Source organism: Lithobates pipiens, unplaced genomic scaffold (genome assembly GCF_037356315.1).
Source record: "Lithobates pipiens isolate NorthernLeopardFrog02 unplaced genomic scaffold, aLitPip1_a1.2 Scaffold_8, whole genome shotgun sequence".
Classification (NCBI taxonomy): domain Eukaryota; kingdom Metazoa; phylum Chordata; class Amphibia; order Anura; family Ranidae; genus Lithobates; species Lithobates pipiens.
In genome coordinates this window covers 81,436-153,524 of record NW_027507903.1, presented here as the reverse complement: position 1 = coordinate 153,524, position 72,089 = coordinate 81,436, and the positions used below count along the sequence as shown (strand labels likewise).

Here is a 72,089-nt window from a genome sequence, read left to right as displayed (position 1 = left end):
CTGTACAACATCCCTGAACGTGACTTGGCACTGCTGAGAAATTAACAACTTGCTTACTGGGGCACTTAAACCCCTCCTCCCGTCCAGACCAATTTTCAGCTTTTTAGCGCTGTCGCACTTTTAATGACAATTGCGCGGTCATGCTACAGTTTACCCAAATGAAATTTTTATCATTTGTTCCCCACAAATAGAGCTTTCTTTTGGTGGTATTTATTCACCTTTGTGTTTTTTTTTTTTTTTTTAAATACATTTAAAATGACCAAATAAAAAAAATATATATATTTTTTTTATATTTTTTTATTGAATTTTGCAAACAGGTAATTTTTCTCCTTCATTGATGTACGCTGATGAGGCTGCACTGATGGGCACTGATGGGCTGCATTGATGGGCACAGATAGGGTGGCACTTGTGGGCACTGATAGGCAGCACTGAGAGGTGGCACTGAAGGGCATTGATAGGTGGCATTGGTGGGCACTGATATCTGGCAGTGATGGGCACTGATGGGTGGCAGTGATGGGCACTGATAGGTTAAACTGAAAGGCCGCACTGCCAGGTGGTACTGATGAGGCACTGATTGGCACCACTGGTGGGCATTGATAGGTGGCACTTGTGGGCATTGACAGGTGGCACTCATGGGCATTGATAGGTGGCAGTGGTGGGCACTGTGGGCAATGGAAGGTGGCACTTGCAGGCACAGAGGAGAAGGCAGATGTGCCTTCTTCCTCTTCGGAACCAATGTCCCTTGAGCATAAGTCATGTTCGGCTTTTTTTTCTCCTCTAGGTATCAGCTACCGAGCTTTTATTTATACACATGATCAGCTGTCATTGGCTGACAGCTGATCACGTGGTAAGGGGCCGGGATTGGCCCCTTACTCGGATCGGTGATCACCTGAGTCTCTGTGACACGGTGATCACAGCGCGCGGCCTGCAGGGGGCGCGGGGAGCGTGCAAAGGGGAGGATGTCCTATGACAGCCTTCCAGAAATTCAGGTGAATGACGGCCACAGCGCGGACCTCAAGTGGTTAACCACTTGCTTACTGGGCACTTAAACCCCCCTCCTGCCCTGACCAATTTTCAGCTTTCAGCGCTGATGCACTTTGAATGACAATTGCGCGGTCATACAACACTGCACCCAAATGAAATTTTTATCATTTTTTTTTTCCACAAATAGAGCTTTCTTTTGGTGTTATTTAATTACAGCTGGGAGTTTTATTTTTTGCTAAACAAACAAAAAAACAGGAAAAAAAAAAAAAATCATGTTTAATAGTTTGTTATAAAATTTTGCAAACAGGTCATTTTTCTCCTTCATTGAAATGCGCTGATGAGGCGGCAATGGTGGGCACTGATAGGCTGCACTGGTGGGCACTGATATGCACAGTTAAGGCGGCACTAATAGGCACAGATAAGGTGGCACCGATAGGCACAGATAAGGCAGTACTGATGGGCACAGATAAGGCGGCACTGATGGGCAAAGATGGGCATAGATAAGATGGCACGGATGGGTGGCACAGATGGGTGGCACGGATGGGTGGCACTAAGGGGCACTGATAGGCACCACTGATAGATGGGACTGATGGGCACTGATAGGTGGCACTGATGGGCGGCACTGATGGGCACTGGTAGATGACACTGATGGGCACGGATATGTGGCACTGGGGTGCAGCACCGTTGTTGAGGCAGATTGTGGGCACTGATGGGTGGCACTGATGGGTGGCACTGTGGGCACTGATGTGTGGCACTGTGGACACTGATGTGTGGCACTATGGGCACTGCTGGGTGGCACTGACGGGGGGCACTTATTTATTCCTGAGGTGGCACTGGCAGGGGGCAGGTGGGCACTGGTAAGCTGGCCGTGATCGGGACTGATGTCCCTCTCACGGCCGCCGGTGATCGGCTCTTTTTTTTCCTTCTCGCGCTGTCAGCGCAAGGAGGAAAAATAGCCGATTACCGGCTCTGTTGTATCACATGATCAGCTGTCATTGGCTGACAGCTGATCACATGGTAAGGGGTCAGGATGGACCCCTTGCTCGGATCCGTAATCAGGCGAGTCTCATAGACCCCTCAGGGGGCGCGCAGGCCGCTCGTGCACGGGACGATGTCAATAGACGTAGTCCAGGCAAAGGAGGTCGCGCTGTAGCCGTCATTTGGCTATAGCGCGGATCTCTAGTGGTTAAGCAAAGCAGTGGAAACTGCAGTTCGGTATTTCTAAATGTAATAGAAAAGGAACCACTTGATAGAGTACAAAGTAGGGGATACAGTGTTGGCAAGAATGACAGGGGGAAATGATTTTGGGGTGCTTATTTCAAATTAATGCAAAATGAGCAAACAGTGCGACCAAGTAGTGGGAAAAGTCAACACAATTCAAAAGATCAAGAGAGGTAAACCAGCAGGAGGAAGGAGGTCCGGATTCCTCTATATAGATCTTTATATCACTAGAGGGGTCACCAGCAGGAGGAAGGAGGTCCTGATTCCTCTATATAGATCTTTATATCACTAGAGGGGTCACCAGCAGGAGGAAGGAGGTCCTGATTCCTCTATATAGATCTTTATATCACTAGAGGGGTCTCCAGCGGGAGGAAGGAGGTCCTGATTCCTCTATATAGATCTTTATATCACTAGAGGGATCACCAGCGGGAGGAAGGAGGTCCTGATTCCTCTATATAGATCTTTATATCACTAGGGGGGTCTCCAGCGGGAGGAAGGAGGTCCTGATTCCTCTATATAGATCTTTATATCACTAGAGGGGTCACCAGCGGGAGGAAGGAGGTCCTGATTCCTCTATATAGGTCTTTATATCACTAGAGGGGTCACCAGCAGGAGGAAGGAGGTCCTGATTCCTCTATATAGATCTTTATATCACTAGAGGGATCACCAGCAGGAGGAAGGAGGTCCTGATTCCTCTATATAGATCTTTATATCACTAGAGGGGTCTCCAGCGGGAGGAAGGAGGTCCTGATTCCTCTATATAGATCTTTATATCACTAGAGGGGTCACCAGCAGGAGGAAGGAGGTCCTGATTCCTCTATATAGATCTTTATATCACTAGAGGGGTCTCCAGCGGGAGGAAGGAGGTCCTGATTCCTCTATATAGATCTTTATATCACTAGAGGGATCACCAGCAGGAGGAAGGAGGTCCTGATTCCTCTATATAGATCTTTATATCACTAGAGGGGTCTCCAGCGGGAGGAAGGAGGTCCTGATTCCTCTATATAGATCTTTATATCACTAGAGGGATCACCAGCGGGAGGAAGGAGGTCCTGATTCCTCTATATAGATCTTTATATCACTAGAGGGGTCTCCAGCGGGAGGAAGGAGGTCCTGATTCCTCTATATAGATCTTTATATCACTAGAGGGGTCACCAGCGGGAGGAAGGAGGTCCTGATTCCTCTATATAGATCTTTATATCACTAGAGGGGTCACCAGCGGGAGGAAGGAGGTCCTGATTCCTCTATATAGATCTTTATATCACTAGAGGGGTCACCAGCGGGAGGAAGGAGGTCCTGATTCCTCTATATAGATCTTTATATCACTAGAGGGGTCACCAGCGGGAGGAAGGAGGTCCTGATTCCTCTATATAGATCTTTATATCACTAGAGGGATCACCAGCGGGAGGAAGGAGGTCCTGATTCCTCTATATAGATCTTTATATCACTAGAGGGGTCACCAGCGGGAGGAAGGAGGTCCTGATTCCTCTATATAGATCTTTATATCACTAGAGGGATCACCAGCAGAAGGAAGGATGTACCCGTACGACACTGCCTGCTTCCAGGTTTAGGGCACAAGCATGTGCACCCCCTGATGACACCCGCTACGATTGCACACAGCTGGTGTCTGCCTGCAAGTCCCGGTCTGGACCTCTTGACCATCTGTGTCCAATCACAGCTCAGAGCCCTGCACTGACAATCTCTCTGTTTCTTATCTCTATAAAAAGATCTGTAGTAAAAATCAACACACATTATACAAAATACACATTTGTTAGGTACACATTTAATCCCTCGATCTCCCTAGATGTTAACCCCTTCCCAGCCAGTCATTAGTACAGTGACAGTGTAGAGTATTCTAGCTCATCACTGTATTAGTGTCACTGGTGATCCCAGTGGCAGTTACTAAGTCCCCTCCCCCCCAGCATCAGTTCATTTTAGATTGCCCACCGCGCTTTCGCAGTCCCATTGGGTCGCTGATCACCACCATTAGTAGTGTAAAATAAATAAATATAGTATATATACCATCGTTTGTAGGCTCTATAACTTTCATGCAAACCAATTAAAGTGTTACCAAACCCAGGACTCTCCATCCACTATATCTGGTCTCCCCAAGACTCTGCATTCACTATATCTGATCATCCCCAGGACTCTGCATTCACTATATCTGATCTCCCCAGGACCCTGCATTCACTATATCTGATCTCCCCAGGACTCTGCATTCACTATATCTGTTCTCCCCTAGGAGCCTGCATTCACTATATCTGATAATCCCAGGAGCCTGTATTCACTATATCTGGTCTCCCCAGGAGCCTGCATTCACTATATCTGCTCTCCCCAGGACTCTGCATTTAATATATCTGATCTCCCCAGGACTCTGCATTCACTATATCTGGTCTCCCCATGACCCTGCATTCAAAATATCTGCTCTCCCCATGACCCTGCATTCACTATATCTGGTCTCCCCAGGACTCTGAATTCACTATATCTGCTCTCCCCTAGGAGCCTGCATTCACTATATCTGGTCTCCCCAGGACTCTGCATTCACTATATCTGCTCTCCCCTAGGAGCCTGCATTCACTATATCTGCTCTCCCCTAGGAGCCTGCATTCACTATATCTGATCTCCCCAGGACACTGCGTTCACTATATCTGCTCTCCCTAGGACTCTGCATTCACTATATCTGCTCTGCCCAGGACTCTGCATTCACGATATCTGATCTCCCCAGGACCCTGCATTCACTATATCTGATAATCCCAGGAGCCTGTATTCACTATATCTGGTCTCCCCAGGAGCCTGCATTCACTATATCTGCTCTCCCCAGGACTCTGCATTCAATATATCTAATCTCCCCAGAACTCTGCATTCACTATATCTGCTCTCCCCAGGACCCTGCATTCAATATATCTGCTCTCCCCAGGACCCTGCATTCAATATATCTGATCTCCCCAGGACTCTGCATTCACTATATCTGTTCTCCCCTAGGAGCCTGCATTCACCATATCTGCTCTCCCCAGGACCCTGCATTTAATATATCTGATTTCCCCAGGACTCTGCATTCACTATATCTGGTCTCCCCAGGACTCTGCATTCACTATATCTGCTCTCCCCAGGACCCTGCATTCACTATATCTGCTCTCCACAGGACTCTGCATTCACTAGATCTGATCTCCCCTAGGAGCCTGCATTCACTATATCTGATCTCCCCAGGAGCCTGTATTCACTATATCTGGTCTCCCCAGGAGCCTGCATTCACTATATCTGCTCTCCCCAGGACCCTGCATTCACTATATCTGATCTCCCCAGCACACTGCGTTCACTATATCTGCTCTCCCTAGGACTCTGCATTCACTATATCTGCTCTGCCCAGGACTCTGCATTCACTATATCTGCTCTCCCCAGGACTCTGCATTCACTATATCTGCTCTCCCCAGGACTCTGCGTTCACTATATATGCTCTCCCCAGGACTCTGCATTCACTATATCTGCTCTCCCCAGGACCCTGCATTCACTATATCTGGTCTCCCCAGGACACTTCGTTCACTATATCTGCTCTCCCTAGGACTCTGCATTCACTATATCTGCTCTGCCCAGGACTCTGCATTCACTATATCTGCTCTCCCCAGGACTCTGCATTCACTATATCTGATCTCCCCAGGACTCTGCGTTCACTATATATGCTCTCCCCAGGACTCTGCATTCACTATATCTGGTCTCCCCAGGACACTGCGTTCACTATATCTGCTCTCCCTAGGAATCTGCATTCACTATATCTGCTCTCCCCAGGACTCTGCATTCACTATATCTGCTCTCCCTAGGAATCTGCATTCACTATATCTGCTCTCCCCAGGACTCTGCGTTCACTATATATGCTCTCCCCAGGACTCTGCATTCACTATATCTGCTCTCCCCAGGACTCTGCATTCACTATATCTGATCTCCCCTAGGAGCCTGCATTCATTATATCTGATCATCACAGGAGCCTTTATTCACTATAGCTGGTCTCCCAAGGAGCCTGCATTCACTATATCTGATCTCCCCAGGACCCTGCATTTAATATATCTGATCTCCCCAGGACTCTGCATTCACTATATCTGCTTTCCCCAGGACCCTGCATTTAATATATCTGATCTCCCCAGGACTCTGCATTCAATATATCTGATCTCCCCAGGACTCTGCATTCACTATATCTGCTCTCCCCAGGACTCTGCATTCAATATATCTGATCTCCCCAGGACTCTGCATTCACTATATCTGGTCTCCCCAGGACCCTGCATTCAATATATCTGCTCTCCCCAGGACCCTGCATTCACTATATCTGCTCTCCACAGGACTCTCCATTCACTATATCTGATCTCCCCAGGACTCTGCATTCACTATATCTGGTCTCCACAGGACTCTGCATTCACTATATCTGGTCTCCCCAGGAGCCTGCATTTACTATATCTGCTCTCCCCAGGACCCTGCATTCACTATATCTGGTCTCCCCAGGACACTGCGTTCACTATATCTGCTCTCCCCAGGACTCTGCATTCACTATATCTGATCATCCCAGGAGCCTGTATTCACTATATCTGATCTCCCCAGAACTCTGCATTCAATATATCTGGTCTCCCCAGGACCCTGCATTCACTATATCTGATCTCCCCTAGGACTCTGCATTCACTATATCTGATCTCCCCAGGACTCTGCGTTCACTATATCTGGTCTCCCCAGGACCCTGCATTCACTATATCTGCTCTCCACAGGACCCTGCATTCATTATATCTGGTCTCCCCAGGACTCTGCATTCATTATATCGGATCTCCCCAGGACTCTGCATTCACTATATCTGATCACCCCAGGACTCTGCGTTCACTATATATGCTCTCCCCAGGACTCTGCATTCACTATATCTGCTCTCCCCAGGACCCTGCATTCACTATATCTGGTCTCCCCAGGACACTGCGTTCACTATATCTGCTCTCCCCAGGACTCTGTATTCACTATATCTGATCTCCCCAGGACTCTGCATTCAATATATCTGATCTCCCCAGGACTCTGCATTCACTATATCTGATCTCCCCAGGACTCTGCGTTCACTATATCTGGTCTCCCCAGGACCCTGCATTCACTATATCTGCTCTCCACAGGACCCTGCATTCACTATATCTGGTCTCCCCAGGACTCTGCATTCATTATATCGGATCTCCCCAGGACTCTGCATTCACTATATCTGATCTCCCCAGGACTCTGCATTCACTATATCTGATCATCCCAGGAGCCTGTATTCACTATAGCTGGTCTCCCAAGGAGCCTACATTTAATATATCTGATCTCCCCAGGACTCTGCATTCACTATATCTGCTCTCCCCAGGACTCTGCATTTAATATATCTGATCTCCCCAGGACTCTGCATTCACTATATCTGGTCTCCCCAGGACCCTGCATTCACTATATCTGCTCTCCACAGGACTCTCCATTCATTATATCTGTTCTCCCCTAGGAGCCTGCATTCACTATATCTGATCTCCACAGGACTCTGCATTCACTATATCTGGTCTCCCCAGGAGCCTGCATTCACTATATCTGCTCTCCCCAGGACCCTGCATTCACTATATCTGATCTCCCCAGCACACTGCGTTCACTATATCTGCTCTCCCTAGGACTCTGCATTCACTATATCTGCTCTGCCCAGGACTCTGCATTCACTATATCTGCTCTCCCCAGGACTCTGCATTCACTATATCTGATCTCCCCAGGACTCTGCATTCACTATATCTGCTCTCCCCAGGACTCTCGATTCACTATATCTGGTCTCCCCAGGACTCTGCATTCACTATATCTGATCTCCCCTAGGAGCCTGCATTCACTATATCTGGTTTCCCCAGGACCCTGCATTCAATATATCTGATCTCCCCAGGACTCTGCATTCACTATATCTGATCTCCCCAGGAGCCTGCATTCACTATATCTGCTCTCCCCAGGACCCTGCATTTAATATATCTGATCTCCCCAGGACTCTGCATTCACTGTATCTGCTCTCCCCAGGACTCTGCATTCAATATATCTGATCTCCCCAGGACTCTGCATTCACTATATCTGATCTCCCCAGGACTCTGCATTCACTATATCTGATCTCCCCAGGAGCCTGCATTCAATATATCTGCTCTCCCCATGACCCTGCATTCACTATATCTGGTCTCCCCAGGACTCTGCATTCACTATATCTGGTCTCCCCAGGACTCTGCATTCACTATGTCTGCTCTCCCCTAGGAGCCTGCATTCACTATATCTGCTCTCCCCAAGGAGCCTGCATTCACTATATCTGCTCTCCCCAAGGAGCCTGCATTTACTATATCTGATCTCCCCAGGACACTGCGTTCACTATATCTGGTCTCCCCAGGACTCTGCATTCACTATATCTGCTCTCCCCTAGGAGCCTGCATTCACTATATCTGCTCTCCCCTAGGAGACTGCATTCACTATATCTGGTCTCCCCAGGACTCTGCATTCACTATATCTGCTCTCCCCTCGGAGCCTGCATTCACTATATCTGCTCTCCCCTAGGAGCCTGCATTCACTATATCTGATCTCCCCAGGACACTGCGTTCATTATATCTGCTCTCCCTAGGACTCTGCATTCACAATATCTGATCTCCCCAGGACTTTGCATTCACTAAATCTGTTCTCCCCTAGGAGCCTGCATTCACTATATCTGGTCTCCCCAGGACTCTGCATTCACTATATCTGATCACCCCAGGACTCTGCATTCACTACATCTGATCTCCCCTAGGAGCCTGCATTCACTATATCTGATCATCCCAGGAGCCTGTATTCACTATATCTGATCTCCCCAGGACTCTGCATTCAATATATCTGGTCTCCCCAGGACCCTGCATTCACTATATCTGCTCTCCCCAGGACCCTGCATTCAATATATCTGATCTCCCCAGGACTCTGCATTCACTATATCTGATCTCCCCTAGGACTCTGCATTCACTATATCTGATCTCCCCAGGACTCTGCGTTCACTATATCTGGTCTCCCCAGGACCCTGCATTCACTATATCTGCTCTCCACAGGACCCTGCATTCACTATATCTGGTCTCCCCAGGACTCTGCATTCATTATATCGGATCTCCCCAGGACTCTGCATTCACTATATCTGATCTCCCCAGGACTCTGCATTCACTATATCTGATCTCCCCTAGGAGCCTGCATTCACTATATCTGATCATCCCAGGAGCCTGTATTCACTATAGCTGGTCTCCCAAGGAGCATACATTTAATATATCTGATCTCCCCAGGACTCTGCATTCACTATATCTGCTCTCCCCAGGACCCTGCATTTAATATATCTGCTCTCCCCAGGACTCTGCATTCAATATATCTGATCTCCCCAGGACTCTGCATTCACTATATCTGGTCTCCCCTAGGAGCCTGCATTCACTATATCTGCTCTCCCCTAGGAGACTGCATTCACTATATCTGGTCTCCCCAGGACTCTGCATTCACTATATCTGCTCTCCCCTCGGAGCCTGCATTCACTATATCTGCTCTCCCCTAGGAGCCTGCATTCACTATATCTGATCTCCCCAGGACACTGCGTTCATTATATCTGCTCTCCCTAGGACTCTGCATTCACAATATCTGATCTCCCCAGGACTTTGCATTCACTAAATCTGTTCTCCCCTAGGAGCCTGCATTCACTATATCTGGTCTCCCCAGGACTCTGCATTCACTATATCTGATCACCCCAGGACTCTGCATTCACTACATCTGATCTCCCCTAGGAGCCTGCATTCACTATATCTGATCTCCCCAGGACACTGCGTTCATTATATCTGCTCTCCCTAGGACTCTGCATTCAATATATCTGGTCTCCCCAGGACCCTGCATTCACTATATCTGCTCTCCCCAGGACCCTGCATTCAATATATCTGATCTCCCCAGGACTCTGCATTCACTATATCTGATCTCCCCTAGGACTCTGCATTCACTATATCTGATCTCCCCAGGACTCTGCGTTCACTATATCTGGTCTCCCCAGGACCCTGCATTCACTATATCTGCTCTCCACAGGACCCTGCATTCACTATATCTGGTCTCCCCAGGACTCTGCATTCATTATATCGGATCTCCCCAGGACTCTGCATTCACTATATCTGATCTCCCCAGGACTCTGCATTCACTATATCTGATCTCCCCTAGGAGCCTGCATTCACTATATCTGATCATCCCAGGAGCCTGTATTCACTATAGCTGGTCTCCCAAGGAGCATACATTTAATATATCTGATCTCCCCAGGACTCTGCATTCACTATATCTGCTCTCCCCAGGACCCTGCATTTAATATATCTGCTCTCCCCAGGACTCTGCATTCAATATATCTGATCTCCCCAGGACTCTGCATTCACTATATCTGGTCTCCCCTAGGAGCCTGCATTCACTATATCTGCTCTCCCCTAGGAGACTGCATTCACTATATCTGGTCTCCCCAGGACTCTGCATTCACTATATCTGCTCTCCCCTCGGAGCCTGCATTCACTATATCTGCTCTCCCCTAGGAGCCTGCATTCACTATATCTGATCTCCCCAGGACACTGCGTTCATTATATCTGCTCTCCCTAGGACTCTGCATTCACAATATCTGATCTCCCCAGGACTTTGCATTCACTAAATCTGTTCTCCCCTAGGAGCCTGCATTCACTATATCTGGTCTCCCCAGGACTCTGCATTCACTATATCTGATCACCCCAGGACTCTGCATTCACTACATCTGATCTCCCCTAGGAGCCTGCATTCACTATATCTGATCTCCCCAGGACACTGCGTTCATTATATCTGCTCTCCCTAGGACTCTGCATTCAATATATCTGGTCTCCCCAGGACCCTGCATTCACTATATCTGCTCTCCCCAGGACCCTGCATTCAATATATCTGATCTCCCCAGGACTCTGCATTCACTATATCTGATCTCCCCTAGGACTCTGCATTCACTATATCTGATCTCCCCAGGACTCTGCGTTCACTATATCTGGTCTCCCCAGGACCCTGCATTCACTATATCTGCTCTCCACAGGACCCTGCATTCACTATATCTGGTCTCCCCAGGACTCTGCATTCATTATATCGGATCTCCCCAGGACTCTGCATTCACTATATCTGATCTCCCCAGGACTCTGCATTCACTATATCTGATCTCCCCAGGACTCTGCATTCACTATATCTGATCTCCCCTAGGAGCCTGCATTCACTATATCTGATCATCCCAGGAGCCTGTATTCACTATAGCTGGTCTCCCAAGGAGCCTACATTTAATATATCTGATCTCCCCAGGACTCTGTATTCACTATATCTGCTCTCCCCAGGACCCTGCATTTAATATATCTGCTCTCCCCAGGACTCTGCATTCAATATATCTGATCTCCCCAGGACTCTGCATTCACTATATCTGGTCTCCCCAGGACCCTGCATTCAATATATCTGCTCTCCCCAGGACCCTGCATTCACTATATCTGCTCTCCACAGGACTCTCCATTCACTATATCTGTTCTCCCCTAGGAGCCTGCATTCACTATATCTGCTCTCCCCAGGACCCTGCATTCACTATATCTGCTCTCCACAGGACTCTGCATTCACTATATCTGGTCTCCACAGGACTCTGCATTCACTAGATCTGATCTCCCCAGGAGCCTGTATTCACTATATCTGGTCTCCCCAGGAGCCTGCATTCACTATATCTGCTCTCCCCAGGACCCTGCATTCACTATATCTGATCTCCCCAGCACACTGCGTTCACTATATCTGCTCTCCCTAGGACTCTGCATTCACTATATCTGCTCTGCCCAGGACTCTGCATTCACTATATCTGCTCTCCCCAGGACTCTGCATTCACTATATCTGCTCTCCCCAGGACTCTGCGTTCACTATATATGCTCTCCCCAGGACTCTGCATTCACTATATCTGGTCTCCCCAGGACCCTGCATTCACTATATCTGGTCTCCCCAGGACACTGCGTTAACTATATCTGCTCTCCCCAGGACTCTGCATTCACTATATCTGATCTCCCCAGGACTCTGCATTCACTATATCTGCTCTCCCCAGGACTCTCCATTCACTATATTTGGTCTCTCAAGGACTCTGCATTCACTATATCTGCTCTCCCCAGGACTCTGCATTCACTATATCTGATCTCCCCTAGGAGCCTGCATTCACTATATCTGATCATCCCGGGAGCCTGCATTCACTATATCTGGTCTCCCCAGGACCCTGCATTCAATATATCTGATCTCCCCAGGACTCTGCATTCACTATATCTGATCTCCCCAGGAGCCTGCATTCACTATATCTGTTCTCCCCAGGACCCTGCATTTAATATATCTGATCTCCCCAGGACTCTGCATTCACTGTATCTGCTCTCCCCAGGACTCTGCATTCAATATATCTGATCTCCCCAGGACTCTGCATTCACTATATCTGGTCTCCCCAGGACCCTGCATTCAATATATCTGCTCTCCCCATGACCCTGCATTCACTATATCTGGTCTCCCCAGGACTCTGCATTCACTATATCTGGTCTCCCCAGGACCCTGCATTCAATATATCTGCTCTCCCCATGACCCTGCATTCACTATATCTGGTCTCCCCAGGACTCTGCATTCACTATATCTGGTCTCCCCAGGACTCTGCATTCACTATATCTGCTCTCCCCTAGGAGCCTGCATTCACTATATCTGATCTCCCCAGGACACTGCGTTCATTATATCTGCTCTCCCTAGGACTCTGCATTCACGATATCTGATCTCCCCAGGACTCTGCATTCACTAAATCTGTTCTCCCCTAGGAGCCTGCAGTCACTATATCTGGTCTCCCCAGGACTCTGCATTCACTATATCTGATCTCCCCTAGGAGCCTGCATTCACTATATCTGCTCTCCCCAAGGAGCCTGCATTCACTATATCTGCTCTCCCCAAGGAGCCTGCATTTACTATATCTGATCTCCCCAGGACACTGCGTTCACTATATCTGGTCTCCCCAGGACTCTGCATTCACTATATCTGCTCTCCCCTAGGAGCCTGCATTCACTATATCTGCTCTCCCCTAGGAGACTGCATTCACTATATCTGGTCTCCCCAGGACTCTGCATTCACTATATCTGCTCTCCCCTCGGAGCCTGCATTCACTATATCTGCTCTCCCCTAGGAGCCTGCATTCACTATATCTGATCTCCCCAGGACACTGCGTTCATTATATCTGCTCTCCCTAGGACTCTGCATTCACAATATCTGATCTCCCCAGGACTTTGCATTCACTAAATCTGTTCTCCCCTAGGAGCCTGCATTCACTATATCTGGTCTCCCCAGGACTCTGCATTCACTATATCTGATCACCCCAGGACTCTGCATTCACTACATCTGATCTCCCCTAGGAGCCTGCATTCACTATATCTGATCATCCCAGGAGCCTGTATTCACTATATCTGATCTCCCCAGGACTCTGCATTCAATATATCTGGTCTCCCCAGGACCCTGCATTCACTATATCTGCTCTCCCCAGGACCCTGCATTCAATATATCTGATCTCCCCAGGACTCTGCATTCACTATATCTGATCTCCCCTAGGACTCTGCATTCACTATATCTGATCTCCCCAGGACTCTGCGTTCACTATATCTGGTCTCCCCAGGACCCTGCATTCACTATATCTGATCTCCCCAGGACTCTGCATTCACTATATCTGATCTCCCCAGGACTCTGCATTCACTATATCTGATCTCCCCTAGGAGCCTGCATTCACTATATCTGATCATCCCAGGAGCCTGTATTCACTATAGCTGGTCTCCCAAGGAGCCTACATTTAATATATCTGATCTCCCCAGGACTCTGTATTCACTATATCTGCTCTCCCCAGGACCCTGCATTTAATATATCTGCTCTCCCCAGGACTCTGCATTCAATATATCTGATCTCCCCAGGACTCTGCATTCACTATATCTGGTCTCCCCAGGACCCTGCATTCAATATATCTGCTCTCCCCAGGACCCTGCATTCACTATATCTGCTCTCCACAGGACTCTCCATTCACTATATCTGTTCTCCCCTAGGAGCCTGCATTCACTATATCTGCTCTCCCCAGGACCCTGCATTCACTATATCTGCTCTCCACAGGACTCTGCATTCACTATATCTGGTCTCCACAGGACTCTGCATTCACTAGATCTGATCTCCCCAGGAGCCTGTATTCACTATATCTGGTCTCCCCAGGAGCCTGCATTCACTATATCTGCTCTCCCCAGGACCCTGCATTCACTATATCTGATCTCCCCAGCACACTGCGTTCACTATATCTGCTCTCCCTAGGACTCTGCATTCACTATATCTGCTCTGCCCAGGACTCTGCATTCACTATATCTGCTCTCCCCAGGACTCTGCATTCACTATATCTGCTCTCCCCAGGACTCTGCGTTCACTATATATGCTCTCCCCAGGACTCTGCATTCACTATATCTGGTCTCCCCAGGACCCTGCATTCACTATATCTGGTCTCCCCAGGACACTGCGTTAACTATATCTGCTCTCCCCAGGACTCTGCATTCACTATATCTGATCTCCCCAGGACTCTGCATTCACTATATCTGCTCTCCCCAGGACTCTCCATTCACTATATTTGGTCTCTCAAGGACTCTGCATTCACTATATCTGCTCTCCCCAGGACTCTGCATTCACTATATCTGATCTCCCCTAGGAGCCTGCATTCACTATATCTGATCATCCCGGGAGCCTGCATTCACTATATCTGGTCTCCCCAGGACCCTGCATTCAATATATCTGATCTCCCCAGGACTCTGCATTCACTATATCTGATCTCCCCAGGAGCCTGCATTCACTATATCTGTTCTCCCCAGGACCCTGCATTTAATATATCTGATCTCCCCAGGACTCTGCATTCACTGTATCTGCTCTCCCCAGGACTCTGCATTCAATATATCTGATCTCCCCAGGACTCTGCATTCACTATATCTGGTCTCCCCAGGACCCTGCATTCAATATATCTGCTCTCCCCATGACCCTGCATTCACTATATCTGGTCTCCCCAGGACTCTGCATTCACTATATCTGGTCTCCCCAGGACCCTGCATTCAATATATCTGCTCTCCCCATGACCCTGCATTCACTATATCTGGTCTCCCCAGGACTCTGCATTCACTATATCTGGTCTCCCCAGGACTCTGCATTCACTATATCTGCTCTCCCCTAGGAGCCTGCATTCACTATATCTGATCTCCCCAGGACACTGCGTTCATTATATCTGCTCTCCCTAGGACTCTGCATTCACGATATCTGATCTCCCCAGGACTCTGCATTCACTAAATCTGTTCTCCCCTAGGAGCCTGCAGTCACTATATCTGGTCTCCCCAGGACTCTGCATTCACTATATCTGATCTCCCCTAGGAGCCTGCATTCACTATATCTGCTCTCCCCAAGGAGCCTGCATTCACTATATCTGCTCTCCCCAAGGAGCCTGCATTTACTATATCTGATCTCCCCAGGACACTGCGTTCACTATATCTGGTCTCCCCAGGACTCTGCATTCACTATATCTGCTCTCCCCTAGGAGCCTGCATTCACTATATCTGCTCTCCCCTAGGAGACTGCATTCACTATATCTGGTCTCCCCAGGACTCTGCATTCACTATATCTGCTCTCCCCTCGGAGCCTGCATTCACTATATCTGCTCTCCCCTAGGAGCCTGCATTCACTATATCTGATCTCCCCAGGACACTGCGTTCATTATATCTGCTCTCCCTAGGACTCTGCATTCACAATATCTGATCTCCCCAGGACTTTGCATTCACTAAATCTGTTCTCCCCTAGGAGCCTGCATTCACTATATCTGGTCTCCCCAGGACTCTGCATTCACTATATCTGATCACCCCAGGACTCTGCATTCACTACATCTGATCTCCCCTAGGAGCCTGCATTCACTATATCTGATCATCCCAGGAGCCTGTATTCACTATATCTGATCTCCCCAGGACTCTGCATTCAATATATCTGGTCTCCCCAGGACCCTGCATTCACTATATCTGCTCTCCCCAGGACCCTGCATTCAATATATCTGATCTCCCCAGGACTCTGCATTCACTATATCTGATCTCCCCTAGGACTCTGCATTCACTATATCTGATCTCCCCAGGACTCTGCGTTCACTATATCTGGTCTCCCCAGGACCCTGCATTCACTATATCTGCTCTCCACAGGACCCTGCATTCACTATATCTGGTCTCCCCAGGACTCTGCATTCATTATATCGGATCTCCCCAGGACTCTGCATTCACTATATCTGATCTCCCCAGGACTCTGCATTCACTATATCTGATCTCCCCTAGGAGCCTGCATTCACTATATCTGATCATCCCAGGAGCCTGTATTCACTATAGCTGGTCTCCCAAGGAGCATACATTTAATATATCTGATCTCCCCAGGACTCTGCATTCACTATATCTGCTCTCCCCAGGACCCTGCATTTAATATATCTGCTCTCCCCAGGACTCTGCATTCAATATATCTGATCTCCCCAGGACTCTGCATTCACTATATCTGGTCTCCCCTAGGAGCCTGCATTCACTATATCTGCTCTCCCCTAGGAGACTGCATTCACTATATCTGGTCTCCCCAGGACTCTGCATTCACTATATCTGCTCTCCCCTCGGAGCCTGCATTCACTATATCTGCTCTCCCCTAGGAGCCTGCATTCACTATATCTGATCTCCCCAGGACACTGCGTTCATTATATCTGCTCTCCCTAGGACTCTGCATTCACAATATCTGATCTCCCCAGGACTTTGCATTCACTAAATCTGTTCTCCCCTAGGAGCCTGCATTCACTATATCTGGTCTCCCCAGGACTCTGCATTCACTATATCTGATCACCCCAGGACTCTGCATTCACTACATCTGATCTCCCCTAGGAGCCTGCATTCACTATATCTGATCATCCCAGGAGCCTGTATTCACTATATCTGATCTCCCCAGGACTCTGCATTCAATATATCTGGTCTCCCCAGGACCCTGCATTCACTATATCTGCTCTCCCCAGGACCCTGCATTCAATATATCTGATCTCCCCAGGACTCTGCATTCACTATATCTGATCTCCCCTAGGACTCTGCATTCACTATATCTGATCTCCCCAGGACTCTGCGTTCACTATATCTGGTCTCCCCAGGACCCTGCATTCACTATATCTGCTCTCCACAGGACCCTGCATTCACTATATCTGGTCTCCCCAGGACTCTGCATTCATTATATCGGATCTCCCCAGGACTCTGCATTCACTATATCTGATCTCCCCAGGACTCTGCATTCACTATATCTGATCTCCCCAGGACTCTGCATTCACTATATCTGATCTCCCCTAGGAGCCTGCATTCACTATATCTGATCATCCCAGGAGCCTGTATTCACTATAGCTGGTCTCCCAAGGAGCCTACATTTAATATATCTGATCTCCCCAGGACTCTGTATTCACTATATCTGCTCTCCCCAGGACCCTGCATTTAATATATCTGCTCTCCCCAGGACTCTGCATTCAATATATCTGATCTCCCCAGGACTCTGCATTCACTATATCTGGTCTCCCCAGGACCCTGCATTCAATATATCTGCTCTCCCCAGGACCCTGCATTCACTATATCTGCTCTCCACAGGACTCTCCATTCACTATATCTGTTCTCCCCTAGGAGCCTGCATTCACTATATCTGCTCTCCCCAGGACCCTGCATTCACTATATCTGCTCTCCACAGGACTCTGCATTCACTATATCTGGTCTCCACAGGACTCTGCATTCACTAGATCTGATCTCCCCAGGAGCCTGTATTCACTATATCTGGTCTCCCCAGGAGCCTGCATTCACTATATCTGCTCTCCCCAGGACCCTGCATTCACTATATCTGATCTCCCCAGCACACTGCGTTCACTATATCTGCTCTCCCTAGGACTCTGCATTCACTATATCTGCTCTGCCCAGGACTCTGCATTCACTATATCTGCTCTCCCCAGGACTCTGCATTCACTATATCTGCTCTCCCCAGGACTCTGCGTTCACTATATATGCTCTCCCCAGGACTCTGCATTCACTATATCTGCTCTCCCCAGGACCCTGCATTCACTATATCTGGTCTCCCCAGGACACTGCGTTAACTATATCTGCTCTCCCCAGGACTCTGCATTCACTATATCTGATCTCCCCAGGACTCTCCATTCACTATATCTGCTCTCCCCAGGACTCTCCATTCACTATATTTGGTCTCTCAAGGACTCTGCATTCACTATATCTGATCTCCCCAGGACTCTGCATTCACTATATCTGATCTCCCCAGGACTCTGCATTCACTATATCTGCTCTCCCCAGGACTCTCCATTCACTATATTTGGTCTCTCAAGGACTCTGCATTCACTATATCTGCTCTCCCCAGGACTCTGCATTCACTATATCTGATCTCCCCTAGGAGCCTGCATTCACTATATCTGATCATCCCGGGAGCCTGCATTCACTATATCTGGTCTCCCCAGGACCCTGCATTCAATATATCTGATCTCCCCAGGACTCTGCATTCACTATATCTGATCTCCCCAGGAGCCTGCATTCACTATATCTGTTCTCCCCAGGACCCTGCATTTAATATATCTGATCTCCCCAGGACTCTGCATTCACTGTATCTGCTCTCCCCAGGACTCTGCATTCAATATATCTGATCTCCCCAGGACTCTGCATTCACTATATCTGGTCTCCCCAGGACCCTGCATTCAATATATCTGCTCTCCCCATGACCCTGCATTCACTATATCTGGTCTCCCCAGGACTCTGCATTCACTATATCTGGTCTCCCCAGGACCCTGCATTCAATATATCTGCTCTCCCCATGACCCTGCATTCACTATATCTGGTCTCCCCAGGACTCTGCATTCACTATATCTGGTCTCCCCAGGACTCTGCATTCACTATATCTGCTCTCCCCTAGGAGCCTGCATTCACTATATCTGATCTCCCCAGGACACTGCGTTCATTATATCTGCTCTCCCTAGGACTCTGCATTCACGATATCTGATCTCCCCAGGACTCTGCATTCACTAAATCTGTTCTCCCCTAGGAGCCTGCAGTCACTATATCTGGTCTCCCCAGGACTCTGCATTCACTATATCTGATCACCCCAGGACTCTGCATTCACTACATCTGATCTCCCCTAGGAGCCTGCATTCACTATATCTGATCATCCCAGGAGCCTGTATTCACTATATCTGATCTCCCCAGGACTCTGCATTCAATATATCTGATCTCCCCAGGACCCTGCATTCAATATATCTGATCTCCCCAGGACTCTGCATTCACTATATCTGATCTCCCCTAGGACTCTGCATTCACTATATCTGATCTCCCCAGGACTCTGCGTTCACTATATCTGGTCTCCCCAGGACCCTGCATTCACTATATCTGCTCTCCACAGGACCCTCCATTCACTATATCTGGTCTCCCCAGGACTCTGCATTCATTATATCTGGTCTCCCACAGTACACAGAACATGGAAATGTAGTTATTTTAGTCATTATAAACTGCTACATATCTTTTTTATTATTAGTATTATATAGCAGTCTTGTGACTTCTATGAGTGTCTGGTTAAAGCTTGCAGGAGGAGTTTTCAGTCTGCACTGACTGTCCTATGAGGCTGCATGTCTCCTGACTTTCTGTTTGAACAGTGCTGATTGGCCCTCTGCTGATCACATGCACCCTTTTTAAGAAAAAAAAAACTCTCTAGGGATACACACCAAACTCGGCATGTGCAGCCTGTCCCCTGGCTCTCTATTATCAGGAAATATATTGGAGATAGTGGAAGAAGGGGAGGATCAGAGCAGACAGGATCAAACAGCCTTTTTACACAATGCAGAGTAGTAACCCCTTAGATTCCACAGTGAGTATAACAAGCATGATTTACTGCATATACAGACTGATTGTACTGTTGTAGGCTTAGGGACACTTTAATATACACATGATGGAATTTTATTATTATTTTTTTTTTTAATAAAGACATGTAACAGAATACATTTTGGGCCAAAAATTATGAAGAATTTTTTTATTTTTTTTGCTCATAAAAAAAAATCAAAAAGCCAAAGAAAAAAAATCTAAAGGTGATCAAATACCACCAAAATAATTTATATATTTATATATATATATATATATATATATATATCAATTTAGTTTGGTTACTGAGCAATTACCAATTAACCTCTTCGCGCCCGCCCTATAGCCGAATAACGGCCTTAGAGCAGGCGCTTTCGTCCGGGAGGCCGTCCCTGGACGTCCTGTTGTTTACTTCCACAATGCGCGCCGCCGCGGGCGCACATCGGGGAAGTTCAGTGTTTGCCGTGTCCCCCGGGGACAGGCAAACACAGATCGCAGTAAACGGCCAATCACAGTGGCCGTTTACTGCGCGATCGGCGTGTCCAATGTGAGATGATCTCATATGTAAACATATGAGTTCATCTCTCAGCGCCGCTCTCCCTCCTCACACAGACAGCGTGTGAGAGGGGAGAGATGAACGGCTGCAGCGGCCGTAAGTGTAAAAAAAAAAAAAAGTTAAAAATGTGCCATCCTCCCCCAGTGCCATCCTCCCCCAGTCCCATCCGCCCCAGTGCCATCCACCCCAGTGCCATCCACCCCAGTGCTACCTGCCCCCAGTGCCACCTGTTAGTGCTATCTGTCCCCAGTGCCACCTGTTGTCAGTGCCATTTGTCCCCAGTGCCATCTGTCATCAGTGCCACGTATAAGTGCCATCTGTCATCAGTGCCACATATTAGTGCCATCTGTCATCAGTGCCACGTATCAGTGCCATTTGTCATCAGTGCCACCTGTCAGTGTCATGTGCCATCTGTTGTCAGTGTTACCTGTCATCAATGCCACTTATCAGTGCCATCTGTCATCAGTGTCACGCGTCATCGGTGCCACATATTAGTGCCATCTGTCATCAGTGCCACGTATCAGTGCCATTTGTCATCAGTGCCACCTGTCAGTTTCACGTGCCATCTGTTGTCAGTGTCACGTGTCATCAATGCCACTTGTCAGTGCCATCTGTCATCAGTGTCACACGTCATCGGTGCCACGTATTAGTGCCATCTGTCATCGGTGGCACATATTAGTGCCACGTATTAGTGTCATCTGTCATCAGTGCCACGTATTAGTGCCACATGTCACCAGTGCCACGTATTAGTGCCACGTGTCATCAGTGCCACGTGTCATCAGTGCCATGTATAAGTGCCATCTGTCATCAGTGCCACATATTAGTGCCATCTGTCATCAGTGCCACGTGTCATCAGTGCCACATATAAGTGTCATCATTGCCACGTATCAGTGCCATCTGTCATCAGTGCCACCTGTCATCAGTGCCACCTGTCATCGTCCTGGTGCTCCAGGGCCTTCAAAAGTGTAATAAATAGTCAACAAGTTAGATGTGTAATTTATGCTCCTAGAACACATGATGGCGCTCCCTGCATGTTAGGCCTCTCTATGTGGCCAGGCTGTGAAAAAATCCCACACATGTGGTATTGTAATACTCAGGAGGAGTAGCAGAATTTTTTTGGGGGTGTCATTTGTGGTATACACATGCCATGTGAGAGAAATAACCTATTACAATGACAATTTTGTGGAAACAAATAAAAAAAATGAAAAATCTTAATTTTGCTAAGAATTGTGGGAAAAAAAATGACAACATCAAAAAGCTCACCATGCCTCTTACTAAATACCTTGGAATGTCTACTTTCCAAAAAGGGGTCATTTGGGGGGTATTTGTACTTTCCTGACTTGTTCGGGTCACAAGAAGCGAGATAGGCCACCAGTACATCAGATGTGATCAATTTTGTGCGATTCGCACCACAGCTTGTAGACTCTCTAACTTTCACAAAGACCAAATAATATCCACTAATTTGGGTTATTTTTACCAAAGATATGTAGCAGTATAAATTGTGGCAAAAAATGTATGAAGAAAAAAAATTATAATTAGCAAAATTTTATCACAGAAACAAAGAAAAATGCGTGTTTTTTTAAAATTTTTCGGTCTTTTTTCATTTATAGCGCAAAAAATAAAAACCCCCCAGAGGTGATCAAATACCACCAAAAGAAAGCTCTATTTGTGGGAAAAAAAGGACAAAAAATTCATTTGGGTACAGTGTTGCATGACTGAGTAATTGTCATTCAAAGTGTGAGAGCACCGAAAGCTGAAAATTGGTCTGGGCAGGAAGGGTGTTTAAGTGCCCAGTAAGCAAGTGGTTAAAGTAGCGCAGTGCTGAATCATGAAGGGGGTAAAATCTTCCGGAGCCCAAATGGCTAAACCTTGTTCAAACAGGAGTTAGAGAGATACAAAGTAATATTGTTTATAAAAAATGATCAGATGGCAGATAGATACAAAGTAACATTGTTTATAAACATTGATCATATGGGAGATAGAGAGATACAAAGTAACATTGTTTATAAACATTGATCATATGGGAGATAGAGAGATACAAAGTAACATTATTTATAAACATTGATTAGAAAGGAGATGAAGAGATACAGATGAAGACATACAAAGTAACATTAGAACAATATGGTAACCGGGGTAATTGGCGCTACCTACAAATAAAACTCCTTATATGTATGTATATCAATATATGATCCCAAATATATCATGCATTCATCTCAAAGAATATATATATAATAAAAGGAGGTATAACCCCAAAAAACTGCTATTCTGCGATTTTTAATTTACAAGCTACTCAGATGTCCCAAAAAACAACAAAATTCCTACTGTAGATTAATTTCTGAGATTGACAGATAGTTCCAATAAACAAAGGAAAAGGAAAGAACCAAAAACCAAACGACAACAAACAAGAAAACAAAAGATTTGTGTCTATATCGGTAAAAGGCAATATTCTCTAAAATCGCATTATCGCCAAAATAAGGTTAAGTGAGCAAATTCCCAGTAGGAGGCGTGTGTGAATGTGCTAGTGGAATTATAATCCCAAATATGCAAACTGTAAGTGCAAAACGCTAATATAGGTATATATAAAAGAATTTGTTGCCTAAAATCGCATTATCGCCAAGATATGCAAAAAAACCCAGTAGGAGGTGTATATAAATGTGCTTAATGAAATTAAAATTCAAAATAATACAACCTATAAATGCAAAATGCTAATATAAGCATATATATGAAAGACCAAAATGTTAATGGTACATAAAAATTGTATCAAAAAAGTGCAAGTGAAAAAACAAAAAACAAAAAAACAAAAAATATAAAAACAAAAAAGCAAAAAAATATATATATAAAAAAGCAAAGAGTCAATTAACCCCCAAATTGAAAAAACAATCCATAATAACCAAAAGTGCAAAAATAGTGTCCAAATTTCCAAAAAAAATCTTCAATGGTGCAATTACAGAAAGTTCAAATGTGACTATAGTGCTTCTTGTGCAATCTCCAACGTGACTTCTGTGTTCCCCCACAAGGTCCCCCACTCACCAGAAGAATACACCCCTGCAGGGGTAATTCGCCTTGAAATCAAAGTCTGCCGATATCCAGCTCTTCATTCGTATCCAGAGAGAGTTTTCTCAATCCCTGCTGATGTCCAGCTCCTCAATCGCAACCAAGGGGAGATTTCATATATCCTCATAAGAAAAAAATTGTAGTCTCCATAGTGTGATTTGTATAAAAAATCAATTTATTACCACAAAAATATAAACCAATAAAAACATAAAAAATTATAAAACGAAAAAAACAAATCTCATATATTGAGACAAGATGTGGAACCACAGTCCATTAAAAAATATAACCATACGCTAATAGCACTTTATCCCAAAAAAACAAAGGACTAGAAACCAAAAAACAATATCCCAGGGTATAACCTGTTGTCTAAGGTCACTCCAGTGTTTGTAAGTCCCCCAGGGATAGAGCCCTTCTAGCGCGAAAATTAGTCCGAACGTGGAAGCCGCTCGGTGGATACGCAGCTATGGCTTACACTCCAACTGCGCTCCAACGAACGGAACTGACGTAATAGGCGTAACTCCGTCGAACGCGTTTCGTCATTGACGTCTTCAGCGGCGGTGTCACGCTACTACGTCTTACGACTCAAATAGGAAAAAACCCAAGATTGAGCAGCATCTGATTGGCCAACGTTCGTAATTGACACCCAAACAGACAACAATGGGCTGTACCCTGTGTCTGAAGGAGTGACAACCACTGTATCCAATCCGCATGTTGTTACCACCCAGTTCCAAGCCAGAAGGCGAGGGCGAAACGCGTTCGACGGAGTTACGCCTATTACGTCAGTTCCGTTCGTTGGAGCGCAGTTGGAGTGTAAGCCGTAGCTGCGTATCCACCGAGCGGCTTCCACGTTCGGACTAATTTTCGCGCTAGAAGGGCTCTATCCCTGGGGGACTTACAAACACTGGAGTGACCTTAGACAACAGGTTATACCCTGGGATATTGTTTTTTGGTTTCTAGTCCTTTGTTTTTTTGGGATAAAGTGCTATTAGCGTATGGTTATATTTTTTAATGGACTGTGGTTCCACATCTTGTCTCAATATATGAGATTTGTTTTTTTCATTTTATCATTTGTTATGTTTTTATTGGTTTATATTTTTGTGGCAATAAATTGATTTTTTTATACAAATCACACTATGGAGACTCCAATTTTTTTCTTATGAGGATATATGAAATCTCCCCTTGGTTGCGATTGAGGAGCTGGACATCAGCAGGGATTGAGAAAACTCTCTCTGGATGCGAATGAAGAGCTGGATATCGGCAGACTTTGATTTCAAGGCGAATTACCCCTGCAGGGGTGTATTCTTCTGGTGAGTGGGGGACCTTGTGGGGGAACACAGAAGTCACGTTGGAGATTGCACAAGAAGCACTATAGTCACATTTGAACTTTCTGTAATTGCACCATTGAAGATTTTTTTGGAAATTTGGACACTATTTTTGCACTTTTGGTTATTATGGATTGTTTTTCCAATTTGGGGGTTAATTGACTCTTTGCTTTTTTATATATATATTTTTTTGCTTTTTTGTTTTTATATTTTTTGTTTTTTTTTTTTTTGTTTTTTGTTTTTTCACTTGCACTTTTTTGATACAATTTTTATGTACCATTAACATTTTGGTCTTTCATATATATGCTTATATTAGCATTTTGCATTTATAGGTTGTATTATTTTGAATTTTAATTTCATTAAGCACATTTATATACACCTCCTACTGTTTTTTTTTGCATATCTTGGCGATAATGCGATTTTAGGCAACAAATTCTTTTATATATGTCTATATTAGCGTTTTGCACTTATAGTTTGCATATTTGGGATTATAATTCCACTAGCACATTCACACACGCCTCCTACTGGGAATTTGCTCACTTAACCTTATTTTGGCGATAATGCAATTTTAGAGAATATTGCCTTTTAGCGATATAGACACAAATCTTTTGTTTTCTTGTTTGTTGTTGTTTGGTTTTTGGTTCTTTCCTTTTCCTTTGTTTATTGGAACTATCTGTCAATCTCAGAAATTAATCTACAGTAGGAATTTTGTTGTTTTTTGGGACATCTGAGTAGCTTGTAAATTAAAAATCGCAGAATAGCAGTTTTTTGGGGTTATACCTCCTTTTATTATATATATATTCTTTGAGATGAATGCATGATATATTTGGGATCATATATTGATATACATACATATAAGGAGTTTTATTTGTAGGTAGCGCCAATTACCCCGGTTACCATATTGTTCTATTTTTTGGAGGAAACACCTATTGGAGTTTCTTTCCTTGTGGGTGGCAGCAACCTAATGATATAATTAGTATTTGGCCGTAGCCACTGCTATTGCTATCCTTTCCTACTTCCCACCGTTGTTGAGCGCGGTCTTTCCTTAATTTTATACTTATACAAAGTAACATTGTTTATAAAAAATGAAGGGGGTAAAATCTTCCAGAGCCCAAGTGGTTAAACCTTGTTCAGATAGGAGATAGAGAGATACAAAGTAACATTTTATTTTTTATAAACTTTGATCAGACCGGAGATAGAGAGATACAAAGTAACATTGTTTATAAACATTGATTAGAAAGGAGATAGAGAGATACAAAGTAACATTGTTTATAAACATTGATCAGACAGGAGATGAAGAAATACAGATGAAGACATACAAAGTAACATTGTTTATAAAAAATGAAGGGGGTAAAATCTTCCAGAGCCCAAGTGGTTAAACCTTGTTCAGATAGGAGATAGAGAGATACAAAGTAACATTTTATTTTTTTATAAACTTTGATCAGATAGGAGATAGAGAGATACAAAGTAACATTGTTTATAAAACATTGATCATATGGGAGATAGAGAGATACAAAGTAACATTATTTATAAACATTGATTAGAAAGGAGATAGAGAGCTACAAATTAACATTGTTTATAAACATTGATCAGACGGGAGATGAAGAGATATAGATGAAGACATACAAAGTAACATTGTTTATAAAAAATGAAGGGGGTAAAATCTTCCAGAGCCCAAGTGGTTAAACCTTGTTCAGATAGGAGATAGAGAGATACAAAGTAACATTTTATTTTTTTATAAACTTTGATCAGATAGGAGATAGAGAGATACAAAGTAACATTGTTTATAAAACATTGATCATATGGGAGATAGAGAGATACAAAGTAACATTATTTATAAACATTGATTAGAAAGGAGATAGAGAGCTACAAATTAACATTGTTTATAAACATTGATCAGACGGGAGATGAAGAGATATAGATGAAGACATACAAAGTAACATTGTTTATAAAAAATGAAGGGGGTAAAATCTTCCAGAGTCCAAGTGGTTAAACCTTGTTCAGATAGGAGATAGAGAGATACAAAGTAACATTGTTTATAAACATTGATCAGACAGGAGATAGAGATATACAAAGTAACATTGTTTATAAACATTGATCAGACAGGAGATAGAGATATACAAAGTAACATTGTTTATAAACATTGATCATATGGGAGATAGAGAGATACAAAGTAACATTGTTTATAAACATTGATCATATGGGATATAGAGAGATACAAAGTAACATTGTTTATAAACATTGATCATATGGGAGATAGAGAGATACAAAGTAACATTGTTTATAAACATTGATCATATGGGAGATAGAGAGATACAAAGTAACATTGTTTATAAACATTGATCATATGGGAGATAGAGAGATACAAAGTAACATTGTTTATAAACATTGATCATATGGGAGATAGAGAGATACAAAGTAACATTGTTTATAAAAATGATCAGAAGGGAGTAAAATCTTCCGGAGCTCAAGCGGAGCTTTTTAGGCTTGGCTTCTCCTAAGGGTCACAGGAGTGTAATTTGTTTTGCACTCCTGTGACCCGTTTTCACTGCTATCAGTCCAGGCACCGCGTCATCCCGACTTCCCAAGTCTGGATCCGCCAGTTGCCGTAACTGATGGCCATCTTGGAGAGCGGCTGAGACGGCCTTCCCCTACCCACCCCCCCCCCCCCTCCACAGCTCATCGCACAAATGAGCGCAGAGAAGCAGACCAGGAGTGATGCCTACTGACAGTCAGCACCTCTCTGCCCGGGGAGGAGTGATGCCTACTGACAGTCAGCACCTCTCTGCCCGGGGAGGAGTGATGCCTACTGACAGTCAGCACCTCTCTGCCCGGGGAGGAGTGATGCCTACTGACAGTCAGCACCTCTCTGCCCGGGGAGGAGTGAGAACCGAGCCATCGGCGGGGTTTTCAGCGGCTCGGTTCTCAGTGCAGAGATGCCGGGGGAGGGGGGGGCCGGGCTGCAGCACCGGTCTCATGCTCCATCCACCGAGGTAAGTATAATTAGAAGACAAAAACCCTCCGCACTTCTCTTTTAATATTGTAAGCTGGTCTTAGAGACCATAATGTGGGGATTATTAGTCCCTGCAATTTACTGCTTATCCCGAAGAAAAGCTCACTTTGCTTCAGCTGGTAAACAAATAAGAAGAGAAGGAGGAAGCCACGCTGACTTTTGGATGGTTCGCAATGTTGTATCCAATGGGGCCGGGAACATTTCTTTGTTGATCGATTTGTCTTTCTACCGATGAATAGACGTGGAGCCGGCGCTATTCTCTACTCTTGGCCAATTAACAGCCCAATTTAAAGCAGTCAGAATTTCCTTTTTATTTCCAAACACCGGTTTGAATAATGGACCTTGCCCCGTAGATTATATAAACCGCGCTCAATGACGTGCCAGGACGACCCCCGACGCGCTCATTTCTCCTCAATGCATTTTCCGAAAACCTTCATTTATGAAAAGCGTTGATCCAATCCAAGAAATGATTGCGACGTTCCTGGGATTGATGTCTTTCTATAGACCGCGGCGAGCAGTAAATCCGGAAGCTGCGGGTTTCCCGAATGCAGAAACTGATAAATGCAGAGCTTGGACTTCAAAGATTTCCCGCGCTTTGACTCGTATGCGGTGTGGAGGACAAGTATTGGAAACGCGGACGAGTTTGCGGGTTTTCCTACTTACAAAGCGTGTGGAGGTCTGTCATTGTTATCATAGGTATCCTTCAACTGCGAGAGACGGAATCCAAAGCAAAAATCCACAAAATCGCATTGTATCATTTTTTTTTTTTAAATAATTAATTAGCATTCTCTTGCATGACATGAGTATTTGATCGCCCACCAACCAGTAAGAATTCCGACTCTCACAGACCTGTTATTTCTTCTTTAACCACTTGAGACCCGCGCTATAGCCGAATGACGGCTACAGCGCGGATCTCCTTTGCCGGGACGACGTCTATTGACGTCGTCCCGTGCACGAGCGGCCTGCGCGCGCGGCGCGCTTTGTGATCGGCGAGTCTATGAGACTCGCCTGATCACCGATCCGAGCAAGGGGTCGATCCCGACCCCTTATCACGTGATCAGCTGTCAGCCAATGACAGCTGATCATGTGATACAACGGAGCCGGTAATCGGCTATTATTCCTCCTTGCGCTGACAGCGCGAGGAGAGAAAAAAAGAGCCGATCACCGGCAAACATTGATCAGACAGGAGATAGAGAGATACAAAGTAACATTGTTTATACAAAATGATCAGATGGGAGATAGAGCGATACAAAGTAACATTGTTTATAAACATTGATCAGAAAGGAGATAGCGTTTACAAAATAGGGGATCGTTTTATGGCATTTTTTTATTAATATTTTTTTTTTATTAGTAATGGTGGCGATCTGCGATTTTTATCATGAATGCAACATTATGGCAGACAGATCAGACACTTTTGGCGCCATTTTGGGACCATTCACATTTATACATTTATAAACATTGATCAGACAGGAGATAGAGAGATACAAAATAACATTGTTTATACAAAATGTTCAGATGGGAGATAGAGAGATACAAAGTAACATTGTTTATACAAAATGATCAGATGGGAGATAGATACAAAGTAACATTGTTTATAAACATTGATCAGAAAGGAGATAGAGAGATACGAAGTAACATTGTTTATAAACATTGATCAGCAAGGAGATAGAGAGATACAAACTAACATTGTTTATAAACATTGATCAGAAAGGAGATAGAGAGATACAAACTAACATTGTTTATAAAAAATTATCAGATGGGAGATAGAGCGATACAAAGTAACATTGTTTATAAACATTGATCAGAAAGGAGATAGCGTTTACAAAATAGGGGATAGTTTTATGGCATTTTTATTAATATTTTTTTTTTATTAGTAATGGCGGCAATCTGCGATTTATATTGTGACTTTGATATTATGGCGGACACATCGGACACTTTTGGTGTGATTTTGGGACCATTCACATTTATACAGTGATCAGTGCAATTAAAATGCATTGATTACTGTGTAAATGTGACTGGCAGTGAAGGGGTTAACCACTAGGTGGCGCTGTAGGGGTTAAGTGTCTCCTAGGGAGTGATTCTAACTGTGGGGGGAGGGGCTGCGTGTGACACAACACTGATCACCACTCCCGATTACAGGGATTGGTGATAAGTGACAATGTCACTAGGCAGAACGAGGAAATGCTTGTTTACATCAGCATTCCCCCGTTCTTCTTCTCCATGAGATGATCGCTGGTATCCCCACGGACATCGAGTCTGCGGGACCCGCGATCGCGCTCACAAAGCTCCCGGCGCGTGCACCCACAATCCGCCTCTTAAAGGGCAACGTATAGGTACGTGATTCTGCCTGCACGTGCCCTTCTGCCGCAGAATATCTGCATGACCCGGTCGGGAAGCGGTTAAGAAGCCCTCCTGTTCTCCACTCATCACCTGTATTAACTGCACCTGTTTGAACTCGTTACCTTTATAAGAGACACCTGTCCACACACTCAAACAGACCCCAACCTCTCCACAATGGCCAAGACCAGAGAGCTGTGTAAGGACATCAGGGATAATATTGTAGACCTGCACAAGGCTGGGATGGGCTACAGGACAATTGGCAGTCAACTTGGTGAGACGGCAACAAATGTTGGCGCAATTATTAGAAAATGGAAGAAGTTCAAGATGACGGTCAATCTCCCACGCTCTGGGGCTCCATGCAAGATCTCACCTGGTGGGGCATCAATGATCATGAGGAAGGTGAGGGATCAACCCAGAACTACCCGGCAGGACTTGGTCATTGACCTGAAGATAGCTGGGACCACAGTCTCAAAGAAAACCATTAGTAACACACTACGCCGTCACGGATTAAAATCCTACAGCGCACGCAAGGTCCCCCCTGCTCAAGCCAGCATATGTTCAGGCCCACCTGAAGTTTGCCAATGACTATCTGGATGATCCAGAGGAGGAATGGGATAAGGTCATGTGGTCTGATGAGACAAATATAGCGCTTTTTGGTCTAAACTCCACTCGCCCTGTTTGGAGCAGGAAGAAGGATGAGTACAACCCCAAGAACACCATCCCAACCATGAAGCATTGTGGTGGAAACATCATTCTTTGGGGCTGATTTTCTGCAAAGGATACTGGACGACTGCACCGTATTGAGGGGTGGATTGATGGGGCCCGTGTATCACGAGATCTTGGCCAACAACCTCCTTTGCTCTGTAAAATCATTGAAGATGGGTCGTGTCTGGGTCTTCCACCGTGACAATGACCCGAAACACACAGCCAGGGCAACTAAGGAGTGGCCCCGTAAGAAGCATCTCAAGGTCCTGGAGTGTTGATGACCGCTTGTGTTGAAACGCGTTGGGAAGCTTTACTTGCACCCCATATTGCTTTTTTTTCAGTTTCTTTGTTCTTTTGTGATCACTTTTTTGTATAATACGTATTTTTATTAAAACCAATCGGGTTTTTTGACCTACACCCTCCGGAGCCCTTCTCTTTTTTTATTTCCTGTTGTATGCTACGTGTATGAATCCCTGAAACTGGAGCTGGAATACACTCGTTTCCAGATGTATCATCACCCTTGAATACGGGAATCACTGGCTGCTAACCATCCGGCCCACTTATTTCCAGTCGAGATCGTGGATGCCTACAAGAGGATTCCATACCGTGACCCTTCTCCTCAGAGGCTGGAGTACAACCCTTAGGGGTTACAAGCTCTTTAGACCCATTGTCGAAGGGCATGCGGGTCCAACTGTTCCGGTAAGAGTATCCATCTTATAACTCCAGATTGTTGCATCTACAGATATCTCTACAGACAAACAGATTGTCGTGGTTGTCTCTATGTTACCCTGATTTAAGGTCTATATGAGAAGGTTGGTTACCCTCTCTCCATATAAGTGGACCGACGCACAGACTGACGAACTGTTGTTAGCCTATTTTTCAGGACTCACATCATGTGACCGCACTGTCATTACATTATTTATGCACTGTTGTATGTATACAGCACTAGGGATTACACTTTGCACATATTGTTGTTTGCACTTGTTTAGTGCAAGGTTTTTCCTTTTTGAGTTTAGGTACTCGCACTTATTCAAAATTTACCTTCAGGTGTTTGAACCTATTTTGTTAGCGCTATACTTTTGTTTTTTACATTTATTATAACTTTGTATGTTTGAGTGTTAGCTGCTAGTTTTATTGTAGTAGCGCAATGTTTTGCTTTTTTAACCACTTGCCGCCCGCCCTATAGAAAATGGACGGCGGCAAAGTGGTTTCATAATCCTGACCGGACGTCATATGACGTGATCAGGATTATGAGCCGCTGCGCGCCCCCGGGGGCGCGCATCGCGGCGATCGTTGTTGCGGGGTGTCAGTCTGACACCCGGCAACTACGATCTCGGTAAAGAGTCTCCGACGGAGACTCTTTACCACGTGATCAGCCGTGTCCAATCACGGCTGATCACAGTGTAAATGGGAAGAGCCGGTGATCGGCTTTTCCTCACTCGCGTCTGTCAGACGCAAGTAGAGGAGAGCCGATCGGCTGCTCCTCTGACAGGGGGGGTCTGTGCTGATCGATTATCAGCACAGCCCCCCCGAGGATGCCCACACTGGACCACCAGGGATGCCACCAGACCACCAGGGATGCCAAGGACAAGGTATGCCACCCTAGACCGCCAGGGATTCTAGTCAGTGATACAATGGATGCCAATCAGTGCCCATAATGGATGCCAATCAGTGCCCACAATGGGCATCACTGATTGGCATGCATTATTGATTGGCACCGATTGGCATCCATTAGTGCAATATATTATAATACAATGCCGCCTATCAGTTCCCATCTGTGCCGCCTATCAGTGCCTACCCATGCCCACCTGTGCCGCCTACCCATGCCCACCTGTGCCGCCTAACCCATGCCCACCTGTGCCACTTATCCATGCCCATCCATGCCAATCCGTGCCAATTTGTGCCACCTATCAGTGCCCATCCGTGTCGCCCATCAGTGCCACCCATCAGTGCCGCCTATCAGTGCCACATATCGGTGTCCATCAATGCCACCTCATCAGTGCCACTTCATTGGTGCCACCTCATCGGTGCCCATCAGTGCCGCCTTATCATTGCCCATCAGTGTAACCCCATCAGTGCCCATCAGTGAAGGAGAAAACTTACTTATTTGCAAAGTTTTGAAACTGAAACAAAAAAAAAAATTTTTTTTTTTCAAAATTTTTGGTATTTTTTTATTTGTTTAGCAAAAAATAAAAACCGTAGAGGTGATCAAATACCACCAAAAGAAAGCTCTATTTGTGGGAAAAAAATGATACAAATTTCATTTGGGTACAGTGTAGCATGACCGCGCAATTGTCATTCAAAGTGCGACAGCGCTGAAAGCTCAAAATTGGTCTGGGCAGGAAGGTGTTTAAGTGCCCCCCCCGGTATTGAAGTGGTTAAAGGTCCTGGAGTGGCCTAGCCAGTCTCTAGACCTGGACCCAATAGAAAATCTTTGTAGGTGGCTGAAAGTGCGTATTGCCCAGCAACAGCCCCGAAAACCTAAAGGATCTGTAGAAGGTTTTTATGGAGGAGTGGGCCACGGGCGTGCAAACCTGGACAAGAACTACAGGAAACGTATCATTTCTGTAATTGCAAACAAAGGTTTCTGTACCAAATATTAAGTTCTGCTTTTCTGATGTATCAAATACTTATGTCACATGTAATAAAATGCCAATTAATTATTTAAAAATCATACAATGTGATTTTCTGGATTTTTGTTTTAGATTCCATCTCTCGCGGTTGAAGAATACCTATGATAAAAATGACAGACCTCTACATGCTTTGTGAGTAGGAAAACCCGCAAAATCGGCTGTGTGTCCAATACTTGTTCTCCCCTCTGTATGGGTCCATTAAAAAGGAATTACGGCTGGGACCCGTGGTACGGTTGGCTGTCAGTTATCCAGGAGCAACAAGCTACAATTCCAGTTCACCGCTGTCATTTCTCCCTTGTCTTTTCACTTTCTCTCCCAGTGCCCGGGGGCAGCATTGCCATCAAAAAGAAAATTAAAATACAATTGTGTCAAAGTACAACTCAATGTTCCTGTACGACGTGCTAAACAGGAGCCAAATCCAGTTGCCATGTGATGCAAAAGCTTTACAGTGCCTTGCGAAAGTATTCGGCCCCCTTGAACTTTTCAACCTTTTGCCACATTTCAGGCTTCAAACATAAAGATATAACATTTGTATTTTTTGTGAAGAATCACCAACAAGTGGGACACAATTGTGAAGTGGAACGAAATCTATTGGATAATTTAAACTTTTTTAGCAAATAAAAAACTGAAAAGTGAGGCGTGCAAAATGATTCGGCCCCTTTACTTTCAGTGCAGCAAACTCACTCCAGAAGTTCAGCGAGGATCTCTGAATGATCCAATGTTGTCCTAAATGACTGATGGTGATAAATAGAATCCACCTGTGTGTAATCAAGTCTCTGTATAAATGCACCTGCTCTGTGATAGTCTCAGGGTTCTGTTGAAAGCGCAGAGAGCATCATGAAGACCAAGGAACACACCAGGCAGGTCCGTAATACTGTTGTGGAGAAGTTTAAAGCCAGATTTGAATACAAATTGGGATTGGGATTTCCCAAGCTTTAAAAATCCCAAGGAGCACTGTGCAAGCGATCATTTTGAAATGGAAGGAGTGTCAGACCACTGCAAATCTACCAAGACCTGGCCGTCCCTCTAAACTTTCAGCTCAGACAAGGAGAAGACTGATCAGAGATGCAGCCAAGAGGCCCATGATCACTCTGGATGAACTGCAGAGAACTACAGCTGAGGTGAGAGAGTCTGTCCATAGGACAACAATCAGTCGTACACTGCACAAATCTGCCCTTTATGGAAGAGTGGCAAGAAGAAAGCCATTTCTCAAAGATATCCATAAAAAGTCTCGTCTAAAGTTTGCCACAAGCCACCTGGGAGACACACCAAACATGTGGAAGAAGGTGCTCTGGTCACATGAAACCAAAATCCAACTTTTTGCCCACAATGCAAACACAGCTCATCACCCTCAACACACCATCCCCACTGTCACACATGGTGGTGGCAGCATCATGGTTTGGGCCTGCTTTTCTTCAGCAGGGACGGGGAAGATAGTTAAAATTGAGGGGAAGATGGATGCAGCCAAATACAGGACCATTCTGAATGAAAACCTGTTGGAGTCTGCAAAAGACCTGAAACTGGGACGGAGATTTATCTTCCAACAAGACAATGATCCCAAACATACAGCAAAATCTACAAAGGAATGGTTCACAAATAAACGTATCCAGGTGTTAGAATGGCCAAGTCAAAGTCCAGACCTGAATCCAATCGAGAATCTGTGGAAAGAGCTGAAAACTGCTGTTCACAAACGCTCTCCATCCAACCTCACTGAGCTCCAGCTGTTTTGCAAGGAAGAATGGGCAAGAATTTCAGTCTCTCGATGTGCAAAACTGATAGAGACACCCCAAGCGACTTGCAGCTGTAATCGCAGCAAAAGGTGGCTCTACAAAGTATTAACGCAAAGGGGGCCCAATCATTTTGCACGCCCCACTTTTCATTTTTTTATTAGTTAAAAAAGTTTAAAAAATCCAATAGATTTCGTTCCACTTCACAATTGTGTCCCACTTGTTGGTGATTCTTCACAAAAAATTAAAATTTAATATCTTTATGTTTGAAGCCTGAAATGTGGCAAAAGGTTGAAAAGTTCAAAGGGGCCGAATACTTTCGCAAGGCACTGTATATCGTAAATGAAAAACTGTCTTGGCGCAGGGCCAATGTGGTGCCCATATTTAAAAAGGGATCAAAGTCTTTACCAAGTAACTATAGACCTGTTAGTGTAACTTCTATAGTCGGGAAGATATTGGAGAGTTTAACCACTTCCCGACCGGCGCACGCCGATGTACATCAGCAGAATGGCACGGGCAGGCATATTGGCCGGCGGCGCGCTCACGTGCTGGTCGGGACCCCCGTGAGTCCGGTCGCGGGTCCCGCAGGCATACCCACGATCGTCTCACGGGGCAGCTGAACGGAGAGATGCCGTTGTAAACAGCATCTCCCCGTTCTGCCTAGCAACTAGTGATGCTGATCTCTGCTCCATGTGATTGAAGCAGAGATCAGTGTTCACTAAATGAAAGCCCAACCCCCCCAACAGTTAGTAACACGCCCCTAGGACACACTTAACACCGACACTGCCACCCACTGGTTAACCCCTTCACTGCCAGTGTCATTTACACAGGAATCACTGCATTTGTATAGCAGTGATTGCTGTATAAATGACAGTGGTCCCAAAAATGTGTCAAAAATGTGTGTTCGCCGTAATGTCGCAGTCACAATAAAAATCGCTGATCGCCGCCATTACTAGTATAGCAATACCCTCACTTAAGAGGGCCGCAAGTTTGGTTTGGGTCCTGAGCACAGCTCCGCCAACCCCCCGGCAATCTGCACTACCCACTCTGGCACAGTTAGTATCTAGCAATACACATTAAATCACTTATACTCTAAATATGTGTGTGTGCGTGCGTGGGTAACTCAAGCTCATAGACAATCTTTGAAAGTATATAACTGACTTTACTTGTTGTTTTATAAAAGGAATAACATGAATTGAACATTTGGTTTGCAACACATAAGCAGGTCCCTGCAGTAACCAGTAATAAATATAAACAGAGTAATCAGCACAATATTACAAGTATTGCTATGCAACTCTAACGCTGCCCTTTTTCAGCTACTTCCCCGCATGGGTAAACTAACACCCAGCACTATCTACCTATGCAGTCAGGCCTGACTGATCTAGATGGAAGTCCAGTAAAACAATATTCGCTAGCAATCTTTCGGTGGTGCACTTGAACTTTGTAATCCAAACGAATAATAAAGATAAAGCATCTGTCTTTAAACAGCTCTCACCACCCGGACAAGTCCAAGTCCGTTTTCCTCCGCCAATTCGTCTAGGAACAGGAATCCACCGACCTCCGAGTCTTCAATCCTTCTGGTGTACTGCAGCAAGGATGAGAAGATGTCTCTCAGGTGCAGCTAGGCTGGCAGAGAGCTCTTTGGAAAAGAGCACAAGGCCCAGGCTTCAGGCCTTGTGCCTCAGCAGTTCAGCACAGATCTCCTCTTGCTTGAAGAGAGGGGGGTGTCCAAAAAGGAAGAACTAGGCCTCTCCCCTCCTTATATATCCTCCCTCATGAGTCTTTGAGACATAACTCAAAACATCCTGGGAACCAGCGGGGTTCTGGGAACAGTAGTTTTATAGTCCTTAAAGAGACCCCGCTACACACTCCCCCCACTTAAACTCTTTGGTCCCCAAAGATAAACTTTTAACACATATCCTGTACCAATTTTGAAAGTGCTGGGTATGATGTTGGTACAGGGAATTTCCACCAGAACTCAGAGGTGGGATTCCCTGTCCCACAGGTCACACTGACATGAGTGGCCTGCCTAACTGTGCCAGAGAGTGAGCTGGGGTTGCCCTCCACCAAATGGTCAGTGGAAGGATTAGAGCGTTCAGCACTTCTTCTAGCAGTCACAACAGAGTCCTCAGAGCTCTCCCCCATTTGAGAGTAGGTTAGCTTCTTGGGGGGTCTCACAACTCGGCGAGCTCTCTGTTCTCTTGGGACTTCAGGCTCTGGTGCCACAGGCTCTACTTCAGGAACACATTCTGACAGCATCACTGGTTCTGGAACATCGGTTCCTTCCTCTTCTGAGTATATGCTAGGGATATCTTCCCAGCCTTCAGGCACACCACTAGATGGAATGAACTCTGTAGCTTCTGGGTTCAGTGTCCCATCCTTTGTATCCTCAGTAGGTGGGAGATCTATGGCAGAATTTCCTGGAGTTGATGAAGGCCACAGCCACTCAAGCTCTCCTCTTCCACCTTCACCTCGTTGGGGATCTTGTCCATCTCTAACCCGGGAGGTCTGAGACCGAGTGCTGGGTCCCGGGGTATCCAGAATGGAAACAGATTCAGGTGGATTTCTCACTGGAGGTATTCTGACTGCTTCAGTAACGGGAGCAAATGATTCCTGTGCCAAGTCTTCAAGGGCCCCACTTTCCCCTCTGGTTTTAGCTTATACACAGGCAATCCAGGTAGCTTTCTGCAAATGACATAGGGCTCCGATCTCCATCTATCAGCAAGCTTGTGCTTCCCAGGGATTCCCAGATTGCGTAGCAGTACACGGTCCCCAGGCTGAAGGTCTTGCACTCGAACCTTCAGATCGAAGTTCCTCTTGTTGCGGGCTCCCCTTTGGTCCGAGGCCGCCTGAGCTCGTTCATGGGCCACTTATAAATTGTGTCTAAGTCGGTCCACATATCCCTTGTGGGAGGTAGCAGAGGCATGGTCTAGGGAAATGCCAAAGGCCAGATCCACCGGAAATCTTGCTTCTCTCCCAAACATGAGCCGGTAGGGGGAGTAACCCGTCACATCACTTGTGGTGCAGTTGTAAGCGTGCACCAAAGCTGATATGTGTTGGCTCCAGTGTTGCTTCTTCTCTGTCTCTAGAGTTCCAAGCATGTTTAGTAAGGTCCGATTAAACCTCTCAGGTTGGGTATCTCCTTGTGGATGATAAGGTGTAGTCCTGGTCTTCTCTACTCCCAATGAGTCCAGTAGGTTCCGGATCAGATGACTCTCAAAGTCCCTTCCTTGGTCTGAGTGGATTCTCTGTGGTAATCCATAGTGGACAAAGTATTTTTCCATGAGTACCTTGGCCACAGTGGAGGCCTTTTGGTCTTTGGTGGGGAAAGCCTGGGCATAACGGGTGAAATGATCGGTTACCACCAGAACATTTCCCAATCCACTCAAATCGGGTTCGAGGCAGAGAAAGTCAATGCACACCAGATCCATTGGACCCTGACTCTGTAGGTGGCCCATTGGGGCAGCTTGATGGGGTAGAGTCTTCCTCTGGATGCATCGTGCATAAGAACTGCAATATTCCTCCACTTCTGCCCTCATACAGGGCCAATAGAACCGGCTTCTGACAAGCTGGAAAGTTCTCCCTTAGATGGCCATGCTGGTCATGTAAGGCAATTAGTACCGTCTCTCGGTGCTTCTCTGGGAGAAACAACTGCCACTTATCTTCTGAGTTATCAAAGGGGCCCCTTCGGTAGACCACTCCCTGATGTACTTGTAGCTTATCCAACTCTTTCCTCAGCAGGCGAGCCTCCTTGGAAGGGTGATGTCGAAGTCCCTCTGGATTCTCGTTCTCCAAAGCTTCAAGGACCAATCTCCCCATGGGGTCTTCCAATTGGTCATAGCTCAGCTCCTTTCTGGACAGCTTTGGCAGGAGTTCCTCTGCTAGTTGAGTTACCCCACAGTAGGGTTGAGGGACTCCCACTGCGGTGACTCCTATCTCCTCTGCTCTGGGGCCCCCTCTTGCTTGAAACTCAGCACCCTGACAGAGTGCTCGCACTCCTTCCGGTGCTACCTGGGTCCAGTCTTCCCAGTCATTGACCATGACATGAGATCTTCGGGACAGGGCATTTGCATCCCTATTTCCAGCCCCTGGTCTGTACTTTAGACTGAAGTTGAATCCGGATAATGCAGCCAACCATCTGTGTCCGGTTGCATCTAACTTTGCAGTAGTGAAGAGGTAGGTCAGAGGATTGTTATCTGTCTTTACGGTAAACTCTGCCCCATAGAGATAGTCCTTCAGTTTGTCTACTACTGCCCATTTGAGGGCCAAGAACTCCAATTTATGAGTGGGGTAGTTCTTCTCCGAGGGAGTCAGGCTCCGGCTCACATAGGCCACTGGTCGCAGCTTACGTAATAGAGGGAGTTTGGGACTTTAAAATGAAGCACTAGGATAATGGAGGTAGGTTTTAACCACATTGAAAAAAATATATATAATTTTTTATTGATTGTTCAGTAACAGATCATAAAAAATAATAAAGATCAAATTCATAAAGTATATAGGCATAAGTACAGTAGAAGCATGATATATAGTATTCACATATAGCAGCACATAGTAGTAATAAATAAAATAATTGGGTAATATGGCATGGTAGTGCCTATGACAGTAAAACCGACATCAGCAAGTACATCCACATAATACATATGCATCCACTAGATGTAAAACAAAAATAAATTTAGTATATAGTTAAAAAAGTAAATTCATAATAAAATAAATATAGTTCCATATAAAGTATAACTGGGACATCATTTCAAAAGCTCGACGCGTTTCGTGGGTGTCTCCCCACTCATCAGGAGCTGATGCGACCAAAAAATTCCTATGGAATAGAATAAAGAATAATATAATATACTAACCATATAAATAAAAATAAATTAATGGGGATTTAATGCGTGTAAATGGTTAGCCAGGGCAGACTCACCAATCCGGATGGAAAGTGCAGTGTGCGGCAGTGGGCGTAGGGTGGGCCATGGGCAAGATCCCTCCCCGGGAACTGAGGCGGCATAGACATGGATGCGATATCAGGCGAAACCAAAAAGATACAGCAGTGTTGAAGAGTATCAGATATGGAATGTGTGGCAATTGTTGAAAACAACATATCTAAAAACAAAATGTTAATAGTATGTATGATTAATGAAAATAATGTGATGCAAAAGTAATTGAAAATTGATAGTGACCCTCAAAGAGTACAGAGAGAGTGCTGGCCATAAGCCAAGTATATACTATGTAGTAAGTATATGCAGATGAATGTAAACAGTGAATGGTGTACAGAAATTAAAGAAATGTAATAGTGTAAAAGAAAGTGTGAGTGTGCAGTTTAACAAAAAGTGAAGAAAATTGATGAAGGGTGTACATAGACCATGATAGACAAGGAGAGTGACAGAATTACCAGTCAGCAAGAAAAGAAAAGGTGTGAGTAGTAGGAGAAAAAAGATTTTTCACCTAAAAATCGCTCCTAAAACACCAGCAGACAAGATATTAGGATGAGAGATCCGTCCAGCCGGCGTCCTGCCAATAAGGTCTGCAGACACCGGTCAGGGCGGCTCTGAAAATAAAGGCCCCTTTAACTATCCACAGCTGATACTGATTGCACAACCAGCATGGAGAAAAAAAAAAAAAAAGTATAAGGTAAATTTTAATGATAGTAATGGTAATATTTATAAAAGCTAGTATAGTGGCTTAAGACAAAAGATAGTAACCATGAGCATAGGCAGGGTCAAGTACAATCAGAACAGAGATGAAGTGTGAGTAGAAGGAGAAAAAAGATTTTTCACCTAAACATCGCTCCTAAAAACAACACCAGCAGACAAGACGGCCAGTGTGTGCAGACTCCATGCAGAGACCAGCTGCACACACAGCCATCTCCGAGTGGGGTTTAAATATGCCGCCAACGCCACGTGCGTGAAACATAGGGGGAGGAGCCACACCTAACCTGGATAAAAAAAAAAAAAAAAAAACAGCGACAGGCGCACCAGATCCCCCCCAATAGAGACACGGAGACGGAAATCACTAAAACGGCGGCGTGATGACGTCAAAGGTGACGTCACATGCACGAAGTAGGACGCGTGGCACCGATGCGCAAAGTAGAGTCCACCCGAACCTCCCAATCAGATGTGAAGGGGGAGGAGGGGAGGACCAACTGGCGCATCACAGTTCCCGCAAGGAAAGAAAAGACCCCAGCAACACCCAAATACCCAACCGCCCCACACATAACAATAACCGCAATCGGCCAGCGAGTGTGCACTGGACCCCATTAATTTTTTTTTATTCTATTCATGTTTATGTTGTACATTGACAGCATTACCGACACCGTATAAACGTCCCACCTGGATATCTAATTAATGGGGTCCAGTGCACACTCGTTGGCCGATTGCGGTTATTGTTATGTGTGGGGCGGTTCCTCCTCCCCCTTCACATCTGATTGGGAGGTTCGGGTGGACTCTACTTTGCGCATCGGTGCCACGCGTCCTACGTCGTGCATGTGACATCACCTTTGACGTCATCACGCCGACGTTTTAGTGATTTCCGTCTCCGTGTCTCTATTGGGGGGGATCTGGTGCGCCTGTCGCTGTTTTTTTTTTTTTTTAATCCAGGTTAGGTGTGGCTCCTCCCCCTATGTTTCACGCACGTGGCGTTGGCAGCATATTTAAACCCCGCTCGGAGATGGCTGTGTGTGCAGCTGGTCTCTGCATGGAGTCTGCACACACTGGCCGTCTTGTCTGCTGGTGTTGTTTTTAGGAGCGATGTTTAGGTGAAAAATCTTTTTTCTCCTTCTACTCACATTTCATCTCTGTTCTGATTGTACTTGACCCTGCCTATGCTCATGGTTACTATCTTTTGTCTTAAGCCACTATACTAGCTTTTATAAATATTACCATTACTATCATTAAAATTTACCTTATACTTTTTTTTTTTTTCTCCATGCTGGTTGTGCAATCAGTATCAGCTGTGGATAGTTAAAGGGGCCTTTATTTTCAGAGCCGCCCTGACCGGTGTCTGCAGACCTTATTGGCAGGACGCCGGCTGGACGGATCTCTCATCCTAATATCTTGTCTGCTGGTGTTTTAGGAGCGATTTTTAGGTGAAAAATCTTTTTTCTCCTACTACTCACACCTTTTCTTGCTGACTGGTAATTCTGTCACTCTCCTTGTCTATCATGGTCTATGTACACCCTTCATCAATTTTCTTCACTTTTTGTTAAATTGCACACTCACACTTTCTTTTACACTATTACATTTCTTTAATTTCTGTACACCATTCACTGTTTACATTCATCTGCATATACTTACTACATAGTATATACTTGGCTTATGGCCAGCACTCTCTCTGTACTCTTTGAGGGTCACTATCAATTTTCAATTACTTTTGCATCACATTATTTTCATTAATCATACATACTATTAACATTTTGTTTTTAGATATGTTGTTTTCAACAATTGCCACACATTCCATATCTGATACTCTTCAACACTGCTGTATCTTTTTGGTTTCGCCTGATATCGCATCCATGTCTATGCCGCCTCAGTTCCCGGGGAGGGATCTTGCCCATGGCCCACCCTACGCCCACTGCCGCACACTGCACTTTCCATCCGGATTGGTGAGTCTGCCCTGGCTAACCATTTACACGCATTAAATCCCCATTAATTTATTTTTATTTATATGGTTAGTATATTATATTATTCTTTATTCTATTCCATAGGAATTTTTTGGTCGCATCAGCTCCTGATGAGTGGGGAGACACCCACGAAACGCGTCGAGCTTTTGAAATGATGTCCCAGTTATACTTTATATGGAACTATATTTATTTTATTATGAATTTACTTTTTTAACTATATACTAAATTTATTTTTGTTTTACATCTAGTGGATGCATATCTATTATGTGGATGTACTTGCTGATGTCGGTTTTGCTGTCATAGGCACTACCATGCCATATTACCCAATTATTTTATTTATTACTACTATGTGCTGCTATATGTGAATACTATATATCATGCTTCTACTGTACTTACGCCTATATACGTTATGAATTTACTTTTTTAACTATATACTAAATTTATTTTTGTTTTACATCTAGTGGATGCATATGTATTATGTGGATGTACTTGCTGATGTCGGTTTTGCTGTCATAGGCACTACCATGCCATATTACCCAATTATTTTATTTATTACTACTATGTGCTGCTATATGTGAATACTATATATCATGCTTCTACTGTACTTACGCCTATATACTTTATGAATTTGATCTTTATTATTTTTTATGATCTGTTACTGAACAATCAATAAAAAATTATATATATTTTTTTCAATGTGGTTAAAACCTACCTCCATTATCCTAGTGCTTCATTTTAAAGTCCCAAACTCCCTCTATTACGTACCGATTACCGGGATGGAGGCACATACTTGTGCTTCATTTAAAGTCCCAAAATTCCCCTCCTTTTTTGCATATATAACTGGTCGCAGCTGCCCTTCATACTCTTGATAGAGCACTCCGCCTAGGCCCTCATGACTGGCATCGACATGTAGCTCATATGGTCTGGTGGTGTCGGCATAGGCCAGGACTGGGGCCGTGGTAAGGCTCCTCTTCAAGGTTCGGAAAGCCTCTTCACACCTTGGGTTCCACTGATCTTGAACCGACTCGCCGGCCCTCTTAGGTCCCAAGCCATCCTCTTCTCCTTCAGTCTTGAGCAATTCGTTTAGTGGCTTGGCAATCCGGGCAAACCCATCCACAAATCTTCTATAATAGGAGCAGAACCCCAAGAAAGATCTGAGCTCTGTGACTGTTGTCGGTCTTGGCCAAGAGGTAACTGCCTCCAACTTCTCAGGGTCTGTAGCCACTCCCTTTTCAGACACTATGTGTCCCAGATAGTTCACAGAGGATTGGTAAAACCGGCACTTCTCGGGAGAAAGCTTGAGTCCCTCTTCGCTGAGTCTTCTCAACACCTTCTCCAACCTGGCCTCATGTTCTTCCAAAGTTTTCCCGAAGACAATGACATCGTCCAAGTACACAAGGACTTCTATGAGATTCATGTCTCCAACGGTCTTCTCCATGAGGCGTTGAAAGGTAGCAGGGGCTCCAGACAGGCCCTGAGGCATTCTGTTGAATTCGAAGAATCCCACTGGGGTTATGAAGGCTGTCTTCTCTCGGTCTTCCTGGTGCATGGGGATTTGGTAGTATCCACTCTTGAGGTCCATTACACTGAACCACTTGGCACCAGCCAAACTCTGTAGGGCATCCTCTATTCTCGGTGTAGTATACTGGTCAGGGATGGTCCTCCTGTTGAGAGTCCTGTAGTCAATACAAAGCCTCAACGACCCATTCTTTTTCCTGACCACCACTATGGGGGAGGCGTAGGGACTTCTAGACTCCCGAATCACACCAGTCTTCTTCAACTCCGCAAGCTGCTCCCTCAGATCCTCCAGATCAGCTAGAGGGACCCGCCTAACCCTTTCCCTGAAGGGTTTGTCTTCTTGGAGGCGGATTCGGTGGGTGGCACTCCTGGCACATCCCACATCAAACTCATCCTTTGAGAAAATCCTCTCCCATCTAGTCAGCTGGGCCTTGGCTCTCTCCTTCCAGGCTCCAGGTAGGTCCGGGTTCTCCATGGAAAGTTTCTCCCAAACATCTCCTCCTTCACCCGTTCCTTTTACTTCTGACCAGCTGACTGGGGCCGCAGGACTCACCTGCCCCAACAGCATCCTGGCAGGGATCTCTATGGGTCTCTCCGTAGGGTTTCTCACACTCACTGGGACTCTTCCTCGAGCTTTCTTCAGGGCCTTGATTGAAATCACTTCCGGTATCACTTCCAGGCCTGAGTGGTCCTCCCTTGGATCGGATTCCAGCATGACAAAGGGGCCAGGCTGCTCCCAGGTAAGCTTCACCGTGGCCCTGAGGCAGGCTACCCCTCCGGGCTGCAGCACCAATCCCTCTCTCCCAAGTCTCCACACCTTCCCTATCCCCTCTCCTGGGGTCTTCTGCTCTAGGACCAACCGTTGGTAGGCTGTCTTCAGCATGGGATGGATATTGGGATCTTGATGGTTTCTCGTCTCCACTAGAGGGGTCAGAAGTCTTCGCACCAGATCCGTATTGGTCCCTATGATGAGGGACATCTTGCTGGCCCCGGGCGGTCTAGGACACACAACTGCCAGGGTGTCAAACACCTCTGTTTTCCCGCCACAGATGGATCGAAGGTCAGCTTTATGGGCAGGTAACCATCGTAGGGGAAACTCTGAGCTCCCAGGCCCCATATCTCCAGCTCTTCTATCTTCTGTATAGGCAAATGGCTCAAGTGCCTATCATAGAAGTCTCTGTACAACAAAGTCACTTGAGCTCCAGTGTCCAGGAGGGCCTTCGTGTAGACTCCTTCCACCTGGATGGAGACAGTGGGGGATGGGCCGACCAATTCTTCTGGGTAGGGCCGGGTTGAGGCCACCCTCTTCTGGGGACCCGTCTTCATCCAGTTGGTTTTAGACTTTATTCTCTTTCGAGTCTGGTATGCATTGACCCTCCCCACAGTAATGGGAGTACAAACCCGCTGAGGGATGTTATCGTTTCTTATTTGTAGACATTCCTTCTGAGGGGTCTGGTTTTCTCTCTTCCTCTTCCTTCTATTCAGTTTGGAGTTCACTGAAAGGCATGGGCACCCGGTTGACTCCCTCACCGGGGCCCTCTGAAGTTTCCCGCCGGCTGGCGGTTATCTATCTTCTTCTTCTTGGGACTGGAACATCTACTGGCGAAGTGGCCACTGCCCCCGCAGTTGTAGCATAGCATCTCTCCTCGGTCTCGAGTGGGGCTTGGTGTTGGTGTATCTGGAAACAACTCCCTCCTAGGACTTGGTTTCTCGGCTCCCCCTTGACCTTTTGCCATCATAGCAGTCAACATCTCCATCACCTGGGACATCTGTAACTTCAAAGTGTCCACCTCCTTATCTCTAGCGGGAGTCATGGCCGGTGTAACTATTGCTACCGGTTGTTTGACAGGCTCGGTGAGATGTTCTTCCCTTTTCTCTTCCAGTAGGGCCTCTTCCTCTCTGATCATTCGAATGAGGTCAGTGTACTCCAGATTCTTCCCATCCAGTCGGGCACGCAGTGTCCATGCAATAGGATCCATGGGTTGAGCTCCCCTCAGTACCTGTTGAGCACGGGCCTCATCTACTTTTCCTGGGCTGATCCCCTTCTTTAGGATCATCCTATGCAGGATTTTATCTAAACGTCCCATGTAGTCTGATAGTTTTTCACCTTTCTTCTGGTAGCAATGCTCTAACTGATAAGCAAGCTCAGAGATTTTCTCTGTCCCACCAAACACAGTCTGTAGTACATCTAGGTACTCCTGCGCATTACAGTCTGTCCTGCTCATCTTCAGGTTGCGTACGGCCTCTAGAGCAGGCCCCTTTAGACTTTCCACAATCCTCTGCTTCTTTCTGCGCTCTGGAACTTCCCATTCCTCTAGTGCCTGAGTTGCGCTATCTAACCAATCTTCAAATCCCTCTTCTTCCGAAGGTACAGGTTTCCTCCATGAAAACATCCGGAGTTTTCTGTACCCCGACATCGGGTAATCTGTGGGATCCTTCTTGCACTGGGCCACAATCTCCCCCAGGACAGCACACAGTTCTGCGCTAAGGGTGGCCGGTGCTGATCTGAGACTCTCGGGTGAGGTACGGGCCGCAGCCTGCGGTGATCCCGTTGGCGATGGCTCCTCCTTTATTGCGTGCGCCAACCTAAAGGATCTGTTGTCTTGTGTCCGTACACGGTTGCGCTTGCAAGCCTCCGGCATCCCATCCCAGTATTCCACTAGCGCGTACTGATATGAGATGTCTGGGTCTGATTTTATCTCCATTACCCATGGTTCATGGTCTGGGGACACTGACTTCATTAACTCCTCTATGGTCTCAGTCGACCATTTCTCCCCTGGGAGGCTAATGACCACTGACTGACTTGGGTCGGCCTTAGCCGCTTCACACCACGCTCTGACTCCCTGTGGGTCCATGCCGGTACCTCTGGCGTGTTCACCGCTGTCTCAGAAATCCCGGATTTACGAGCCCCCACGTATAGCGATACCCTCACTTAAGAGGGCCGCAAGTTTGGTTTGGGTCCTGAGCACAGCTCCGCCAACCCCCCGGCAATCTGCACTACCCACTTTGGCACAGTTAGTATCTAGCAATACACATTAAATCGCTTATACTCTAAATATGTGTGTGTGCGTGCGTGGGTAACTCAAGCTCATAGACAATCTTTGAAAGTATATAACTGACTTTACTTATTGTTTTTATAAAAGGAATAACATGAATCAAACATTTGGATTGCAACACATAATCAGGTCCCTGCAGTAACCAGTAATAAAGATAAACAGAGTAATCAGCATAATAAAGTATTGCTATGCAACTCTAGCGCTGCCCTTTTTCAGCTACTTCCCCACATGGGTAAACACCCAGCACTGTCTACCTATGCAGTCAGGCCTGACTGATCTAGATGGAAGTCCAGTAAAACATTATTCGCTAGCAATCTTTCGGTGGTGCACTTGAAGAACAACTTTGTAATCCATACGAATAATAAAGATAAAGCATCTGTCTTTAAACAGCTCTCACCACCCGGACAAGTCCAAGTCCGGTTTCTCTGCCTTTTCGTCTAGGAACAGGAATCCACCGACCTCCGAGTCTTCAATCCTTCTGGTGTACTGCAGCAAGGAATGAGAAAATGTCTCTCAGGTGCAACTAGGCTGGCAGAGAGCTCTTTGGAAAAGAGCACAAGGCCCAGGCTTCAGGCCTTGTGCCTCAGCAGTTCAGCACAGATCTCCTCTTGCTTGAAGAGAGGGGGGTGTCCAAAAAGGAAGAACTAGGCCTCTCCCCCTCCTTATATATCCTCCCCCATGAGTCTTTGAGACATAACTCAAAACATCCTGGGAACCAGCGGGGTTCTGGGAACAGTAGTTTTATAGTCCTTAAAGAGACCCCGCTACACTAGTAAAAAAAAATTATTAATAAAAATGCCATAAAACTATCCCCTATTTTGTAAACACTATAACTTTTGCGCAAACCAATCAATAATCGCTTATTGCGATTTTTTTTTTACCAAAAATATGTAGAAGAATACGTATCGGCCTAAACTGAGGGAAACATTTTTTTTATATATGTTTTTGGGGGATATTTATTATAACAAAAAGTAAAAAATAATGTGTTTTTTTTCAAAATTGTCGCTCTATTTTTGTTTATAGCGCAAAAAATAAAACCGCAGAGGTGATCAAATACCACCAAAAGAAAGCTCTATTTGTGGGAAAAAAAGGACGTCAATTTTGTTTGGGAGCCATGTCGCATGACCGCGCAATTGTCAATTAAAACGACGCAGTGCCGAATCGCTAAAAGTGGTCTGGTGTTTGGCCAGCAAAATGGTCCGGGGCTGAAGTTGTTAAGGAGAACCTGTCATGTATTTTTTTTTTCCCCATTACAAGGGATATTTTAATAGGAATAACGGAAAATTTATATCAAATACTTACCGTAATTTTCCTTTCCTGATAGGCTCCATGGCAGCATACGTGTGGGTAGCCCCGCCTCCACGATTACCCAATAGGACCCAACTCCCATAAATCTTTGCTCCTGGCCACTATCAGTGTTCCGTAACTAGCCGACTCCAGACATTTGGGAGGGAACTCCTGCTGCCATGGAGCCTATCAGGAAAGGAAAATTACGGTAAGTATTTGATATAAATTTTCCGTTTTCCTGAAAGGCTCCATGGCAGCATACGTGTGGGAAATAACTCGCCAAACACACCCGGGTGGGCAAAATGTCGAGCAAAGAACAAAAGTTTATTTAGCATTGTCAACCGACAAAACTTGCAAACCAAAATTAACAGAAGACAGAGCCGCTGGCTCTACACAGTAATGAGAAACAAAGGTATTAATAGAAGACCAAGAGGCCGCTCTGCAAATAACTTCAGGCGCCACATGGCGAGAAGCTGCCCACGATGTTGAAATACTCCGTGTTGAATGAGCCGTTAATGCCTCAGGAGGAGCCAAGCCCTTTGCTCTGTACGCCCTCTGAATGATCTGAACGATCCAGGTAGAGATAGATCTAGCCGAAGCTCGCAATCCTTTATTCTTGCCATGAGGGAGAACAAAAAGAAATTTTGTTTGTCTAAAGGGAGCTGTGACTTCCAAATATTGTTTCAGCGCGTGTCCTACGTCCAGAGGATGAACATCCTGACTCTCTGAGTTTTTGAAAGTGGGAAGCACAACTTCCTGATTCTCATGGAAGACCGAGGTTACTTTGGGATGCGATCCCAACATGGGAATCAATACTGCCCTATCTGGAAAGAAAGTCAGAAAGGGTTCTTCCGAACCTAGATTCCTAATCTCAGAAACTCTCTTGGCTGAGGTTATAGCTACCAAGAAGATGGTCTTGAGAGTGAGATCCCTTATGGACAGAGGCTCCGTAGAATCCTTTCCAAGGTTTGAGAGAAAATCCAGCACTAAAGGGAGGTCCCATTTAGGAAACCTTGGTTTTCTTTGGGGTCTGAGCCTGGTAGCTCCCTTGAAGAATTGTTGTACCAGTGCATGGTTTGCCCAGGAAATACCCGTAAAGGCTGAAATAGCCGATACTTGGACTCTCAATGAACTGATAGCTAGAGGTAAATCAAGGCCTGTTTGAAGAAAGCTTAGTATGTCTTGTATTGTTGGAGAACTGCAAGAATTTTCTCTGGTGGACATATGGGCCGAAAACTTGGACCATATACGCTCATATACCCTATTAGTACTCCCGCGTCTGGAATTGAGAAGGGTTGGGATGACCTCTTCCGGACAACCAAGAGCTTCTAGCCTTTCCCTCTCAAAAACCATACCTTGAGGTTCAGACATGATGGGCATGGATGTAACCTTGTGCCTTGAGATAGCAAATCCGACCTGAGAGGCAGGGGAACTGGCTCTTGATAACTGAGGAGCAGCAGTAGAGGGAACCAAGGTCTGTTGGGCCAGAAAGGAATCACTGCGAGAATCTCCGCCTTCTCTGACCTGAGTCTCCGAAGGAATTGCAGGATCACCGGAACTGGAGGGAAGGCGTAAGCTGTCTGAAACTTCCAAAGTTCTGTGAGGGCATCTATCCCATATGCCTGGGGATCCCTGAACCTTGAGTAATATTTCGGAAGCTTCCGATTGCACGGGGAAGCGAACAAGTCGACTTCCAGGGACAATCCTAAGGTCAGGAGCCAATCGAATACTTCCCGGTGTAGAGACCACTCGTTGTTGTCCAACTCGACACGCGATAGGAAGTCCGCCTGAACATTCTGCACCCCTGGGATGTAGACTGCAGAAAGGTTGGACAAATTCTTCTGAGCCCAATTCATTATTGGCTCCGTCTCCTGTAACAGGGACCAGCTGCGAGTTCCCCCTTGCTTCTTTACGTAAGCCACCGCGGTTGTGTTGTCCAACCTTAGCATGACCGAGGCATTCGCTGTCAGACGATGGAATGACCGAAGCGCCTGGAAGGCCGCTCTTAGCTCCAGAACATTGGAGACGACTCTCTGTGATGGAAACGTCCACCTGCCCTGAGCGACCTCCGAAAGGCAGTGAGCGCCCCATCCTCGGTTGCTGGCATCTGAAGTTACCGTGACCCATGAGATGGGAATGATTGAATGGTGGTTGCGCAGGTTCTTCCCCTGTAGCCACCAAAGAAGAGACGTCCTCATGGCTGGAGTGAGGAATATGCGCTGTGTCTGGCTGGATAAGTCCCACTGTTGTAGAAACCCCTTCTGAAAGGGACGAGTGTGCCACTGGGCCCACTTTACCATGGGAATGGTGGCTGACATTGTGCCAATCACCCTCAGACATTGGAGAGCCGAGAGATGGGATGCTGCAAGGGCTGCATGAATCCTGTCTCGTATGACTCCAACCTTCTCTTCTGGAAGGGCGATAGTACCTTCTGCTGTGTTGAACTGCGCCCCTAGGAAAACAAGAGACTGAGTTGGATCTAGGTGACTCTTTTCTAAGTTCAGAAGCCACCCGAACTCCTGTAGAGTGGAGCTGACTAGGTCTTTGTGCTCCAAGAGCTGATCTTTGTTCTGGGATAGCAGAAGAAGGTCGTCGAGATAGTGATGGAGACGAACACCTTTGACTCTGAGAAAGGCCACAACTGCCAAAAGAACTTTGGAGAAGACCCGTGGGGACGTTGTTAACCCAAAGGGAAGACATGTAAATTGAAGATGTTGATTGCCTACTGCAAAGCGGAGGTATTGTTGAAACTCCTTTGCCACGGGAACATGGAAGTAAGCGTCCTTCAAATCGACTGATATCATCCAGTCCCCCAGATACACGGACTGCTGGATGGTAAGCAGAGATTCCATCTTGAACTTCTCTTTGCGAGTGAAGGAATTGAGATGGGTCAAATCTATTACCAGCCTCCATGTGCCGTTTTTCTTTTGAACCAGAAACAAAGGGGAATACATGCCCTCTCCACGTTCTTCTTCTGGAACGGGAACGGCTGCGCCTTGATCCAGTAAAGAGTTCACGTAGGTCAATAGGACTTGTTTCTTCTCTTTTGATTCTGGAAGATTTGTGGGAATAAATCTTAGCTTTGGGGTGCTGATAAAACCCCACTTGTGACCTGAGGAAATTGTTTTTACAGTCCAAAAATCCCGAATTGAGGCCGCCCAAACATGCCTGAAGTGGAGAAGACGAGCCCCCACCTGACAAGTTTGAGCGGGCCCAATTTCAAAAGGATTTCGCGGAATCCTGCTTGCCGGACGAACCCCCTTTTGAGGTATTTTTGAAAGAAGATTGCCTGGATCTCCATGACCTTGAGAATTCTCGACCAGGTCTATAGCTCCGCGCCTCCCTGGCACGATCAGGGCCTTGTCTTCTAGGAAATGGACGCCTTTGATTTTGAAGACGTCTGTCCTGGGGAAGAAACCCAGATTTCCCACCTGTAGCCCGGGATATGGCAGTATCCAGCTTGTTACCAAACAAAGATGACCCCTCAAAGGGAATACGGCACCAGGCCTGTTTGGATGCTGGATCCGCCAGCCATGGACGGAGCCATAACGCACGGCGAGCTGAGACTGCTGCTAACATATCCCGAGATATCAGGCGGATAACATCAATAGATGCCTCCCCCAAAAAGGCAGACGCCATCCTGATTTCTTGAATAGGGGAGTCTTTTGCTGACTCAATAGAAATACCCCTCAGGAATTCCTCTACAGAGTCAGCCCATGATTCTATGGCCTTGGATACCGCTGCCATTGCAAGCACTGGTTTGCAAGCCATTCCAGAAGTCAGATATATCCTCTTAAGGTCTGAATCGATCCGCCTTTCCAAAGGATCTTTAAAGGATACCGTATCCTCTAAGGGTAGGGTTACATATCTCACCAAACGCATGAGTGCTGCATCCACCAGTGGTGCTGACTCCAGGTGCTTCACATCCTCTTCTTTAAAGGGATATAATTTCAGGATTTTTGACTGCATAGAACCCTTTTTATCCATCTTGCTCCATTCCTCGGTAATAATGTCACCCAACTCTGAAAGGAAGGGAAAAAATTGTCGCTCCTTATTGAGCTGTTTAAAGAACTTTCTCTGCTTTGGTGGGGGAGTAATAGGGTCTTCCCACTTCAGAGCCTCTCTCACTGCTTTGACCAATGAAGGCACCAGTCCATAGTCAAAACCTAAACCAGGATCCTCACAGTCAGATTCACTATCTGAGATGGGAGCAGATAGGCGGCTTGGCTGAGAGGATTCCCATGTCTCCTGCAATGGGTTCTCTCCAGGTGGAGGAGCCAATAATTCTGACGGGGATTCACACAGCTGTAGAGCATCCCTCTCCTGCAGAGACTCCTTCACAACCCGTCTTACTATTGACTCCAAACGCTGGTCTGCACCATCCCTTTCATCTGCAGCTTTGGAGAAGCAATGATCGCATAAGGATACGTCCGAAGGAACAGGCATCCTGCACCCCCAGCATGATTTTTCCGTACGCTTGCTGGAGTGAGCAGCAGGGGGGTGAGAATAATTCTTATTATGCTGTTCAGATCTTGACCTATGCTGGCTAGATCTTGAGGAGGATTTATGGCGGTGTGATCTTGATGATCCACTGCGTCTAGAAGTGATAGGTTGTGGATCAGACCCAGAAGGGCTGTAAGGGTAAAACAGACAGAGAGAGAAAAGGATAAACAGTCAATCCTACCTATGCCAAACACTCTCTCCAATATATAAAAAGCATAAATACTAAAGACCTACCTAACATGAGCGGGCTGGCCACTAGGAGGCAGTAAGGCGTCCATATTCACAATAAACCCACAGTTTAAGAAACACTGCAACCAAAGAGAAAAATAAAACACACATTTTTTTTTTTTTTTTTTAAAGCATTTCCCCAGCCTAAGGGACATGCTCTTACCTTAAACCGCCGCGCTGACAGCCCCGGGAAGTCGCTGCGACCACTGCAAACATTCCCAGGGTTCTGACAGCTTCCAAAGCCTTTTAAATTTGGCGCCCGTGACGTCATCGCCGACGTCAGACGCGAGGCGCTCGCGCGCATGCGCGGGAACCAAGCCTCGGTCTCATACCGGGTTCGCACATGCGCAGAACGCCTGCATAACCCGGAAGTAGGAGAGAGGTTTGCTGGAACGCGGAAGCGAACGCAAATGGCATGGAGGAGACCGCAAGACAAACAAAAGAAATACACACAAATACAATGCTGCCATGGATAGATAAAAGGCTCACCACTCCACCAACGATCACCTGGCCGAACGGACTGGAACACACACGCCGTACCTCCAGCAGATAATGGTCACCCATAGCAACGGGACACAGACCGTGCGCACTCAGGTAGGAAATCCTTTCTTCAGCGCTACTCTGCAAATACTCTCCATACCCTGCTTAACAGTCAGGGCCTATCGGAGGAAAATTTCTCAGTCAATCAGCCAATCGATCGTCGTGAAGTTTTATTTCCAGGAAAGAAACCATCTGGTCCTACTGGGGAGGACAAAAAAGGAACACTGATAGTGGCCAGGAGCAAAGATTTATGGGAGTTGGGTCCTATTGGGTAATCGTGGAGGCGGGGCTACCCACACGTATGCTGCCATGGAGCCTTTCAGGAAAAAAAGTGTTTCAAAAAAGTCCGTAAGATTTGGCTGCTTTAATGACCAGTCCATTTTTTGTGATTCGGCACTGCGTCACTTAACTTAACTGACAATTGCGCGGTCATGCGACGTGGCTCCCAAACAAAATTGACTTCCTTTTTTTTCCCTCACAAATAGATCTTTATTTTGGTGGTATTTGATCACCTCTGCGGTTTATATTTTTTGCGCTATAAACGAAAAAAAATGTGGAAAAAATTTTGAAACGTTCGGAATTTCCGACAACATTGTGGGACTGTTTGTATGTAAAACATGTTTGAGCCAACATCCGTCTGAAAAAATCCCATGGATTTTGTTGTCGGAATGTCCGATTGTGTGTACACAGCATAAGTCTTATTATGTTTTTCTCATAAAATTGGTGAACGATGATCTAAGCTATGGAAGCTGTGCCCAAAAAAAAAAAAACAAGCAAAGGGCAAAGGAGTAGTCCCCAGTATTACTTGTGGACTCCCTGCAGCTTATCTTTATTGACCTGACATGTCGTGTTCTGTGTGTCTGTATGGAGGTGCCCACCTTGGTAATACAGAGCTTTGCTTTTACATGTCAGAGCGACCCCCTGACGTGATGGCTGGTGGTCTGAATTATGCTTGGGGAATATTGGAGATGCAACACGAGAGATGCAAAAAACACAGGGGTTGATTTTCTAAAACTGGAGAGTGCAAAATCTGGTGCGGCTCTGCAAAGGAAGCAATCAGCTTCAAGGTGATTTCATCAAAGCTTAATTTAACAAACTGGAGTAGAACAAGTTCCCCCACAAACGGGGTTTTTAGGCAGCAAAAAACAGTAATAGACGCATGTCAAAATAATATGAAAAGTATTTTAATGTTTGGTAAAAAACATGAGCTCCACCTGAACAATTAAAAACAGACTCTTATATACAGAGTACAATGGTATCAATGGACGTACACTAACAGACACAGCTATAAATGACACTGTATAATATAATAACAGTAAAAATATATAGTCCTAACGCGTTTCAACCCCCTGGGGGTCTTCTTCAGAGAGATGGTCTGTTGATAAAACAAAATTACACTGAATAAATATATAAAGTGTTATTTGTACTGGGAATACCTCATATTTGTTAGTATAATTTACCCAATGGTGTACTTCCAAAGAAATAAAATGAGTTGTGATACTTTTGATGGAGTTCCCCCATAAGATGGTGCCTCAATTTCCTTCACACATCTGGAATGTTACCCGGTCCATATCTACCGCCAGGATGCCAAGGGGAAAGAAGGTAGGGTCAGAGAACCAATGGCCCATAATCTATGTATATAGAGAATACAACCCTGAATATCTAAATACCTATGTAAAGTGCTTTAAAAAGGAAAAAACAAGGAGAAAGGAAGAGACCTTACCCAGATACGGTTTCTGAGGTGCCTGAGAAAGGATCAAGTGTGTGTGGGTGAACATAATATTGACTGTGCATGAAAAATTGCAAGAATGATGTGATAAGTGAAATACTAAAAGAAAAAATAAGTGTATAATGAATGAACAATGTTCCTAACTATGCGTGGGAGATAAATTAACAGGTAAGGAAGTGCAAAAGAAAATGAAGAAAATAGATAACTCCAAATGGTGGAACAAATGAAAAAAACAAGAAATGCATGCATAGAAGAATTGCCAGTTGAAAAAGGGGGGAATCAATGGGGGAATCAATTTAACAAACTGAAGTTAGGATCTGATTGGCTATCATGCAGAGCTGCAGCAGATTTTTTGCACCTTCCAGTTTAGTAAATCAACCCCACAGATCCTAAAAATGAACAAAGCAAAAGCAGGGAGATCCTTGCATTGCACGTCCTCAGGTACAACTTCCTCTCCAGCAAGCAGCAGAGCAGGGCATCCACCAAATCTCACTCCAAACCTCCAACTAAACCAGCAGTCAGAGCAGTGCTTTAGATAAGGGGTCTCCAAGCTTTCAGTATGAGGGCTACATTGTATATTTAGCGAATACTTGCAGGTGGAAATAGGACAACCCTTACATCAGGGTCCTGTCAGAAACCTTGAAATCAGGCCGAGACAGAAGTACAGTTAAATCACACTTGTTTAACAATAAAAGTAAAAAGAACAAACATAGTCAAAACATAGACAAAGTTCAGTAACTGGAACAGATAGTCAGCCAAGCCAGAAGTCAGAGATTAATGTAGTGGAACAGCTAGCAGGACCTGGAGCCAGAAGAGATGTCAGCACAGCAAGTCTTGAACAGTAGGGATGAGCCGAACACCCCCCGGTTCGGTTCGCACCAGAACTTGCGAACGACCCCCGCGTTCGAAACGAACGTTAGAACCCCATTGAAGTCTATGGGACTCGAACGTTCGAAATGGAAAGTGCTAATTTTAACGGCTAATATGCAAGATACTGTCCTAAAAAGGGTTTGGGGACCTGCCTCCTGCCTCAGGGGACATGGGTCACTGCAAAAAAAAGTTTTAAAAACGGCCGTTTTGGCGGGAGCACTGATTTTAATGACGATTAAAGTGAAAAAAAAAGTGAAATATTCCTTTAAATATAGTGCCTGGGGGGTGTCTGTAGTATGCCTGTGAAGTGCCACATGTTTCCCGTGTTTAGAACAGTCCCTGCACAAAATGACATTAAACGGAAATAACACCATTTAAAACTGCTTGCGGTTTTAATGTTATATCTGGTTCCTGCAATATGGTTGAAAATCATTGAGAAAAATGGCATGGGTAGCCCTCCCTGCCCATTACCAGCCCCTTTAGGTCTTGTACGCATATTAAGGGGAACCCCGTACCCATATTAAAAAAAGGAAATGCGTGTGGCCCCCAGGCCCTATATACTCAGAACAGCAGTATACAGGCGGTGCAAACAAGACAGGGACTGTGTAGGTTTGTTGTGTTAAGTTGAATCTGTTTGTAATTTTCAACTGGTACATTTTTAAAGTGTAGCTCCAGTCAAAAAAAACTATTTTTAAGCTTTTTGGAAAACATAGGGAAGGGTTATCACCCCTGTATAATTTGTTTTGTCGTCCATCTTTTTTCATCTCACTTGCTGCTGTCTCCTTCCGTTTGCAAGTAGGAGATGTTTGTAAGTTGGATGTTTGAAAGTAGGGGCCTGCCTTATATTATAGCGGTATGTACTGGGTACAGAGCACGCAGACAGCACGCACTATCTCCTAACACTACTGACTGCAAGCTCTATTATTAACCACTTGACCACTGGGCACTTAAACACCCTTAATAACCAGACCCATTTTCAGCTTTCGGTGCCCTCACATTTTAAATGACAATTACTCAGTCATGCAACACTGGACCTATAGGAAATGTTTGTCCTTTTTTTCACACAAATAGAGCTTTCTTTTGGTGGTATTTAATCACCTCTCAGTTTTTTATTTTTTGTGCTATAAAAGAAAAAAGACCGAAAATTCTGCGAAAAAATGAATTTTTCTTCGTTTCTGTTATAAAATTTAGCAGATTAGTAATTTTTTCTTCATAAATTTTGGCCAAAATTCATACTACTACATATCTTTGGTAAAAATAAGTACAAATTGGTGGATATTATTTGTTCTTTGTGAAAGTTATAGAGTCCACAAGCTATGGTGCCTATATCTGAAAATTGATCACACCTGAAGTACTGACGGCCTATTTCCTTTTTTTTTTTTTTCCACAAAATTGTCATATTATCAGGTTATTTCACACACACAGCATATGCATACCAAAAGACCCTGGAGAATACAATGGTGGTCGTTGCAAATTTTTATCTCACACGGTATTTGCACAGCAATTTTTCAAAGACGTTTTTTGGGGGGAAAAACAGTTTTGTGCTTAAAAAACAAACAAAAAAAAACGTAAAGTTAGCACAATGTTTGCATAAAGTGAAAGATGAAGTTATGCTGAGTAAATAGATATCAAACATGTCACTCTTCAAAATTGCACATGCCCGTGGAATGGCGCCAAACGTCGCTACTTAAAAAATCCCCATAGGCGACGCTTAAAATTTTTTTTACTGGTTACATGTTTTGAGTTGCAGAGGAGGTCTAGGACTAGAATTATTGCTCTCGCTCTAACGTTCTCGGCGATACCTCACATGTGTGGTTTGAACACCGTTTTCATATGTGGGCGGGGCTTACGCATGCGTTCGCTTCTGCATGCGAGCACATGGGGACATGGGCGCTTTAAAAAATTTTTTTTTTTTTTATTGTTCATTTTACTTTATTTATTTTAGTTTGACATTTTTTTCCCCAAAAATATATTTTTGATCACTTTTATTCCTATTACAAGGAATGTAAACATCCCTTGTAATAGGAATATGGGGTGACAGGTCCTCTTTACAGTGAAATCTGGGGGTCAATATGACCCGACATCTCACCTCTAGGCTGGGAAGCCTGAAATAAAAAATAAAAAAAAGATTCTGGCTTTGATCGTACTGGTGAGTTGGTAGAAGCACCGGAGGGCGGTGAGGGGTGGGGGGAGTCTATGGCTGGGTATTTCAGGGTATCACCGAGTATGGCTGGGTATGGCAATTTATGGCAGGGTATTGTGTTCCGCGCGCGCGCCACTCGAATTTTGACGCGAACGGCCCAAACGTTCGGAATTCGCCGAACGGCCGAACAGCCAATGTTCGAGTCGAACGTACGTTCGACTCGAACACGAAGCTCATCCCTATTGAACAGGATCGCAGGAGATAGTCTCTGTGATGTTGAGCAAGGCAAAGGCAGAGATCCTCTGGACTGGACGGCTTAAGTAGGCAGGACTGACGAGCAGGATATCATCAACAGCTGGAGATAGGAAAGATAGGAGCTGGCAATTAGCCAACAGCTGAGTGGCCAGCTCAGAGAAGGAAGGGCTGAGCCAAGCCCTGACAGGTCCCTATTAGTGTTCTCCTTACATTAGGGCCCTCAACAGAGTTCCCCTTACATCTGGGTCCCAAGCAGAGTATCCATTACATTAGGGTCTCCATCAGTGCCCCCCTAAATCAGAGCCCCCCTTACACCAGGGTCTTCAACAGAGTCTCTCCTCACATCAGAGTCCCCATTAGAGTCCTCTTTACATTAGGGCCCCCAACAGAGTAACCCTCACATCTTGATGCCCATCGGACCCCCCTTATATCAGAGTCCCCCCTTACATCAGGGTCCCCAACAGAGTTTCCCTTACATCAGGGTCCTTATCCGGGTCCTACCTTACATTAAGGTCCCCATTAGAATCCTCCTTACATTTTATCTCCCAAAAAGACCTCCGCTTACATTAGAGTTTCCAACAAATTCCCTCCCTTACATCTAGATCCCCTTCAGAGTTCCCATTTACATCTGGGTCCCCAGCAGAGTGCCCCTTACATCAGTGTCCACATCAGCGTCCTCTTATATCAGAGTCCCCCCTTATATCAGGGTTCCCAACAGAGCCTACCCTTATATCAGGCTCCTTATCAGAGCCCTCTCTTACATCAAGGTCCCCTTTAGAGCTCTAGAGATTGAGCCACCAAAAGAGCTCTCGTCCCAATACTTTTGGCTATATAGTGTCTCTTTTAAATTGTACCTATTGGATAGGAAATCCTCCCCTTTTTTTTTAATTGATGTCCCCTTTAACAGCTATTTATGAGGTACATTTGTAGCGGGCACAATGGCAGAATTTCCGCGGTGCAGAGGACTCGGCCGATACGTCGTCAATGAAACGCTTACTATCACAAAGATAATGAGCAAGAAAAACTCGCTCGACACAAGTACAGCTGCAAAATATAACTTTATACTGATCGGCCCATCATTCCCAGAGCCCGAAGGCTTTACAGATCTATGGACAGGTCCCATCTGTCACTGGATTGGATGGCCAAATGTTCAAAATTTATACTCCGAGAAGTCGTTTTACAGTTCCTGTATTTTCCTAAAAAGTCTCTAAAATCGGAACGTTTTCTGTTCTCGTGTGCCAGTAATGTTATATATAATGTTATATAAAGCGGCGCGGTACCTGTCTGTAATGAAGCTCCCCGAGTGATGTGTTCCCATTAGCTCATTAGGAAAATGCATTACTTTAGCTTATTATACTAAAACCTTTTAGAGCTTTGAAATAAAGTGAGAGGTTTAATTTAGTGCGTTCTCTCCCTATCTTGTCAACACGCAGTGCGGTTTTATGCAATTACCAATCTTCTTTATTCATTTACATCGGCTCTTTTTTTTTTTTGCCAATTAGGTGGATGTGTAATTACTGTAATGGTCTTGAATATTGCAGAAAACTTCAAAAAAGTTTTTTTTAAACCACAACTTGTTACATTTAACCCCTTCGATACCCGGGGCACTTAAACCCCCTCTTCCTGCCCAGGCCAATTTTCAGCTTTCAGGGCTGTCACACATTGAATGACAATTACGCGGTCACACAACACTGTACTCATATGACATTTTTTATCATTGTCTTCACCCAAATAGAGCTTTCTTTTGGTGGTATTCAATCATTGCTGGGGTTTTTCTTTTTTTTTTTTTTTTGCTAAAAAAAAACGAAAAAAGACCAAAAATGTAAAAAACGAAAAAAAAACAAACAAAAAAAAAAATGGTTTTATATAGGGCTGAAACAACTAATCGATTCATCGACAACTAATCGATTATGAAATTAATCGATTACTATTTTCATAATCGATTAATCGGCCATTAACAAAATGGGGTTAAAGTTAATGAGTCTGATGATATTTACCAGATTGACCCTTTAATAGTATATCACTCCTCTAATAGTATATGCAGTATATCTCCTCTAATAATATATACAGTATATCTTTCCTCTAATATATACAGTATATCTTTCCTCTAATAGTATATACAGTACATCTCTCCTCTAATAGTATATACAGTACATCTCTCCTCTAATAGTATATACAGTACATCTCTCCTCTAATAGTATATACAGTACATCTCTCTTCTAATAGTATATACACTATATCTCTCCTATAATAGTATATACACTATATCTCTCCTCTAATATTATATACAGTATATCTCTCCTCTAATGGTATATACAGTATATCTCTCTTCTAATGGTATATACAGTACATCTCTCCTCTAATGGTATATACAGTATATCTCTCCTCTAATGGTATATACAGTATATCTCTCTTCTAATGGTATATACAGTATATATCTCCTCTAATGGTATATACAGTATATCTCTCTTCTAATGGTATATACAGTATATCTCTCTAATTGTATATACAGTATATCTCTCTAATGGTATATACAGTACATCTCCTCTAATAGTATATGCAGTATATCTCTCCTCTAATAGTATATAGAGTATATAGCCTATAATAGTATATACAGTATATCTCTTCTAATAGTATATACAGTATATCTCTTCTAATGGTATATACAGTATATTTCTCCTCTAATAGTATATGCAGTATATCTCTTCTAATGGTATATACAGTATATTTCTCCTCTAATAGTATATGCAGTATATACCTCCTCTGAAATATATACAGTATATCTCTTCTATCTGTTATTCTCAGAGTGGATTAGATATTTTGCTCCAAAATCATATAGTTGGTTATTTATATTTACGACTGCATATAGAGATATTTAAGAATAAATTGCCTTTTTTTAAAAACTTTCCATATTAACTAAATTATACACCCTGCTTTCTTTAAGGTTATTAACCAATTAATCAAAACAATAATCGGCCAACTAATCGATTCTGAAAATAATTGTTAGTTGCAGCCCTAGTTTCATATAACATTTTGAAAACAGGTAATTTCTCTCCTTCATTGATGCACACTGGTGAGGCTGCACTGATGGGCACTGATAAGTGGCACTTACGGGCACTGATAGACTGCACTGATAGGCTGTACTGATAGGTGGCACTTATGGGCACTGATAGACTGCACTGATAGGCTGCACTGATAGGCTGCACTGATAGGCGGCACTGAGAGGTGGCACTGAGAGGTGGCACTAATGGGCGGCACTGATAGGTGGCGCTGGTAGGATAGGCAGCACTGATCTGTGACACTGATGATGAAGCATTAATTGGCAACACTGGTGGGCATTGATAGGCCTCACTGTGGGCACTGGCAGGTGGCACTGGTGGGCACAGATGAGGCAGTTGTGGCTGTGTGAGGGACCGACGTGCCTCTGACAGAAGCTGGTGATTGCCCCTTTTTTTCCCCTCACACTAACAGCGTGAGGGACGATTGCCGATCTTCTGTTTACATCACGTGATCAGCTGTCAGACAAGAACTTCACCCTGAGAAGAAGGTTCCTGGGAAATTTGCAACCAAGTGAATAAGTTTGGAACATTTCTAATCTAGCTATTTGGTGGCTGAAGAGTAATGTTGTTCCCTTAAAATGTGTCCTGCTTGTTTCATATTAGCACTGAAAGTAGGATATCGATCAAGACCATTTGACATGTCTAGATGTGAGATGGTTTGTGCAATGTGTGTGGTGCACACGGCCCTGATGGGGGGAGGGTCCCACTGTGCCCTAGCATACAATGTATACATGGAAGAGTTCCCTAAAATGCTCTCCCCTCCCCCCACTCATGTGCCCCCCAAGCACCGATAAACCCCTGCAGCACCAATCTGCTGTGGCTCCCTTGAAAGGGGGAAAAGGGATACCTAATCCCCTCCTCTGACCCTTTCCTGTACTGAGCCCAACCCCCAGCGTCACTTCCCTGCAGTGTCGCCGGCTGGCTTTCCTCCTCCCTGTTCCGCTGACTTCAGCTTCCGCAGGGGAGCCTCAGGGGTAATCCAGTTCTCCACATACATCCCAAATTCGCTCATCCATGTCTTTATGGACCTCACTTCGTGCACTGGAGAGCAGTCATGTTGGAACAGGAAGGGGCCGTCCCCAAACTTTTTCCACAAAGTTGGGAGCATGAAATCGTCCAGAATGTCTTGGCATGCTGACGCCTTTAAGGCCGCGTACACACGGGCGGACTGTTCGCCCAACTTTGTTCGTCAAACAGTACGACCAACAGTCCGCTCAAAATTAGCATGAACGGACTTGACCACACACGATGAACGAACAGTCCGCTGAAAGCGTGCGCGATGACGTGAACGGCACGTACGACGGGACTAGAAAAACGACGTCCAATACACTGCAATGCAACCTTCGCCGTGTAAATTCTTTCTGAGTATGCGCGAGACTTAGTTTGACGAACAAGCCTACACACGAGCGGACTGTCCGCTCAAACCAAGTTTCAGCGGACTGTCTAACGGGAATTCCGAAAAACTTTGTTCGTCAGACTGTCCGCTGAAACTGTCCGCTGAAGCCCACACACGAGCGGACTGTCCGCTGAAACACTGTTCAGCGGACAAAGTTGGGCGAACAGTCCCCGCGTGTGTACGCGGCCTAAGAGTTCCCTTCACTGGAACTAAGGGGCCAAGCCCAACCCCTGAAAAACAACCCCCCACCATAATCCCCCCCTCCCCCCCACCAAATCATTTGGACCAGTGCACAAAGCAAGGTCCAAGACATGGATGAGCGAGTATGGGGTGGGGTGGTGGGGACCTCAATTCGATAGAGCACCTTTGGGATGAATTAGAGCGGAGACTACGAGCCAGGCCTTCTCCTCCCACATCAGCGCCTGACCTTACAAATGCTCTTCTGGAAGAATGGTCAAACCTTTCCATAGACACCCTCCTAAACCTTGTGGACGGCCTTCCCAGAAGAGTTGAAGCTGTTATAGCTGCAAAGGGAAGGCCAACTCAATATTGAACCCTACGGACTTAGACTGGGATGCCATTAAAGTTCATGTGTGTGTGTAAAGGCAGGTGTCCCAATACTTTTGGCAATATAGTGTATAGCCTCCCCATGACTCTCTGACCTTCCCCCCCCTCCCCCACTACAACACTGATTTCCCATCCCCCTCTAGCCAGCTTCTCCCCACCACCAGCAGCAGTTGCTGGGGCGATAGATCAGTGCAGTGTTCAGGATGGAGACAGAAGGAGGGGGGAGTGCTGGGAAATATGTCATGTCTATCAGCCCCTTCCTGAATGAACACAGTGAGCGATTGGCAGCAGTTCATTTTACAGTCATTTATACTCAGGCATTCGAGACCTTTGGGATTTAAGTCTTTTCCAGTTTTGTTCATTAACTTCGATCCTCATTACCTAATAGACCTTAAAACTGACACGGCTTAAAGCCCGCAAGCCTGTGTGTATATGTGATAATTGCAATGTTAACATCCCCGAGCCACTGAGAAGACTTCAGAGTAAAATGTGACAGCTTTCCTGAACAATGGCAATCGGCAAAATACGCGGCGACTGCGAGAAATAATGAGGAGAGAAATGAATTGGTGATAACTACAGAAAAGTGCAGAGAATGCTCTATGGCCGGGATAATGATAATGGCGGCTCTGCTGTCCTTGGTGCTGAAATAAGACGATAGGGAGAATAGAACTAAAGGCAAAAACTAGAAATTGTTCTCTTGATCAGTATAGTAGAAGAGTCTTTCTCCAGCTTTTTACCCCAGAGGAACCCTTCAAATCTTTTTCGGGTCTTGAGGAACCCTTACTAAAACCAATTTATTGGTGGTCATCAGGGCAGCCATCAGAAATTTTTGGGCCCCTTACACAGCTTTAGGCTTGGCACCCCCCACCCCCCCAGCCTGACCACGGGCCATCCTACCGAATCCGCACACTGGCCACCTCACCTGTACGCACTCAGCCCCCCCTCAATCCTGTATATATGTCAGCCCCCCCCACACACACACCTGTATATATTATATATCAGCCCCTCACATACACACGGTGCTGTGTTTTGGCCAAGGCCAAGCAAGGGACCTTGCACACCCAACAGAAACCTGGGACCCTGCACAACCACCAGGGACCCCGCACACTCACCAGGGACCTCGCACAACCACCAGGGACCCTACACAACCACCAGGGACCCTTCACCACCACCCAGGACCCCGCACAACCACCAGGGACCCGTCACAACCACCCAGGACCCCGCACAACCACCCAGGATTCCGCACAGCCACCAGGGACCCTGCACAACCACCAGAGACCCCGCACAACCACCAGGGAGCCCGCACAACCACCAGGGAGCCCGCACAACCACCAGGGCCCCCACAAAGCCACCAGGGGCCCCAAATAGCCATTTGAGAAGGAAGGGGTGGTACAATTTTAGATGGATGGGGCGCCTGATTTTAGTCTTGCCTGGGGCAGACTACACAGGGACCCCGCACAACCACCAGGGACCCTACACAACCACCAGGGACCCTACACAACCACCCAGGACCCCGCAGAACCACCAGGGACCCTACACAGGGACACCACACAACCACCAGGGACCCTACACAACCACCCAGGACCCCGCACAGCCACCAGGGAACCTACACAACCACCAGGGACCCTACACAACCACCCAGGACCCGCACAGCCACCCAGGACCCTACACAACCACCAGGGACCCCGCACAACCAGGGACCCTACACAACCACCAGGGACCCTTCACAACCACCCAGGACCCCGCACAACCACCAGGGACCCGCCACAACCACCCAGGACCCCGCACAACCACCCAGGACCCCGCACAACCACCAGGGACCCCGCACAACCACCAGAGACCCTGCACAACCACCAGGGAGCCCGCACAACCAACAGGGCCCCCACAAAGCCACCAGGGGCCCCAAATAGCCATTTGAGAAGGAAGGGGTGGTACAATTTTAGATGGATGGGGCGCCTGATTTTAGTCTTGCCTGGGGCAGACTACACAGGGACCCCGCAGAACCACCAGGGACCCTACACAACCACCCAGGACCCCGCAGAACCACCAGGGAACCTACACAGGGACACCACACAACCACCAGGGACCCTACACAACCACCCAGGACCCCGCACAGCCACCAGGGAACCTACACAACCACCAGGGACCCTACACAACCACCCAGGACCCGCACAGCCACCCAGGACCCTACACAACCACCAGGGACCCCGCACAACCAGGGACCCTACACAACCACCAGGGACCCTTCACAACCACCCAGGACCCCGCACAACCACCAGGGACCCGCCACAACCACCCAGGACCCCGCACAACCACCCAGGACCCCCCACAACCACCAGGGACCCCGCACAACCACCAGAGACCCTGCACAACCACCAGGGAGCCCGCACAACCAACAGGGCCCCCACAAAGCCACCAGGGGCCCCAAATAGCCATTTGAGAAGGAAGGGGTGGTACAATTTTAGATTAATGGGGCGCCTGAATTTAGTCTTGCCTGGGGCAGACTACACAGGGATCCTGCACAACCACCAGGGACCCTACACAACCACCCAGGACCCCACACAGCCACCAGGGAACCTACACAACCACCAGGGACCCTACACAACCACCCAGGACCCGCACAGCCACCAGGGACCCTACACAACCACCAGGGACCCTTCACAACCACCCAGGACCCCGCACAACCACCAGGGACCCTTCACAACCACCCAGGACACTGCACAACCACCAGGGACCCTTCACAACCACCCAGGACCCTGCAAGCCACCAGAGACCCCGCACAACCACCAGGGAGCCTGCACAACCACCAGAGACCCCGCACAACCTCCAGGGAGCCCGCACAACCACCAGGGAGCCCGCACAACCAACAGAGCCCCCACAAAGCCACCAGGGGCCCCAAATAGCCATTTGAGAAGGAAGGGGTGGTATAATTTTAGATGGATGGGGCGCCTGATTTTAGTCTTGCCTGGGGCAGCACAACATCAAAATACACCACTGCATACACATATCTGTACACACAAAAGGCTTTGGCCCCTCTCTGTACACCAGCAGCCCCCCTCCCTTTCCTTCACAGACCCTACTGGTAAATAAGGTCTTCCTACCTAGTCCCAGGTTGCTGAGAAGCTCAGTACAGATCACACCAACTGTGAACATACACATAGTAGCCAGAGGTGGCAGTAAAGAGCTTGATGTCGGAGCTCAGTGTCAGTGACACCAGAACAGTAGAAATTGGGAGATCGTTTGTGTAATGCACAGCACGGCTCCCCTCCACCCACCCGTCCTGCCTTCTTCTGGCCCGGGCGGGCCCCTCAGGCTCCTCGGGCCCCTTACACTTGTGATGGCTGTACCCCCCCTGATTGCGGCCCTGGTGGTCATTGAAAAGGAAAATGCCCCTTACATTTGTGGTCATGCGGAATAAGGCAGCTCTTACAGTGGTTGTCAATATGCAGTCCCTGCGGATGGCATAAAAGATTGTTAGCTTCATGCAACTGGCACTAATAGCAAGTGGTGTTGACCCCAGAACTATGCAGACATCTTAAGGTAGGAGGTCAATCAACCACAGCTCAAGGAAACCCCTAGCAACCTTTGGAGGAACCCTGGTTGAGAATGGATGGTCTAGAACAGTGATGGCGAACCTTGGCACTCCAGATGTTTTGGAACTACATTTCCCATGATGCCCATGCACTCTTCAGTGTAGGTGAGCATCATGGGAAATGTAGTTCCAAAACATCTGGGGTGCCAAGGTTCGCCATCACTGGTCTAGAACCTTACCTATATGTGTATTTTTATTATTTTTCCACCTGCACATCCTATTAAATGTCTGTAGATTGGGGATGGTCTGTGTTTGCTCTGAACACAAGGAAAGCCCAGTTTGGCAGAACCCGTAAGAAGCTGTCACATGATCACATCCCCGCCGCTCCAATCAGATGCAGCCAGGGCATTCCCCACCCTGCAACCGCCCATATACAAGGAGGTGGGAACACTCATAGTTTCATAGTTAGTAAGGTTGAATAAAGACACCAGTCCATCCAGTTCAACCTGGGTGAGTGTCTATAACTGTCCTTATCCCTGTACATTGCACACTCACATCAGTCCCTACCCTCAAGGAGCCCACAATCCAAGGTCCCCATTCATATACTGGGGCCAATTTTTTTGGACAGAAGCCAATTAACCTACCTGCATGTCTTTGGAGTGTGGGAGGAAACTGGAGGAAACCCACGCAGGCACAGGGAGAACATGCAAACTCCAGGCAGGTAGTGTCGTGGTTGGGATTTGAACCAGCGACCATTCTTACAGCTAGGTTAGAGTGCTAACCACTACACCACTGTGCTGCTGATGATATCATTGACCTAATATGGGCACTTTACAAATCATTAGTAAGACCTCATCGGGATAAGACCTCATCGGGATAAGACCTCATCGGGATAAGACCTCATCGGGAATATGGAGTTCAGTTTTGGGATATCAGGGAACTGGAGAAAGTGCAGAGAAGGAAAACCCAACTGATAAGAGGCATGGAGGAATGAGGAAAGATTAGAGGTACTGAATGTATTCTCTACTGAGAAGAGGAGATTGGGGGAGGGGGGTTATGATCAACATGTATAAATACATAAGGGGGGATATGATCTCCATGTATAAATACATAAGGGGGGGATATGATCACCATGTATAAATACATAAGGGGGTATATGATCTCCATGTATAAATATATAAGGGGGAATATGATCTCCATGTATAAATACATAAGGGGGGATGTGATCACCATATGAGAATGGTGTAGAATAATACTTGGCTCTTTGTTTTACTTCAAATGACAGTTTGCACACTCACATCAGTCCCTACCCTCAAGGAGCCCACAATCCAAGGTCCCCATTCATATACTGGGGCCAATTTTTTTGGACAGAAGCCAATTAACCTACCTGCATGTCTTTGGAGTGTGGGAGGAAACCTGAGTACCCGGAGGAAACCCACACAGGCACAGGGAGAACATGCAAACTCCAGGCAGGTAGGGTCGTGGTTGGGATTTGAACCAGCAACCATTCTTACTGCTAGGTTAGAGTGCTAACCACTACACCACTGTGATGCTGATGATATCATTGAATATATAAGGGGGGATATGATCTCCATGTATAAATACATAAGGGGGGATATGATCTCCATGTATAAATACATAAGGGGGTATATGATCTCCATGTATAAATACATAAGGGGGTATATGATCTCCATGTATAAATACATAAGGGGGGATATGATCTCCATGTATAAATACATAAGGGGGGGATATGATCTCCATGTATAAATACATAAGGGGGGATATGATCTCCATGTATAAATACATAAAGGGGGATATGATCTCCATGTATAAATACATAAGGGGGGATATGATCTCCATGTATAAATACATAAGGGGGATATGATCTCCATGTATAAATACATAAGGGGGGATATGATCTTCATGTATAAATACATAAGGGGGGATGTGATCTCCATGTATAAATACATAAGGGGGGATGTGATCTCCATGTATAAATACATAAAGGGGGATATGATCTCCATGTATAAATACATAAGGGGGGATATGATCTCCATGTATAAATACATAAGGGGGGATGTGATCACCATATGAGAATGGTGTAGAATAATACTTGGCTCTTTGTTTTACTTCAAATGAAAGTTTGGGAGTAGGCAGTTACATTTAAAAAAATACAATGTAATAAATATAATGTAATAAATACAATGTAAAATTGACAAGGGACGCCAACATAGTTGTATCTGATCTTATAAACTACGGGATAATGGTGTTGTGGTAACTTCCCCAAAATAAAAAATAAATAATAAAAAAAACATAATAATATTATTTTTGACATCACTAGAAAAAAAAAAGCCTTAAAAATTAGTTTTGCGATAACTCCATCAGTATCACCAGCAAAGCAGCTTCATTATTATCCCATTATAGAAGAAGAGAATTGTGCGCTGCATTTCCACATTTCATAATTTGCCGCGTCACCAATGTTAATTCTCCATTACAAACTCTAGTTTCCAAGACCGACCGCTTCCGGCTCGCCCTTGCTTCCGAGCACGCGTGTCTGAACTTTAGACTTTTGTATGACGGACTTGTGTACACACAAAAATCCGACAACAGACATTTGTCCGCGGAAAGTTTTAAAACCTGCCATGTAACATTTGTCTGCCGAAAAATTCCGACAACAATTGTCCGATGGAGCGTAACACACGGTCGTATTTTCCGCCAACAGCCCGCCATCGAAAAATTTCCCGTCGGAAAGGCAGATCGTGTGTACGGGGCTTTATTCTGCTCGCTTAAGGGTGCGGTAAGCCGACAAACACACCAGGTGTTTCTATCCTTTTCTCGGTAACCAAATTCTCATTCGCTGGGACCCTTGCAGCCATGCAAAAACCGTCTCGGCAGCCCGACACTCTTGTCGAGACCCTTGCAAAACGCAAAATCGTCGCAGCTAATTAGAAGTGAGGTCGCTGCGCGCTACTGTACTGAAAAAGACTAACGTAGGGTTGCTGCTGCTGCTGTCACCTCCGTGCTCCCCCCAAAAAACAAGATATAAAGTATATAAATGAGACAGCGCTGAATAAATAATATAACAGAATAATATAAAATGAAAATAAATCAGAAAATTGAGTACAATATAAGTGCTCTAAGAAAAGTCCAGTAATAATTTATAAGTGATATTTCTTCCACTGGCATTGCAGGAAGATGTGAGGTTTTTTTTTTCTTGCTTCAAACCTCCATATCCAGGCGTGTTCTGACCCTTGGGGGTCTTTCAAGGAGATGAGCGAGCATTGCATGTGCTGGTGGGAGCACTATGGGTATGGAGGTTGTTTGAAGCAAGAAACAAACTCACATCTTCCTGCAATGCCAGTGGAAGAAATATCACTTATCAATTATTACTGGACTTTTTTTTAGAGCACTTATATTGTACACAATTTTATGATTTTATTAAATTTTATATTACTCTGTTTTATTGTTTATGCAGCGCTGTCTCATTTATATACTTTAGATTGTCTCAGCTACCCCTCACTCTTTAAAATACATAAAAAATAAATAAAAATAATAATATATAATAATATATAATATAATAAACCTTTACCACCAGCAACCTCTCACTTTAAAAAAAAAAATAATAATAATAATAATAATAAAAAAAAAACCTTTGCCACCATGGAACCTGACACCTGTTGAAACCCTTGCAACCATGCAAATCGTCTCAGCAGCCTGACACCCTTGTTAAGACCCTTGCAAAATGCAACATCGTCTCAGCAACCTCTCACTTGTCAAAAAATAAAAATAAATAAAATAAAAATAAAATAAAAATAAATAAATACCCCCTTTGTCACCCCGCAATCTCGGGCCAGCAACCTGACACCCGTTGAAACCCTTGCAACCATGCAAATCGTCTCAGCAGCCTGACACCCTTGTTGAGACCCTTGCAAAACGCAACATCATCTCAGCAACCTCTCACTTGTCAAAAACTAAAAATAAATAAAATAAAATAAAATATAAATAAATAAAAAATAAAAATAAATACCCCCTTTGTCACCCCGTAATCTCGGCTCAGCAACCTGACACCTGTTGAGACCCTTGCAAAATGCAACACCGTCTCAAGCTCATCAAGACCTTTGTGACCACGCATTCTCGCCCCAGCAACCTGAAATTCATCGAGACCCTTGAAGCCAGACAAATCATCTAATGGCACGTACACACGATCAGACTATCCGGCGGACAATCCGCCGGAAAGTCCGCCAGACTTTGCCCACACACAACCGGACCTTTAGTCATGACCTTTAGACATAGTCCGCCA

General features: G+C 45.5%; 2 long non-coding RNA genes across 2 annotated transcripts; one reads left to right on the top strand and one right to left on the bottom strand.

Moving 5' to 3' along the window:
• Positions 1 to 40,003: 40,003 nt before the first annotated feature.
• Positions 40,004 to 41,062, bottom strand: LOC143960594 (uncharacterized). Its single transcript, XR_013270351.1, has 3 exons — positions 40,934 to 41,062; positions 40,413 to 40,591; positions 40,004 to 40,310 (listed from the first exon to the last, which is right to left on the bottom strand). It is a non-coding gene; the product is annotated as an uncharacterized LOC143960594 (long non-coding RNA).
• A 1,374-nt stretch (positions 41,063 to 42,436) lies between these two features.
• On the top strand, positions 42,437 to 43,757 carry LOC143964502 (uncharacterized). The gene is made up of 3 exons (XR_013271152.1): positions 42,437 to 42,572; positions 42,910 to 43,088; positions 43,191 to 43,757. It is a non-coding gene; the product is annotated as an uncharacterized LOC143964502 (long non-coding RNA).
• Positions 43,758 to 72,089: the final 28,332 nt, after the last annotated feature.